The 52,066-nt window shown below is 36.3% G+C and overlaps 4 protein-coding genes across 12 annotated transcripts; 1 reads left to right on the forward strand and 3 right to left on the reverse strand.

The window, feature by feature from the left end:
- The first annotated feature begins 635 nt into the window (after positions 1–635).
- Positions 636–16,484, forward strand: LOC135646200 (uncharacterized). Of its 6 annotated transcripts, XR_010499000.1 has the most exons (14): positions 636–1,301; positions 2,610–2,726; positions 2,837–3,026; positions 3,184–3,350; positions 3,448–3,622; positions 7,289–7,374; positions 14,374–14,455; positions 15,064–15,121; positions 15,217–15,341; positions 15,433–15,525; positions 15,630–15,700; positions 15,936–16,077; positions 16,156–16,257; positions 16,340–16,484. XR_010499000.1 is itself a non-coding variant. In XM_065165488.1 (13 exons), exons 1-12 carry the CDS (start codon positions 790–792, stop codon positions 16,060–16,062), a joined length of 1,803 nt encoding a protein of 600 aa, XP_065021560.1. In that variant the 5' UTR covers positions 636–789; the 3' UTR covers positions 16,063–16,077; positions 16,156–16,484. The 6 variants fall into 6 exon arrangements, 4 of the variants coding, with proteins under 4 accessions (XP_065021560.1, XP_065021555.1, XP_065021579.1 ...); XM_065165488.1 differs by having other exon boundaries at positions 16,156–16,484; XR_010498999.1 differs by having other exon boundaries at positions 637–1,301; positions 15,936–16,257.
- A 3,194-nt stretch (positions 16,485–19,678) lies between these two features.
- LOC135646210 (glutathione S-transferase F12-like) lies at positions 19,679–20,810 on the reverse strand. Its single transcript, XM_065165518.1, has 3 exons — positions 20,497–20,810; positions 20,377–20,425; positions 19,679–20,282 (listed from the first exon to the last, which is right to left on the reverse strand). Exons 1-3 carry the CDS (start codon positions 20,794–20,796, stop codon positions 19,813–19,815), a joined length of 819 nt encoding a protein of 272 aa, XP_065021590.1. The 5' UTR covers positions 20,797–20,810; the 3' UTR covers positions 19,679–19,812.
- Positions 20,811–23,213: 2,403 nt separating this feature from the next.
- On the reverse strand, positions 23,214–31,343 carry LOC135646214 (nicotinate-nucleotide pyrophosphorylase [carboxylating], chloroplastic-like). 4 transcript variants are annotated; one of them, XR_010499003.1, is made up of 11 exons: positions 30,969–31,342; positions 29,550–29,683; positions 29,402–29,465; positions 29,208–29,290; positions 27,735–27,818; positions 27,489–27,641; positions 26,678–26,854; positions 25,806–25,873; positions 24,599–24,714; positions 24,384–24,473; positions 23,214–23,557 (listed from the first exon to the last, which is right to left on the reverse strand). XR_010499003.1 is itself a non-coding variant. In XM_065165541.1 (10 exons), the coding sequence occupies exons 1-9, from the start codon at positions 31,258–31,260 to the stop codon at positions 24,618–24,620; spliced, it is 1,152 nt and encodes a 383-aa protein (XP_065021613.1). In that variant the 5' UTR covers positions 31,261–31,343; the 3' UTR covers positions 23,214–23,565; positions 24,599–24,617. The 4 variants fall into 4 exon arrangements, 2 of the variants coding, with proteins under 2 accessions (XP_065021613.1, XP_065021603.1); XR_010499002.1 differs by having other exon boundaries at positions 23,214–23,565; XM_065165541.1 differs by lacking the exon at positions 24,384–24,473 and having other exon boundaries at positions 23,214–23,565; positions 30,969–31,343.
- Positions 31,344–32,188: 845 nt separating this feature from the next.
- On the reverse strand, positions 32,189–49,866 carry LOC135646224 (actin cytoskeleton-regulatory complex protein PAN1-like). The gene is made up of 13 exons (XM_065165548.1): positions 49,451–49,866; positions 44,980–46,228; positions 44,377–44,595; positions 44,022–44,236; positions 43,423–43,497; positions 41,032–41,103; positions 39,980–40,078; positions 39,790–39,861; positions 39,607–39,721; positions 37,185–37,253; positions 34,304–34,715; positions 33,159–33,276; positions 32,189–33,049 (listed from the first exon to the last, which is right to left on the reverse strand). Exons 1-13 carry the CDS (start codon positions 49,598–49,600, stop codon positions 32,453–32,455), a joined length of 3,462 nt encoding a protein of 1,153 aa, XP_065021620.1. The 5' UTR covers positions 49,601–49,866; the 3' UTR covers positions 32,189–32,452.
- Positions 49,867–52,066: the final 2,200 nt, after the last annotated feature.

Here is a 52,066-nt window from a genome sequence, read left to right on the forward strand (position 1 = left end):
TAAATCCTTCTACCTCTTGATCATGATGTAAACATGAAACTTTTTATTTGATACATACAATACTAAATTATTGATTTATAATTATAGCAAAAAACTTATTTTAATTTTTTAAATATAATAATAATAAAACAGTAAGTAAAAAAGATTTTTATTATTTTTTCGTTCTAATCCGTAAGAATAATAGAATATGCAAAGAAAAGGTCAATTTTCTCCGCTTGTATTTGCTCAGTACTTGTCACGTGTAATTGTCGTGTGCCGTATGGTCAAGGCCTGTGTTTAAGAAGTCGGCCAACACAAACAGGCAAATCATCCAATCACAAATAAACAGTCCAGAAGATTTAACACGTGGAATCTTTTTTGTTGGTTGGTATTTACTGTGTGTCTACGACGCTGACACCAGAGAACCGCTCCCTCCCGAAAGGTCCCCCATATAATAAAAGTTGCATCATTCATGCACCCAATACATCCGCACACATTCCTACCGGCCGATGGCAGTGGCGGATGCGTGGCGAAAGCGCTCCGCGTGCTACAATCGCGTGGGAAATCGGCGTTCACGAAAGTATTGACGGAGAAATAGCAAACATCCTCCGCCTCTTCTTCTTCTTCTGTGCTCGCAGTAAAGCACGAACAAAACGAAATTAAATATAAAGGAAGGAGGACAATAGCATAAAAGAGAGAGAGAGAGCGCGCTCCGTTTCGATCGAGGAGGAGAAACCCTAATGGTGATGCCCGACGCCTGTAATGGATCGAGGCCCCCCAAACCCTGCGTCTGAGCCCGAGAGATGATCGATGAGCGGCGGCCGGGTGGTGCAGATGTCCGCCTCCTCCATGGCCCCCGCCGCGCCGCCGCAGCAGCCCCCGCCCACACTCCCCTCCACTGTTTCCCGATCGCCGCCGGCGCACCCCCAGTCCCATCCCCCCTCTGCCCTCTCCCTCGGCCTCCTCCCCCTCCCCCTGCCCCTCCCCCTCCTCCCCGCCCCCGTCACCCGCCACCCGGCGGGGTCCGATTCCGTCGAACACGTGGCCCCGCCGGTCGCCAAGGTGAAGCTGGCTGACATTGTGCCGTATGAGGGGGCTCCCGGCGGGGTGTATTCCAAGGCGGTGGAGGAGCTGTCGGGGTCGCTGATGAGGCACAACGCCGTGGTGATCGAGCTCGGGAGCGAGGAGGCGGTGGTTGTAAAATGTGCGCTGGAGTCGGCGAGGATGTGCTTTAAGGCGAGGGCGCAGTGCAATGGTGCCGGTAGTGGTGTCTCGGGTTGGGGGAAGTTGGGCCGCGGTGTTTATACCTATCGTGCTGGAAGGTGAGAAAATTATGCAAAATTACGAGCTTAATACTTTTTTTGCTATGCTTTCTGTTGCATAATTATAAAATTATACGCTTCATACCCTTTTTGCTTTGCTTTTTGTGCCATAATTGTTGAAAATAATGATATAATGATCGGACCAAGATTACTGAACTGAGTGGTAAATTTTATATAAAAAGATGGTGTGTTTGGTGCATCCCATTTGAGCGGACAGTAACCATAGGAAATCCCAGCTTCTTAGGTTAGAAGAGATGGTGGCTATTTATTACTTGCAAGTAATTAAATAAAATGCTGATCTCCTCACAAAATTTTATGAACTCCAGTCAGATCTAGTTCATTCTAGGTAAGCTATGAATCACAATTTGTAACTACTAGTCAATGGTTTAGCCAGTTGGAGTTCTCCATCATCATTTACAGTTCTCAAATCCTCAATGTATGAAATATTTCCTGCCTGATTTATGACAACACTTCTGCTCTTAGGTGAGATCTTTACAATATCTCATCGACCAATTTAATTGAAGAGTAATCTGAACAAACTATTTGCTTTAATTCTAAAGGAGCAAGAGATCCTGGTCATCATGTTGACAATGATGGAAGCTGTTGCAGTAGTTCATTGATTGAACTGTTGTGTACCCATTATGTTAATGTGTCAAGTGTACCACCATTAAGTTGCAAATTACATTTCTAAGATATATAAGTTGGACTACGCATGTTGCATGGTAAAGGCAAATGATGAATGAATTGCCTAGAAGGAGCTTACTAAAGGTGATAGTATTTTCTCGAGGCTCTGGATTGCTGGACTTGGTATATTCCTTCACTTTTGCTCTCATCGTCATCTTTTTTGTTGTGGTCTTTCATTGATTCTTCTGCAAATGGCCTTTCCAATTGTACTCCTTTGTTTTGCTGGTGTTGGGCAATGTGTTTGTTCTATATCTGTTGAGATCTAAACGCAGGGACATTAGAGCTTGCCCTTTCATAATTCAATGATGTTGTTAGGTTCTTCTGAGGGCATTTTGATTGCTATTGTAATAATAGAAAATATGACAATCAAAATTTTCAAGAAATGCTAGCAAGTACTAATCGACATTAAACATAGGGCTAGACTAAGAGGAAAGGGGGATCAGTAACAGTGCTTCTTGGGTCATAAAAGGATCTATTGCTTCCCAGTATCAACCACCAAAATGTCTTATACTGCGTATTCTTAAACTATAACATGGTTCTAGCTCCAGAGTGATTGGCAACTTGTAGTTTTGTTCCAACACCTGGTTGTTTTATTAAGTCATAGTTTACTGTGAATCCTATTAGGGCTTTGGAAGATGGAGATCTGTCTCCTGCATGCATGGGAGATGCCTTCAGATGTATGGGAAAGGCAGCTCGTGCTTCACTTTGTGCAATAGCAAGGCATCTTCGGCTTCGAAGCGAGTAAAAATAGTTTTTGTTGGTATTGCATTTAGTTAACTCCAAAGTGGCTCCAGGGCACTGTATCTGTTTCTATGTTGTTTTCTGGTAACAAGTGCTACAACTTCTGGCAGTGTTTTCAACCATTTGCTGGATGATACCCCATTGCCTGCTAACGAGGTCTCATCATCAGTTCTGATTGCTGCCTGTTCTCATGCCTCACATACTAATAATAGCAAGGGCCAAATTGGAGGAAAATCTTCCATTACTGAAGTTGAAAAGGGACTATTGACATTAATTGCCTCTGACAGTCCTGGGATTCAGGTATTTAATTGTTTCATTTCAACGAATAGCAGCTATTTACATTGGTTCTGGAGGTTTTGGATTAAGCTTTATTTTGTAGTTGGCTATTCAAAGTTTCCTCTCTAGAAAATGATTAATATTCACATTTATATGATGTCATGTATTGCATCTTTTATAGGTGTGCGATCCAAATGGTCATTGGTTCCTAGTGGATGGGGGTTCAGGTCCTGGAGATCTATTGCTACTAACAGGCAGGGCTCTAAGTCATGCCACTGCTGGTCTCCGTCCAGCTGCCTCATATAGAATGATCGTTGAGTGTTTTCCTGGTACAGTGACTAGAGGAAGGTCTGAGATACCTTTATGTCTCTGCCTCTGTCTTATTCTAATTATTATTATTTAATTAAGGCCCCTATTTATCTTAATGGCATCACTCTGGTTGTAGGGTATCACTGACATTTAAGCTCATGCCTCAAAGTAATGCTATATTGGATTGCTCACCAATTGCAGTGGCTGGGCATGTTGCACCCCAGAGTTACCAACCAATTTCGGTAAGCCAGTTTATGGATGACTTGTCTGCTGAAGAAGATGCCATGTGCAATCATCCTGACAATAATTATGTGAGTTAACAATTTTTGTATCACTTGCATGTGCTTATCACCCTTTTCAGTTGTTTCACTTTATCTATGATTGATGTGAGTAGTAATGTCTACCTCTAGAAATGAAATGTCACTTTATTCTTCATATTCTAATGGGACTTTGGAAGTCTGATATTTGAACACACTTTCCAAGGTTAAACCAACCCAGTAAAATCAATTCAGATAATTTTGCCATCTGATAGATCTTAACTGTTAATCTAACAGATAGCACCCCAACTCCACCCTTTATAAAATTTTTATCTGAAAGTATAGTAGTATACATAGAATAAAGGGAACAAAAACAGAGAAAAAAGAAGATATAAAAAGAAAAAAAAGGGATTATTTGCAATAAAGAGTTAAACAACCAAAAGTAAGCTTTATTTCACTCAATAATCAGATGCAACTCAGTGTTGGTTCCCCTTGCATTTGATATCCTTTCCTTTTAAAGGGACTTAATTTTCTAATTGGGAACTCAGAGTAAAGGGAAGTAACAGCGGAAGACTTTCCTATTTGAAAACCATAGTCCTAGAAATTCCAAGATATTATGAAGAGACATTTTACTTTCTTTAAATAAAAAATGCAGTGGACAATAAAACAAGGATTTTCTGTTCCATTTTTATTTCTCCGTGTTGGATCTTATGATACCTGGATTGGGCTTATCTCAATTGACATCATTGTTTCATTATTTTTTTTCATTTTCCTTTGTTTTTTAAGCATGGGATGGATTCATTTCTCAAACCGTATTACTAATGCTCCATTTCTAATAAATTTGATCTACAAATCATTGTTCACAATGGCAATTACTGGAGCACTGAATAGCATTGAAAGTGTAAGCTTTCTCAACAAATCTTGACCCAAATAGACAGTTTGGGATTCAACCTATTGAAAACCCCATGATTCTTGCCCCTTGATAGTTGGGCTTCTTATTGCTAGTCTTGCAATGCTGGATCATCATTTCCTTGCAATGCTGGATTGTCATTTCCTCCCATTCAGTTGTCTATTCCTCCTCAATCCCAGTTTTGCTTACCCAAGTGGGTAATTGATCCTGTTCCTCAACTCTTTTCTTCTCTTAGTGTTTTTCCTCCATTCTTATTTGTGGCATGTCTGCATTGGCATGTGACATTATATGCTCTTCCAAGACTAAATCCTTGGTTAAGTTATTTATCAAACAAAAGGAAATCTATTTGAACCAAATTATTTGATGTCTAAAGAAGGGCTGATCTAAAACTTGAACTTTCATAATTGATTTTTTATTTAGTTATGGAATTTGCAAATTCAATTGATAAGACCATTTAATCCCATTGGTTGAGGAGTATGGGAATCAAGGGCTTATAAGTTCGTCGGGTCTCCCTTACCTTCAAAGGCATCTTTTGGAACTCACATGCTCCGAAAGGACAAAACCGTGCGGGTACGCCCATCGTCCAAAGCGGATAATTCCTCGTGAGCCTACGGGCCGCACAGCCGGCTGACCAAATGATCCCTTATCAGATTGGCGCTAGAAGAAGGGTCTGAAGCTTGCATCTCGGTCGAGCAAACCCACTCTTAAGCCGTGGGTAAGAATTAATTTAATATAAACACAAAAATGGAAAAAAAGGATTAAAGGAATATAACGAACATACTTTAAAGCATTGACTATCGTATTGCTTGAAATAGTATGAAATGGGTGATACCTATCGGTCTGGACATGGACTGGTGCATAAACCAAAACTAGCGGTCTAGTTCAATCGAGGGAAAAGAACGAAAAAAACCTAAATCAATGTTAGGCTTATAAAAAAACTAAAATAGCAATTAGGGCTTGCGAATGCGAGCCCTCTTCTCATGACGCCATTGTCGTCGTTGTTCGATGTCGTCATCGTTGCTGACATTCACTAGCGTGTATCTGCTTGATACACTCTCACTTCTTCTCCCTTCTTCCTTCTCCTCCTCCACCGCTTCCTCTTCTTCCTTCTTTTTCTTCATTGCCTCCCCTTCTTCCTTCCTATTCCTTCTTCTTCCTCCTCTTCCTTCACCACCCCTTCCTCCTCTTCCGCCACCACTGCTACCGTTTTATGTTATCACCGTTGACATTCACCAACATGTATCTCCCCAGTACACTCTCTCGGCTTCCATCTCCTCCATTGCTTCATCTTCTTTCTTCTTCTTCCTCCTTCTCCATACCTTTCTCTTCTTCTTACTCTTCCTCCATCGCCTCCCCTTTTTTCCTCTTCCTCCACTACCCCTTCCTCTTCTTCTTTTTCTTCCTCTCCGAAACACCGATACGTACCGATGTACCAACACATGGTACATCAGTACGGATAGTATGTTCTAGTCCGACTAAATCGCTGAAATGGATCACGTACCCTAAATGATGATCCTTGCTATAAAGACAATAGAACATGTGCTTATGTGATTATATCCCACAAATGGTCACATAAACAATAGACATATATGTTTCAACATATACCAAAATCAAAGCATTAAAATTCCATATGGAGTTGTTGAAATGTGATGTGAGGCTACCACCTAAACCTACACTATGGTATAGTCATGATCTTGCGAATTGTGACACCTTGATTGGATCCACTTTGGAAGTTCTTGGTTAATTATGGGGTAGACGAGCGTTGGATTATATTACAGTGGGAAGCCACCAATGGATTAAGCATCATATGGCCTTGTCAAGAAATGATTCAAAGTTTTGTATTGTTCTTTAGGCTTTGACAAGGGCTTCAAGCCATGACGATGATCATTCCTGCATAAGAAGTGGGATGATGATGATGATGATGATGATGATGATGATATAGAGAGCTATATAGGCCTACCACCATTGGATGAGCTCAAACATTTTGGATTATATGGTTCTAAACTTATTAAATTGCTGTGTCAATTTTCTTGTTGGACTGAGTTGTGGCAGATTACTTTTGCCTACAATTATATATTATATAAACATTAACATAGGGATATTACTGGTTTTGTACTTGACAAATAGGCCAATAAATAGATTCTAGGTAAAAGGTATCTTAGCTTTTTAATTATCAGTGCTTCATCTAATCATAGCACATCATACAATGTTATGTTGACAAAAAGGATTAATAAAATTTAAAGAAAATTTGGTAATTTTAAGAAAGGATGTGAAAGGAAAAGTAAATGATATGATTATCTGTAAGGTAAAAGGTGAGGAAGAGTCAAAGTGGTACATGAAGAAATAAATTGAGACATTTTAGAGAGAGATCCTAGAGAACAGCCTTGTTACTAATTTTTCATAACAACATATAGGATTTTATTTTTTTAATCTATAGCTCTTCAGCTACTATTGACATGATTGCGTCAGATCTTTTTCTGGACTTCTATTCTTATTTCTTAATTTTTTCACCTTTTAATCTCTTAATAACTATTATTAAAGACTGTCATACTTATGATCTTGTCTTTTGTTTCTCGGGGACATATTTACATTATTTGAAATGCATTTACATAATCAACAAAGTTAACTTACATGTATGCCGTATTGATGTCGAAACTTATCTTTTTTCCCTTTTTATAGTAACTTGATTTTTTTTTCTTCCAATTTGCTGTGTTAGAATGTCGCATACTGATTCTTAGATTGTATTAGTTTGCTACATTTCATGTGGTGCTGTGCAGTAATTACTTTTGTATTTTAAGCTGCATTTGTAGATGCCAATGACCATGATATTGCAGGAAACTCAGAATGATCCTATGAAGGAACCATCACTGAGAAGCATACTTTCGGACCCTTTGTCGTAAGTCTTCAGTCTCCATGTGTACTTTTATATACTAGTAGTGCTTTTAGATGTTTGAGCTTAATTTGTTTTTTAACTGGTTTTATTTGATAATAATTGTTGACACATTATACTCTTCTTTGTTTGGTGATGGGTCTAATATTGTTAACTTGACATCTTAGTATGTTGGTTTAGATCTCATGTAAGTTAGTTTGTCATTTTGACTTTGAGCATGTTCTGTTCAGTAGTATTTTTTCTTCAATAAGGAAACAATCTAATAACCATTGGGCAGGTATTAGTGAAATACAAATTTTCTTTTATTGATGCTCTTAATAAAGTTGTTATAAGCATTAACTTCAATATTATACTGGTCTTGATAAATATGATATCATGATCAGCTCATAGTTATTGGTTATTACAAGTACCCTATATAGCATCTAACATAAGTCATCTTCTTCGAGAACTATCGTTATCCAATATACATAACTGTGCATCATGATCTACTAGGCACTAGGGTGTTCAAATCGAACCAAAACATCGAATTGAACCGGATGCAAACCTAAATCAAACCGGTCCAAAACTGGTTCAGTCTAAACCAGTTCACCAATAGTTCATGATTCTATTTTGGGATACTTTTCTTTTGTTCGGTTAATCGGTTCGAACCGAATTGAATTGATTTTAATTTAAAAGTTATCATTCTAGTTGAGTTTACTGTCTTAAGCCCTTAACTAGTTTAAACTAATTAATTAAATCAGTCTAAAGGTCCAATTTTATAAATGATATGAGCTCAATTTCATAAATCTTGTCATGTTAGTCTAACTGGACCAAGATTTTGGTTTGGTTTAATTGAACTAAGTTGGTTCATTTGAAAAATATATATTATAAATTATTTAAAATTACAAACCAGTTAATCGGTTAACCGAACCGGATTAACCAAATTTGAATCAGTTTAGTTAGGTAGTCCAAATCGGTTCCAGTTCAGACTACCTTATATTAATCAAACTGAACCCAAAAATTGTTTTGGTCTAGTTCGACCCATAACTGTTCAGTTTGGACTGGTTTGAACACCCCCACTAGGCACTTAGTGAGGAAATTCCAGGGCACCTTGAGGTGCTCTGAACAAGATGCCTTCATTGGGGTGCCTCATTGTGAGCACCTTAGTTGAGGCACTGGGCATTCCACGTGCCCACCTGAGCTGGCTTGAGTGACCCAAAACCCGCATGCCAGTCCAAACTCAATCCTCCCTTCCCTTGATCCATTCTAAAACCAATTCCCACTGGGACCCATTCCAAGCTCAATTTCCATCCCCCTCCCCCAAATTCTTATCTGTTCCAACCTAATCCAAACCAAACACTATCCCACTTGGCCCTCAATCCAAATATAATGCCTCAACCCATCCCTCATATGATGTAATTATCTCCTTTTACACCTACGGTCTACATAGCATTTTGCCATTGACTTTTCAGCAATGCTATATTTTTGCCATCATCTATGCCTTCAACTCCAACCAGTACATCTCCTTTCCTCTTCTCTTCCCTCTTTCCTCACTCTAGGTCATCAATTTCTAGATAATATTGGGCTTTTTATACTTCTTTGAGCACCCACCAAAAGTTCATAAACAATGTTTTAAATTTTAAAATCACTGAATTCAATGTTATGATTGGAACTATGTTTTGTACTCATGAGTAAACTAGATTTTCCTCTCTTAAGGTGCTCTGTTGCTGCATCCTCTTTTCTCCATCTTTGCTCCTTTTAGATCCTTTCATGGCTAGAAAAAAGAAGGTTGAGGTTATGGTTTGAACTTTGAAGAACTTTTAACAACTCACCGTGGTCGCTTGGGCTCGAGCTGTTAGGAATTGTGAGGAAACTTTAAATTTCTCTCTCCATATATATTTAGTTTTTTAGTTTCATCTTTAGCTCAATTAAATGACATGGTTTATATGATAATATATACTCATTAATGGTCTATATCAATCATATACGTATTATATATCACTAATATAAGTGTAACTACTTATTTATATCATCTTTTGTTTTAATTTTCATCTTGTTTGTAATAATATTTTATTTATAGTTATTACACATAGTTTGAAAAAAATACTAATTTTGTCATGGTACATGCTAAAGTCTAAAGGTTTTAATTTCATCCTGTCGACATCTTTGGTGGAATCAAATGATATCTCATGTGTTGTGTTATGGGTTTATCACTTAGGGCATATTTCTTAAAGAATAATAACATAACCTTTGCACCCATTGTGTAGATAAAAATCATTTAATTTAGAGAGCAAAATAATATTTTTTATAGGGTTTAAGTAAAATGATTGCATGATGAATTCTTAAAGAATAAGCCATAATTTCTTTTGTTTTCTCTAATGGGTCTTGTTTATTAATGTAAAATTATCAATTCAGAGGGACAAATAAATTCGACTTAGATTAAATTTTATGATAATTTAAAATAATAATGAAGTATCATTATAAAAAATACCATAGTTGGACAAATATTGGACAAAATATCAGTGGTTTAAATAGGTGCTCGGGCGCATGCCTAGGCACTTAGCTAAGGCGAGGCAAGACCTGAGTGCCTCAAAGATTAACCAGGCGACGCGCTTTAGTGAAGCGTCGCCGACCGCTCACCTGAACCAAGGCACTAAGCTCCTCGGGTGAGCGCCCGGTTGAAACACATCAATCAAACTACTTCGGTTGAATAATAGCTAGTTAGTTCGATTGAACCAAGTTATATAATGTTACTATATTTGCACAAAACCCATCCCTTTGCCCCTTGCATAACCCCGAGCCATAAACCCTAGTGCAGCTGTTGCTTCCACCACAAACACTTCCTCTACCGCTGCCTCCTCTGTCGACATATAGGACCGACGCTTCCTCTATTGTCGATGGATTGGTTAGAAGGCCTCGCTTTCGTACGTAGTTCCCTCCGTTGTCGTTGCTTCCATATGTAGCTCCTTTTGTTATCGAGGGAGAGGACCGCAACTTCCTCCACCATCGATGGACACATCCGAAGCTTCCATCGTCATCGTTGTTGCTATTGTCGTACGAAGCTTTCTCTGTTGCTGCTATCATTGTCCATATCTTCCTCTACCATTGCTGCTGTCGTCCGAAGCTTCCTCCATCGCTGCTGTCGTACGAAGCTTCCTTTGTTGCTGCTATTGTTGTCCGCAGCTTCTTTCGCTGTCGCCGTCATTGTCGCCATTATCCATAAGTTGCTGCTATTATTGTCCGCAACTTCCTCTCCTTCCCCACTTTCCATCGTCGATGATTCTTTTCTCCCCTCTAACTACTATTAATAATAGATTGTTAACTACTATTATTATATAATAGTCCCTATTTTGATTTTAGCACTACTAATCTCTATTTATTTAGAACTATTATTAGGGTTTCTGGATTAATGGCAAGTGTATAAAGCAATTTATAAGATTCATCCAAAAAATTCAAGAAAGGATCTTGCTTGGAAATATAATTATCTAAAGGATCTTAAAGATCCTAATACAGTTACTTGTATCTTTTGTGATAAGATCACTAGAGGTGGTATTTTTTGTACAAAGCAACATCAAGTAGGGAACTTTAAGAATGCATCAGCATACAAGAAGTGTCTGCTTGGTGTAAAAGAAGAGTTGCTGGCTTATATGATTGAAAAAAAAAGTTGCAAAGGAATGAATCTTATGGGATTTTACTTGGGGATAATATTGAACATATTAGAGGTGATAAAGAAGAAGATTATTCAAAAAGTGAAATGCAAGTGGAAAAAGAGTATATGACAAAAAAAAAAAAACTATGATTGTTAAGAAGAATAAAAAGGGATCGATGGACTTATATATGTATTAAGGATCACAGAAGGAACAAAGTTAAGCAAGAGTAAAATTAAGACAAATAAATATAAGTGATATTTATGATAAAGAAATAAGGGGAAGGATGATTCAACATATTGCTCTCTTCTTTTATCAGGTTGGACTTCCCCATAGTGCTTGTTGTTTGGATAGTTTTAAAGAGATGATTGAAGTTATTAGAAGATATGGTGGGAGATTAAAACTTTCAAGTTATTATAAATTGCGAGTTCTATTACTGAAAAAAGAGTTAGATCATATAAATGACTTATTAAAGGGTCACAAAGAATCATGGGTAAAGCATGGTTCTTCCATTATGTCATATGCTTGGACCAATAAAAAACATAGGAGTATAATTAATTTTATGATTAATTATTTTTTAGGAATCATGTTTGTGAAGTAAATAGATGTATCATCTTTTATAAAATCTAGAGAAAAGATATACGAGTAATTTGACAAGTTTGTGGAAGAAATTGGTAAATAAAATATCGTTCAAGTTATAACCGACAATGGAAGCAACTATGTGTTAGCTGGTAAGATTTGTCTTTTAAATTTTTAAAATTTTTAGTTACTTTATGTCTCAAAATTGAATGAAATAACTCTCAAGTCTTATGAATTTTGTTTTCCTTTGTCTTAGGTAAATTACGTGAAGCAAAAAGACAATATCTATATTGGACTCTATGTGTGGCAAATTGCATTGAGTTAATGTAGAAGGATATTGGAACGATCCATGACATCAAGAAGATTTTAGAAAGGACAATTTTTGTCATTAGATTTCTCTATAATCATACTGGGGCTTTGAATATAATGAGAGAATTCACAGACAATAAGGAATTTGTGAGATATAGTGTCACCCGATTACTACTTCCTTCTTGACATTGTAGGGCGTGCATCGTCAAAAATATAACCTGAGAGACATGTTTATCTCGAGGTAATGAGTGACAAGCAAATGGGCAAAAGGAGTGAAAGGCAAGAGGGTCGATGATATCATCTTAATGTCGTCATTTTGAAATCTTATAGTTTATACATTAAAGATAATGATCCCTTTTGTTTAAGTCCTTCGGTTGGTAAATAATGAAAAGAAGCCTACAATGAGATATATTTATGAGGCTATGGATAGAGCAAAAGAGATGTTTCAAAAGTCGTTTGATGGAAATGAAGAAATGTATAAGAAAATATTTATAATCATTGACGAAAGATAGAATTGTCAACTTCATTGTCCATTACATGCAATAGGACATTATTTGAACTTAGAATTTTTTTATAAGAACACCTCCATTGAGTTTTATACAGAAGTTGTAAATGGATTATATAAGTACATTGCATGATTGGTTCTAAACCTTGAGGTGCAAGACAAGATCATACGTGAATTATTTTTATATAAAAATGTCGATGGTCTTTTTGAAATTCCTTAGCAGTTTGATCAAGGACAATTATATCCATAGGTATTTATAAATTTATATAATTATTTTTATATATAGTAAATTATTGTTAGTAATAAAGTAAATTTTGCAGTTGAATGGTGGAGTCTATTTGGAAATTCCACCCCGAACTTGTAGCAATTGATTATCAAAATTCCTACTTTGACTTATAGTGCTACAAGTTGTGAGCGAAACTAGAGTATCTTTGAGCATGCATGGGTCACAGAATATTTTTGTTTCAGTTAATCTATTCTTTTTTAGATAGATGTATTAATATATTTTTAAATGATATGATATGATAGATTCAGACAAAGAGAAGAAATCGATTAAAGCATCAACGATTACATGATTAGGTTTATATAAAGTATAATCAAGCATTGAAGGTTTATCATAATTTGCGAAATAATATTGATCCAATCTCATTATAAGACAGTGATGATTCAAATGAGTAATTGGTGAGGGAAATGGGTGCGAACTTGTAAAATGCGCGAAGATGAGCTTATATTCGAAGATGACAACTTGACTTGGGGAGATATGATAAAAGCCTTAGGTGTTGGAGAATTACAACATATACAAGACAGATGACGAACGCAAAAATAAGTGCAAAAGCCTCAAGTTCATCTCTTACCATTGATGAAGAGAAGGAAACTTATTTTGATGAAGATGGATAAAAGGAAGAGAAAGATGATGATATATTTGAGAATGACGATGTTGATTATGATGATGATTGAATTTGATATAAAGTTTTATCGCTTTAAGTCTTTTTACATTCTTGTTATTAGAAAATGGATAATGTGACTTAGTACCTTATATATTTTCAATTTAATATCATATTTTTATTTATATAATTATATTTATCAATTGTGTTATATATATATTTTTAATATTTTAATATTTCAGAGTGTCTCGCTTCGCTCGAGCAAGTGCCTCGAGCATTTTGGACCTTGGCCCATGATGCTTTTTAAATCACTGTAAAATAGTCTTAATTAAGTGCTAGGCATTCATGTTGAAGAGTGCCAATTTCTCATTATAAGTATCCTTTGTGGAATTAGACCGGACCCCACGTATTGGATCACAAATTTACTATCCAAGTTACATCTCTTATAGGGTGATAGTTCGTAATGTTTGCAAAGATAATGTTGGTGAAAATCATTCATTTAGAAAAATAATTTTATTTTTAACTCTCTTAATTATATACCATTGATTTGTGCAACTTTCTAGTGCCAATGTGTATATATTTCTTTACCTTTAAGAGTGTTTATAATGAGCAGAAGCAGCCCATCATTTATGTTCTTCAGCAATTCAAGGTTAAATCTCATGTATTATTGCTAAAGAATATACATGATAAGCTGCTATATATCTTAAAAGGGAGCAACATGTTATTGATTGGGCGAACCAAATGTTGTGCTTGAGTGGTACACATCTATATCTAGAGATATTACTTTGATTTAAACTTTCTTAACATACCAGCTATACATGAATGCTTTTAATTCTTGATGTAGCCCACATTTACCCTTTTGTGGGAAAACTAGGTAAAGTTAACTTTCTTGCTCAATTATCATGAACATTAGGCAATGGATTACTACGAAATATACTCTATTTTCTTCATATATTTACCAAAGTTAGTTATAGCATGGATACTAAAGATGAAACTTTTGTCTTGCTGGATTTTTAAGTGGAAATTGTTATCTTTATTTAATTTTACGTTGTGTAATTCCAGTAAGCTCTCAAACTCATGTTTTACATGTTTGCTGTTTCAGTGGGGCATTCCTTGAGGATGCTATGGTTGTCTCTTGTGGGCATTCTTTTGGTGGCCATATGCTGAAGAAAGTTATAGAAACGGTATATGTAAATTCTCATCCACTCTATTCTTTAAGAGCTGTTATACTGTATCCAAGATCAAATAAAGTCACTGGTTTTTGTTTTTGTTGTGCATATAATGTAGGAAGGATTAATTAGAAAAAGCTTGTAGGAGCAATAATATATAGTGTTGAACTTGACCTTTTAGATTATAAAACAGTTTAAAAAATTGAAGTTCAAAATAGAATGGAGCTTGTATTGCCTTAGCCAAATGCTAGTAATATCATTAATTCAGATAAAAGTTCAAAATGACTTTAAATTAGCAGTTGATCTTGACTTCATTGTGAGTAATGCATTTGTTTGAAGTATGTTCTTTGGGATCTGGAAATGAATGTTGAAGTCTTATAGAAGGGCATTGGTTCTGGAGTCTAAAGCATACTCTTTCTAAATGCATTGTCACAATAAGGATCTAGTGAACTTGGTCAATCTGACCTAAATTTATACTGTTTAACTGTGGGTACTTTTAAAATTGAGGGAAATACAGGTCTTCTTTGTTTGTTGGTTCTTTCAGTTATTGTTCATATTTTCTGGACTAACGATGATTATGACCGATATCTGTTTTTGTTTGTTCATTTTGGTTATAAAACCAGGCCAGATGTAATGTATGTAATGAAGAGATAGAGACAGGGATGTTGATCCCAAACTATGGTAAATAGAAATCATAAATAAATTTTGAGTAAGTTATATCTGTATTATGATTGTGGTCCAAGGAAAAGTTCTGTAGTGATCTTCTTTCCTTTCAGCTGTGCGAGCTGCAGCTACCACAGTGAAGATGGAGGATGATAAGCGACTCTTTCATAATGCTGCTCTACGCAAACGTAGGAAAGAAGTTGGTGAACAAATGGAGGCACTGAAGAGATTGGCCAAAGTGTGTGGTCTTACAGATACTGCATTTTCTTTTCTGGTTTAGAAAGTGTTTAAAAATCTTTCCTGTTTTATTTGTATTGTCTTATATACAGGTAAATGGGGAGATAGCAGCTGAGAGTGACAGCCCTAGACAACTAAAGGGAGTTCAATATCCATTTGTAGTAAATGAGAAAGTTTTGATCAAAGTATGATCTCGAGCACAAACTTAACTGTAGGCCTTTCCTTTTTTAAGAAATAATAAGTTGGTAAGAATACAAAGGAAAGAAAATTGACAATAGAAAACATGCAGGGAAACAAGCGGACTGCTGATAAATTGGTTGGAAAGGAAGCAATAATAACATCCCAATGCTTGAACGGCTGGTATGTTCATAAGAGTAATGGCTTTTGATCTTTTCAAATACGTCAATAGATATACATGGTTGATTGTCGTAACATAATGTAATTAAAAACTGACATTTTGCTTTTGGAGAACCTAAGCAGAAGCTTTGTTTGCCCACTATAGTGGGTAGATTATCTCATTGTTGCAGTTTGGATGTGTGAATTAGGTCTGAAAAAATCTTTTAATTCAATAATGTGACTAATATCTCATTCCCAGGTACTTACTCAAGATTCTGGATAGTGGTGAAAGTGTTCGTCTGCAATACCGCTCTCTTCAGAAACTCCCAAGCTCACAAGCAGATGACAGGATACAACCACAACCCTTGCTTATAAGTAGCAATTGAGTAGATGGTGCTATGGTTGCTACTTGGCTACAAGAGTCTTTTGTGATACAAATTCTGCTTGTTTTGTAATTTTTGGACAGTATTTTTTGCCAGGTTTTTAATGGACATTAACTTATGAAGAAGTTTTACGATAGGAAATGAGAATGCCAAGACACAGAGCAGTGCCTCAACATATAGAAAGAGAACAAACAAAAGGTGCTCATGAAACAGTGGACTTTGTATCTTGAGCGAATGATGTTCAATTTTACCATCTTGGTTTTGTCTCCTGCTACTGCAGGTTATAGATGTCACACAAAAAATGAGCCTTAGCATTCTCCACTTGTACAGCATCCAACTAGTTGAGCAATGACGATAATAGGGATGAGAAAGTTTGACTTGTGAAATTATCCTACTAAGTTATTCAACCCACCTTTTTTTGGACATTTTGGTTTGTTGTCATTGTTTGTTATCTTTTGACCCAAGGATAGTGTGGCATATTCTGTGGATCTGGATCTTCTCATGCTGTAAGTCATCTTTGTGCGTCAGTGTAGAAGTTATCATTACTGTATGATTGTGTCATTCCTTAGTCCGATGCATTGGTTTGATCATATAATCCATTAGTTAGGGATTTCAAAAATCCAACTTGGATTTATTTTCGCAGATTGAATAGCTTTATCTTCGTGTACTTGTTGATGATGTTAATGGATTTACAAGATACAGTAGCAGATTCAACTATGCAACGTCGATTCCTTTTTCGGTTTCTAGCGAATGTTTCGGGTCATAATGATGTATACGTTGTTGGCTTATGTAATATTGAAATTCACAGGTAGATTTCCGCTCAATATTTTCACTGTTTCTCTGTCATTTTTTACCTTTATCTTCTTATTTAGAGAAAAGAACATTGCTGTTTTCATATTTTTTTGCCGAGAGTTTTACTCTTTCTTGAATGTTGTAGTAGATCATCGAGTTTATGCTACCTCCTAAATAGTGATTCAAGTTTTGATATACCAAAATAGATCTTCTTTTCCATACTTTTCCAGTTCCTTTCAGTTTCTCCCTTTCTTTTACTGAGTATTTATTTTATCTTGTTTTGTTCTGCACATGGACTTATAGTTGTGCCAAATTTTCTTTTTAAGTTCCTTCACACAAAGGAATCTAACCTTTTTTCTCTGTAAAGCAACCAAACTATTGGTTGTGCCAACATCTGGTAAAATAGTTTAGATTCTTGAGTAGATTGAATCCAATTGAATTTGGACTAAGATTTTATATTTTCTATGTTAACATTTGATAAATTAGTTTGGATGAAGATATCCAGATCAATATTTGGGGTTACTACGAAAAAGATAGAATAATAAGCAATAAAGAGTTTCAACAAGCTCAGAATAATGGGTGGAAGCATGCGTTGTCCCATACTTGAGTGGTAATCCAGTTCAACAACCTCAGAATAATTGAGTGAGCTGGTATAGTCATCAATGGCTGCTTCGGCTTCCCATTGGATTAAGGCCAACGAGAAGGGAATGGGTGAGAAGCATTGCAGGAACAAAGGATACGTGCTGGTGAATAGTCGACTGTATGCAGACACTGATGGTATCCTAATCTCAAAGGAGAGCAACTCACTCCAACAGATTGTTCTTAACATCCTGCATTTCTGAACCGTATGGTGCATTTGTGTATGACTTTTTTTTGCTTTTTAATGTGTATTCGATGTGTATTCCTCATTAGGTAGCAACAATTCAAGATCTCGTACGAGATACATATACCATGATAAACAATAAACTGCTGTTTGGCTGTGTATTTACTATGTTCATGATATTTGTAGAAATATGAAATGGAAATGTTGTTTCCTTTTGAGTGTGATTTGATGTCTCTGAAAACAAGATTTGCTGTTGCAACTGCGGTTTTTGATGTCAAAATCTTGTCGACAGAGAGACGGTTATGCTTGGTGTAGTCAAAAGAAAAATGCAGGAACGGACATTGGTCATGAAAATATAAGATCATAATATTTATCATGATAAATTTAGTGTTCTTATGGAAGCATTACTGGTTTTAGTTAGTGTCATATGAATCCTCTTCATGACTATCCAACAAAAGACCATCCAGAAGTCAATGAGTTGAAGTGCATGAGTTGAAGTAGAAAAGGCAGCAACAATGTTTGCTGATGGATGAATCTGAAAGGAGAATGAGCAATGAAATCCATGGAGACAACCATGAGAGCATCCTCGGTCGGGGGATTTAGTGAGGTGACAGTGCTCTCAGAGTTAGGTGGAAAGGTGCCGCGATATCTGAACTCGACCAACTCAACTTTTAGCAGAAGGAACACATTCCTGTCTCACTCGCTACAGTATCAAGAATGTATCCGTGTTGTGCTTGTAAGTAGTGGAAATCCCAATCTCATCTTCTTGTTGATTTAAGGGGACTTTCTTCGACAAAAATGTTGGGGCTTAATTCTTTGTTAATTTCTCTTATTAGGAAAGTCATCATTGTTTCTATGAAAAGGATCACAAACTTAGTTCTTGTGTTGACATGGTTTGATCATTTGAGGATTTCTTTCTCCCTAAAATGTCACCTCACTCGAGCGTCTGACAGATTGGCCAGCAGGACACAGACGAATCGTAGGAAATCTGAATCATACAGTCGATCTTTAGGTGGTGGAGCGCTATGCAATAGAGTGGCAGTGAAGACACAGGAGTACGTGCGTGAGTCAACTTGTGGCCAAACTGGGAGAGGAAGCTGTTGTCGTCACTCTCCCTTCCGTGGCTGTCGAATTAGTCAGTCCTCTCCTGTTGTCCTCCACGTTGAATTGAAAAAATAATAATAATAAATTGATTTTATTCCTGAGGAAGGAGATGAATATTTATACAAATTTTGAATTTTTTTTTCAAGGATCGTAATCAAATTAATTTTTTAAATAAATGATTGATATTCAAATATTGAGGATATAAGAAAATAGAGACGTTATTTCATACGCATGAGTCTTTATTATGATCTTCTATCGTGTCTTCGTAAATTTCTGTCAAAGAATGTCAAGTTTGATGTAATTGAAATGTTTTACGGGCAAGAGATTTTTTGAAAGAATCTATTAGTTGATCAGAAGTATGTATATAAGAAATACATAGTTGATATCTGACAACTTAATATCTGTCGAAGTGAAAGTCGATGATAATATATTTCTTATGTGAGTGGAATACTAGATTGACACATAGATATGTATCACCAATATTATCATAGTATATTATAAAAGTAGAATTAAAAGTAATATTCTATTAGTAGATTGATGACCCAATTGAGTTTTGTAACGACGGTGATAATGACTTAATATTCAACTGATTCAATTTGCTTCGAAGAAAATAATACAAATTAATGATTAGACCAATCTAGCTGTAGTAACGAGCTTAATTTCTCATGGCTTGATATGCTTTTGGGATTCAAAAGAACTTGACACGACTTCTGAATGCAAATTCCATGTGGGGTATCTCTTCTTTTGAAGATAGGGTTGAGGAGTGTTGGGAACACCTTTTTGTTGTGTAGCGTACCATCCCCACCTCAAGGCGCATATCGTCGAACACCTCTGAGGTGGGACAAGGACAAGCTCGTGGCCACTTAGCAACATCCAACACTGAAATGGTGGTACTTCAGATCCGGAGACACCCATTGACTTTATTTACGATCTCACAGCGTAGCCGAGAGAGTACTGCTGAAGCTTAAAAGGACGACAACACCTACATGCGTGCTTTAACCTTATTCGTGAGACACACGGGCGACACAAGGTTTCTATGGGGAGTAGTTCGACCCCCCGGTCTCCACGAAACTCATCACCTTTTTCCAGGCGGGCCGGCCGGTGATGTCCTCCCACCACGTCTTGACGTGCTTCTTGTCGTCCAAGAGGTGCGACAGGCCGCAGTTCTCCACGATGTAGCGGGTGGCGGGGATGTGGGTCAGGTCGGCCAGCGTGAACTCGTCGCCCGCCAAGTACTTGGTCTTCGACAGCTGCTTCTCGTACACCTCCAGGACCTTGTTGAGCTTGTCCACGGCGGCGCCGGCGTCCGCCTTGTTCGCGGGGAGGCCACGGATGGGGAGCACGAACAGGTTGAAGACGATGGGGAACGCCCAGGGGTTGTAGTTGATGGCCTCCACGTCCAGCCACTGGTCCACCTTCGCTCGCTCCTCCAGCGTCCGGCCGAGCAGGTTAGGCCCGCGGTCCTCGTACTTCGCCGCCAGATACCGCACGATGGCCCGCGACTCTGTGGAGCACAACAATGACGTTGACTAAGCTCCCATCGAAGCTAAACCACACAGCAGAAATCAACCACAAGAAGTCAAGCTAAAGGTGTTCACCGAAGAGCTCCAAGTCTCCGTCAACGATGTAGGGGACCTGCCCGAATGGCTGAGAAAGGAAACAGGATCAAAGAAGTCAAGCACAACACATAGCGGGAAGAAAGGAAGTGGAAGAGCTACTTGTTTCTGGAGGAACTCAGGACGCTTGTGTTCCATGGTGTCGATGTCGACATGGACGAGCTCGAACGGGACGCCCTTCTCCACCAGGCAGTGCATTACTCGCTGGGGGCACACCGCCTGAGCTTTGCCATACACCTTCACCACCATTTTCTCGTTCCGCAGGGATCGCTCGAGATATCCGAGTCTTCGTCTGGTCGCCTCGAAGCATGTAGTACCGTTGTCAGAGGGGGATATATATGGGGGATGAAACCTTGTCACCATCTGCAGGGAGGAGGTGGTGCCGGTGGTTAGCATGCGCATGGCGACCACCTAACTCAGCACGCGAATGAGCGAGTCCAGCAGTAGTGGGACTCGTTCGACTCCGCCGCGTGCCTTTAGACTCGGGAGTTGAACGGTTGCTGGTGTGGGACACACCCAACGGTCAAAGACAGTCGTTGAGATTATTAGGTGCCTCACTACCACATCAAAAGGTGGCTAATGATGTTGTTGGGAGTCACAACATTTTATATATACATATACATATACATATACATATATACATACACACATACATACATACATACATATATATATATATATATATATATATATATATATATATATATATATATTCATCTATTTGTAAATATTTCTTCAATAAATATAAGGAAATATATGGAAATACATTCGTATTTCATGATTAAGAAAATATTACAACAATATTATCAGTTCATCTAAGCATTTACAAGTAATAATTTCTCCATCTCCAAATATGCAATCAAATTAGGAAGACTAAAACGTAGGAGCAAGTGAAGGGTTTTTGACGTGTCCTTTGACTTCCATTGCAATGTGGCCAAGAATTAGATTGTTGGTAACTAACAATTAGATTGGATTTGATTGATTTGTGATGGTAATAGTAATGTTTCCAATCAAATTAGTCACGAGAATCTCAACAACCTCTTCTATTTGTTACCACAAACATTAAATTTTGAGACGAACTATAGTGGATAGTAGGAAGGATTCATTATAATATTCAATTCGATGGGATGATTGACTCGTTCACCTGATGAGTCTGAACTAAGACCCAAATCAATAGGATCACTCATGTAGCTATGTCTATCTCACTTTGGACGCCAGAGAGCAAAGGACATACGCTAGTAGTACTTGTCCTTATAGGCTGATTAGGATCAATTCAGCCGCTCCAATAGCTGTAGTAATTGAGCCGAGTACGTATTAGCTTATAGGATTCTTACTATAGTTCGATTTGGGATGAATTCAACTACAAAGTCGATTAGTGTCGGAGCTTTAATCGTAGTTTAGAATCGATTGTTATGCCCAATGCAACCGATTTAATGGATCATCTCGATCGTCATTGTTGTAATGAAATGTGTTTAGAAATACTTATGAGACATGGCTAACCTAATAAATAGACTCCATCATCATTTCTTCCTCCCAACTGTTCTGTCCTTGTCCCTATACTTTTAATGCTGGACATCATCTGATCACTTGGCAAAGCTGCAGGAGCCTAAAGACTATCATTCCCTCGAAAGTAGAACTTCTGTCCCACCATCTGATGCATTTCTTCTTTCATCATCTCACATGCAAACAGTATAGCTAACATGATCTTCCCCTATTTTTCTTCTTGAAAGGCCCACCATTTCCATGTTTTGTCTTCACAAAAGCTGGCCTCTTGTTGTTGACACATCAACCTGTATGCTTTCTTTGTGGAAGGAGATCTTTTGAGGGCATCCTTGGCAATTGGTTCCCAAGGGCTGGTCTCATCTGAAAAGAGTAGAACTTGGCATATCAAGATGGTGGCTTGTGGGTTTTCTTGGTCATGTGGTGAATGCCATGCCTCCTTGCTTTTGAGTATAGCTTCTTCCTCTTCCATGTGAACCTGACTGTTGATGTTACGGTCACAGCAGACGGCAGATGTTTCTATTTTTTTTTATTTAGACTCATGTGCATAGGATTATCCGAAGTATCTTCGAGATAGATCCGAGGTGAAAATATTATTCTCCTGAGGTAAAAGAATGGTGCTCTCGAGGTGACACCTGCATGAAGATAAGGATAAAAGAGGTTTTTCGACTTAGATCCTTCGATTCTTAAGTTAGTAATATGAAGTTTCTAAATATAAAATGAATAATTTAAGAAAGGAAAGAGTCATTCTCGTTTCCCGTTTAGGATAAGATTTTAATACTTTAATGGAGGAGAGTTTAGAATTATTGACACTAAAAAGAATTTGTGATTCTAATAAATTCCTATTTCTATTTAGTAATGAGGTTTGGAGAATAATAGTCCTCATAAATCCTGCAAAGAAGAACGAAATGGGACAAACCAATCGTTTCTTACATGTAGGCATAGTTCGCAATTAATGATTGGGATAATGGTTTGTTGTTCTTTATGCTATTACTCTATCCGTAATCCATCTGTTTCGTACTACCAAAATAATTTTCACTTTTGATCTGATGTTCTCTACGATCCTTTTGCTCTCCGTTAATATGATTTTGATTACCTTACGACGCATGTTCTTTTATTTTCTTATTCCAGCATGCCTGATAAGTTATGTCCTAGTAATAATCATTTTTTTCCGTTACTAATTTCCTGGCCTATATGAAAATGAGCAACGAATTAAATTATTTTTTTTATAATTAATAAATATATTACTATTAATTTGAACATAGATATTTTGGGTTAGTGATCTAAATCAATCGACTTGTATAATCGACTCGTGATGATTATTAGACAGACTCAAGCAAGAAAATTATCCTTCCACGAACCAAAAGAGTACATTGGTATCATATGATATTAGACATGACGAAAGACTTAGAGAAGAAAAGACTATCATTTGACGAACAAAAGAAAACACATTACGACATAAAATCATCACTAGATTAGACCCTCTTAAGTGAAGGCATTATAACACAGATTTAATCCTATTCCATAAGTAGATAAAGTCATAAAACAACTTGTAAGAATGATATACTATTTTATCATGGACTTAGCTAGTTTACCTAAGTCATGCGGCATCTTTATGTATCTGTCCACAAAGGATCAACCTCCCCGACATCTCTTATGGTCTCTTTAGAACTTACAAAAGAGAAAATGAGTTAGAAAAAATGTTTAACTCAGAATCCACAACTAGCCATTTCAATAAACACTGATAGACAATATAAATTACAACTTCACAAGCTTTGAACGATTATGCGACAAAAGGTCTAAGGTGATTTGCTGTAGTCAAAAATACCCACAAGTGCCCACATGACATTGTTGTGAAACAAGATAGTGAACTAACCTAGACTATTCAGAGCTTATGAAGTCTATGTTTATAATTTACATTATTTATCAAGTGTTTACTGAAATGATTACTTGTGGATATCCAATTAAACATTTTTTCTATTCTTTTTTATAGATTCTTAAGGGACCATAAAAGATTTCAGAAAGACATAAGCCAAAATTAGCTATATCCACGTAAGGATGTCTCACGACATAGGCCAAAATTAGCTATATCCATAAATTTGAACTCAATAATATTTCAAACTTAACAAAGTTAATTGATAAATTATCTCTCGTCGAACCCTACTGTGTGTTGAATACTATTGATGGATGACGACTCCACCTTGAAGACAATGGACACGACGACCACTTCCTATCGATAGAGGAACATGAAAAGTTCCATGAAGTACAACTACTCCTATGAATACAAACTATGACTTGTCAAACAATTTTGGTGGTATTTTACATTATTACTGCTGAATTGGGAACAAGTATTCAATTAGCAACCCCAGAAAGACATATCATTTTTTGATCTGTGATGTTCCTTGAGCATTTTTATCTGCCCACATTAGTGGTATCTGCTAGCAAAACTACTTATTTTGTTAGAAGATGAAAGGTGCAATCTTTCGAACCTTTAGTTGTCGAAGTACATAGAGACTTTGTTAAAGCCACAATCTATGTCCGGAACTTGCTTTTTGAAATGTAAATTTGAACAAAGGTACCTGAAAATAAAAACGTATAAAGATATATATAGTTAGCAATCATAGTTGACATGGAACAGAATCATAAAAAATCAGAAACAATATGCAGGATCATCGAACTTGATGGCAAACAGTAACAATAATACCTGATGCAATGTGCCCGGATCATGCCCGATTTGTTCGCCGTCCGACTTGAAGGGCTAACTCTGTGTCTATCTTGAGTGAGATATCAAGTGCTTTCACAGAATGTGTCAAAGCTCCACTGCCACAAAATGAACATAACTTGGTCACTATTGTTATTATGAGGATGCTAATTCTTCAAACATGTATCTTGTTTTCCTGTCAGGTCATGTAATAACTGAGTGAATAACAAAACCATGGAACTAGGCATCAATGGAGAAGGGATAGTTGTCAAAGGCTGAAAGCCCTCATAAATCAACATGAATTGTTGGTGATATGCATCAGGCTCAACAACAGCAGAATCATAGCAGAGTGGTGTAAAACAGCTGTCGAGAATCTCAATATCAGGGAGTGTCTTCAATCGTAGGATATCTAACCCGTAAACACAAGTTATATATCTAATTTCTGAAACAATGATCCAAATCTAACTGTTCAGGTAACAAAAAATGCTTCATACCATTAGATTAAATATTATGTTAACAGCCATGCCATCTTTATTAGTCATCTTGGATGTATGATAATAAAATGCCTTAAAAATGCAAAGCTACTGCTCGAACCTGAATCAGCTAGAGAATATACCTGAGTTGTTTACCTGAAAGAGTGCCAACTTGATTTGATTGGTTTCTTTAATAGTTAATTATATGTTAATTAATCATGATTTCAAACTGAGCTTGTGTTTTTTATTTCTAGATCATGTGCCTATTTAGTAGGCATGCCGTACAAGTCCTTGGAGCCATCAAAAGAGCAATAGTATAGTAAAATCAATATACTGGCTTTCATGAAATTGACATATGCAATGCATAAAGAAATGACATCTCACTAATTAATAACATGAAGTATGATATAAAATCGCATCCAAGTGTACATTGTTATATCAACAAGAACCACAGTATCAACTATTAGTTGCTTAATGAAACCAGAAACACCACGTAGTTGAAGACTCTTAAAGATTGACAGCTAGTGTTGAAAATCGAGATGAACAAGAGTTATATGTTATAATGTCAACTAAGGAAGTTGCTTGTCATTAACCAATCTTGATCCAAGACTAACAAATCGATCTCACTACGGGCAGTCACAAAAGTATTTGACCAAGTCAAGTTTGGATCTCAAAGAGCAATTCTAGAAGATATAAATCCAACATCTACTCTATATATTAACAGACTTTTTTTTTACCTGGAAATATAGGTTACTCCAGTTTCTCCAATTTTCTTCACTGTATCAATGGTGACATTTCCAGATGCCTGCCATCATTAAATGTCCAAGCAACATACTTCAAGTGAATTAGGTACACGTCCAATTTATAAAGAAAATATAAACAAACAGGAAGTTGCTCAAGAGCCACCTCAAATAGATTAGATTGCATGATTAGCAGTTTAAAAAAAGATTCCTGTGATAAATAGTCACCTTAGCAAGTTAGTGTCAATAGGTGTCCTTATATATGACAAAGTAAAAGATGGTTTCCAAGGAAGAACATACATTATAGCATCAGTTAAGCATCATTATCTTTTCAGGAAACAAGAGGAGTAACTAAGGGAAGTATATGATTAATATGATTTGAAATTTGCTCACTTTTCATCCATGTAAAATGGATTTTATCAGCTAGCAAAAGCAAGAACAAAACACAGACAAAGGACTAAGAAACAAGTTATGTCACGAAAGAACTTTGAGATAACATGAAATTGCCACCATCTTATTAAATATACCGAAATCCCACAATTCTTGGAAGTAGTTTCTTAGTTCTGCATTCCAATTTCCACATAAAAGGCACAAAGCATGTCTGGCCCCTCAAAGAAATGAAGATTCGGATCAAGAAATTTAAGCACAAGTAGCAAAACAATCAAGGAAAGCAAATCACACTCCTTCCCCTTCTTACTTTCCTGAGAGATCTTTAAATAAGTTGTCAGTGCATAATGACATGCAATCAGTGTTGATGTAGGAAGTTGTCACTTACATCATGATTAAAAATATTTATACATGATCAGAGAATAATATATTGCTAGTCATATGAGCACACATCACTTGTAATCGAAAAAGTAGACAGTTACCTCGGTCTCAAATTTACCATTTATCAGCTGAACTGCATCCTTCAGCATTGAGACATCCACCTCTCCATTTGGAAGAGGAACAATCATATTGTCCAGCATAATCCGAGTCAATGAAGTTTTATTTTTAGTGGCATATTGCAATAATTCTTCCAACTCTTCCAAGGTCCTTGTCTCTACCTGATTCATATTTTTATATTAGCTTCAAAGAAAAAGCAGCATTTAGCATGGATTGGGTGGTGCAGTGAAGCATCCTATGTTACATGCCATGACAGGCTGAAAGTATGAAATGTTGGTGTCATTCACTTCCCAAGATATAATCACAATTATAAAACAAACACATGCACAGCATGCAATTGCGTGTGCTGTAACAACAAATGCAGCATATGAACTGTGAGCATTTACAAGGCATATCAATCTTTGAAAATACAGAATTTTAGGAAGAAAATACTCTGTTTATGTTATAGTCAATATCCTATAAAAAAATTTCATGTTGCAAAAAGAAAATGATTTTCACTTTCACATCCAACTGTACAGAGTTAAACTCACTATCACTAACTAGAAAATGCACATTGTAGAATCATACTTGTTAATGATCAGAATCAAGGTGAGGATTTAGGAAAATATAGGATTGATTTGACATGTTAAAGTAGAAAACTAGTGGCTAAAATATAATATATGTGGAAGTAAGAAAATTTTAAAAATATTCTGCCAAAATCAAAGGAAACTATACAATGGCACCATGATCGCTTCAAACACTTCAATAAGGCTTTAAATGTCAATATCATCTGATAGGGGTTTGTGTGCACTCTACCTCAACAGGCATTTCAAGATTCTTTTGTTGCAAGTACTGATCCACTGATTTCAAAGCATTCATGACACCGCCAGCTATTGATATATGATTATCTTTTATCATTACCATATCAAACAAACCCAACCTGTGGTTTTTGCCACCACCAATTAGTACCTGATTTTAGGAAGTGAATTGTCAGCAAAACTAAGCACAATAACTAACTAACTATTAAAACAGGACTGCACAAAAAGGTGAAATGATAAGTACCGCCCATTTATCTACCAAACGTAACCCTGGAGCAGTTTTCCTAGTCTCTAAAATGCAAGCAGGGTGAGCAGCATCTGCCATTGCCTGAAGAGAGCAGCAACATCTTATGTTAGTGATACATAAACATGTCTAAATCATCTCAGAATATATTACAAAACTATTTCAGAAAAGTCATGCTCATTTATACAAAAAGAAAAAGATCAATCAGGATTTATATTATGGAAGAAAATATCAGCATATGACAATGACCAAAGTATCAGTGTAAAAATGCAAATCCAGCTGAGAAAGACGAATTTAGTGCAAGACTTAAATATTTAAATTAAATGAGTCCAGGGTGGCCCAAATAAGCATGTATACATTAGCCCTCTCCAATCTTTGTGTTGGCGGAAGCCTCATGCATTGGTCCATGTTTCTATAATTTTGCTTCAAAATGTTGATGGTTATTTGATCAAATAAACAAACAGAGAGAACAGAGTGGACGTTAAGAATGTCAAGCAGCTTCAAAAGCAAAATAAATCAACCAAAAATCAACAGGAACTAATGCCTTTCAACATATGGAAATGGGATCGTAGTCAATTTGGTGGTGCCATGTCATGGAACAATCATATGGATCACCAAAACCCAACCATTTAATTTAGTTGCACTGATGAAGATGGGGATGGACATCTCATAAGTGTTGAAACTAATGTATGACAATGTGTAAGGTTCAATATCGCATTTTGGTCCAGGCATCAATCATGAGGTGCAAAGAAAAAGAAAGACGAAGGGGAATAGGATTCTCAGTACAAACAAAAGTGCTAAGATATGCTGTTAATATGCATAAGTATATTGTTCCCCCTTTTTCCCTCCCTATCATCTTTACTTTTGTTTTTTGTTTCTAATCCCAGTAGCATTCAATGTTGCCATGCTGAAATCTAGGTCCATACTGATATACCACACAGTTCCAATAGCTGAACAACCTTGTAAAGATTGAAATTGCAATCTGTGTTTAGATTCTTAATAAATCACTCACTAGCAAATTGTTTTATTTAAACAAAATCAAGAAAGTTTACAGAAAAATAGTAAAGGTGTTAAAATAACAGAAAATATGCAACTTGCAAACAACAACTTAAAGTTTCTTCTAAAGGAATTATACTGCCCATCAGATGAAAGACAAGAATTTACAGTTGACCAAATAAACATTACCTTAAAAGCACTTGTTCAATTGAATGGGGTTAACTAATATTTGTCATGCGAGGTGATTTCTAGAATAGCCTAAACATCAGTAACAAAGATATGATTGATCTGAATACAGTTGGTATATGCACAATAACTTGAAGGTCTTTAAACCTAAGCAACCACTACCTCCGCTCCATACTATAGACCTTATTATATCCATTACATCAGAACTACATATGACAAACAAAAATACATGATGTCACTAATCAGACAACACACAAATCAAGTATTAATTGATACAGGGGGATGATGCACCTTGGTTAGTGTTGCTATTCCACTCATTCTTTGCATGAAATTAAGGACAACCCTCTCCGCCACAATGATACTATGTGCACATCCTGAAATTGAACAATAGAAGAAAAGAAAAGAAAAAGAATCAGTAAGCACTGACTAGTATATAGAGTACATATGGAGTATAATGATCAAGCTAAATATAACTCTAGTCGTACCATATACTTTGCCGAACTGCATGCCCTTGCAAACATGATCTCCATCTTTTGCAAACCATTGAACCTATCAAAACATGTTGGAAAGTCTCCAATTGAAAATGAAAGTCATTTATGGAATCTAGAAAAAAAATAAAGCCACAAGTTATACCTTCAATGAGGGGTCAACCTCATTAAATATCATTTCTGCCAGAGAGATTCCAGCAACAATCCCATCGTCCTTCGCGATGAAGTGAGCTTCTACTTTCATATCCTTTGGAACAGTGGCCAAGCAAGTCACATCTCCTGTCTCAACAAAGAGAAGTATCAGTCAGATTATAATCATATGTTCATTTGAATTCTAAAGGGTTGCCATTATTACGTTGTCAAAAGATCACAGCACTGCAGAATCAAAACATTCAAACACAAGTTAGACATTCCTAAACATGATGGTATAAGCTTCAAATTATCTATAAGTTCAAAAAATAAATATCAATAAACAAGCATGGACAATCTGTGCTTAAAAAGAATTCTTTCTTGCCAAAACTATGACTACAGAAACTATTGAGTGCCTGCACCTTATTTTTCCTCTACTCTTTTGGCCATTACTGGTCCAAATTTAAATTTATTTCATTATTTATTACTTATCAAATTTCTAGGATATGATTCTTTGAATAATACTCATTATTTCAATGGAGATCTGATGTAACACATCATTTTCTTGGAGCTCTAGTCTCTCAAGGACTATAATCCCTGATTCAAGGTAGTGCATAATTCCTTTTCATGTTCATAGAATTACATTTATAAGAAGTTCAGTAGAATTTCCTTTAAAGTAAAAAGAGCTCTATGCATCACATTAAGGATTCATGTTACACTGGATGAACAGAGCAACATTCTGGTTATTGAACATAACAGTTATGCATCCCGTGATAGTCATAAAGATGAAAATCTGTTAGGGTAGCTGAGAAACATTATGCCATACCAAACATAAAGTCACAAGTTTTTATGGCAGTTAAGAATCATATTATAATTAAATATTTCATGAAAAATTTCAGAACCATTCAGCTTATAGTTCCAAGTTCATACAAGCACAACTTCTCTTGCAGCTAATATGCTAATAAATTTACGAAAGTCAGTGCTAGTATCAATCTCAATCGTTGAGATTGTACATTCAAAAAATTCATGGACGTGGACAAACATAAGCATTCAAGACTACAGCTAACTTTATTGCAGACGGATGTACATACTATCATCACCTATTAATTAGATAGGAAAAATTAGATCTTTTCAATTAAGTGCAATGCATAATACAACTTGAATCTTTAGAGAAAAGTAAACTGAACATAAAGCCACAAGATGAGGAAGTGAAAAAAAAAGAATTAAAAAATCGACTTGGCAGTATTATAGAAACAAATGGGCAAATTCTAGAGTATCCAGTGCATCAAAATGCAAACTTGAAAAAACAAAGTCATATTAAAAGGATGCTAAGACCCAAAAATTAAGAATTAAGCCAGCATAAAACTAATTCTGCCAAAGTAAGAAGAAAAATAAGAAACTATGCGTATCGGGAGAGGAGAAGGAGATAATAGACCTCGATCGCCAGCATCTTCGGAGAGAGCGAGGGCGATCACGGCCTTTAGATCGTAGGTAGGGTGGGAAGGCGGCTTCACAGCCATCGAATCGGCCAGGACGTCGGCGACTGGGATCCTTTCGGCGTCCCAAGCAGATACCGCCATGATCTGGCTCGAAGACCGAAGGGAAGCGTGGACGGAGCTGGGCAACAGTCGAAGGGGCAAGAGGAACGAGGAGGATCGGAAAGAAGCTGCAAGGGGACGACGAAAAGAACAAGAAGAGGCGGCGGTGGGTAAAGTGATCGCAGGCATCGCCGCCTCGACGGCGTCTATAAGCTTTCAGTCGGCGGGAGACGGTTAGGAAGAAGGGCGAGAATTGGACACGAGAATCGGGCGGGGGCGATATCTCGGAGGTAGTAGTACTGGTAGCGGATCTTCTCCAATGGTGCCTTAAGATGGTACCACGCAATCCCATATCACAGCCGTCCACGTCTGTGAACCGAACCACCAATCGAGACGTGAATTCTTCCATCGTAAATGATCCGTACCGTTAATTGGATAGGAACAAAAGTGATGGATGATCCAAACCCTCCAGACGTCTATGATGGGACCCTTAACTTGCCCGTTCACCTTCCACTGTAACGGATATGTCTTGTTGCTTTGGAGGGGGTGATGAAGGAGAAAGATGACTCGAGGAATATTAGTGCCCACCTCAATGCATCACATTGTGAGCCCTACGTGTCTAAATTATCTAGCACGTAAACTAGCTAACTTAGGGAGCCAGTATAGTCTGTAATATTTGGAAGGTTGAGGTTTAAGGGTGCCACTGGATGTCGCTCTTGTAACCTTTTTGCAATGATTCATTGAAACTATAAAAGGATAAAGCATCAACTATTGTAAACTGTTGCTTCAAAGTACTCCAAGCTGAACGGGAAAAATAAACCATCTGATAACATTACAAGGATTCATTCAAACACAAGAATCAGCAATATTGTGAAAAGACCATAGTAGCAAGAATGCTTTACCACCCGAATCTCTGGTTATATATGCTATCATAAAATAAGCAATGCTGTGACACTGCTGATGCGAATCGTCCCCGACAACGTTGCTCCTGCATACTTCAAGATTGCTGCAACTACATTTCAGCTGGCAGATACAACTAATCTTTTCACGAAAAGCCATACACATCATATTTGAGCTCCAATTATATGTGATCATAAGAGCAGGTTGATGTTCCATGTCAGCAGAGATCCAGAAACAATGCATTATGGTCTGATTGAAGTTTTAGGTCCCTGTAGTATACAAGCCACCATGCACATCAAGGGCACCAAGAGCACAAGATTTGGATCCATAGTCTCTCAAGTAACCAAACAACAAATAATAAGGAATACACGACACAGCAAAAAAAAGACATGTTCATATCTTACAGGGAGAAGGAAATCATGCTCTCATGCTTGAAAACAGAAAGACTGCAGAAATCTGTCATGATAGTGAAGAACTCTCACTAAAATGCATCCCAATTAGTTGTTCCCTTCTTAGGACTGTGACTTTCTGAGGACTTGAATGGTTCGGACCCAAACAAGTCACCACCATCAAAGGATGAATAGCCCCTACTGTGGTCTGTGGTGCTGCGCATAGAATCAAACCTTGCAAAGCTTTCACCCCTGCTGCTGTTGTAGTCAGTGGTGCTGCGCATAGAATCAAACCTTGCAAAGCTTTCACCCCTGCTGCTGTTGTAGTCTGCGGTGCTGCGGATGGAGTCAAACCTCACAAGGCTTTCACCCCTGCTGTAGTCAGTGGTACTACGAAATGAGTCAAACCTTGAAAGGCCCTCACGCTGAGCAAAAGCACCAGTGTCATTCGTGCCAAAGAAATCATGTTGGGAAAAGCTATCAAAAGAGTGGTCATCTGGCCCATCGGTAAACCTCGGAGAAAATCCAGAGTTGAATAAAGGTGTACTAGGAACAGAATCAAAGAATGGGCCCTTCTCCTTTCCAGCTACACTAGCTGCACTGGGAGAATCCGTCTTGATTGGAGGAAATAAACCAAAGTCATCAGACCCAAAGGAGAAGTTTTGTCTTCGCTTCTGATGATCACTCTCCTGGGGTAGGAGACACGTCATCACATCATGATAAAAATATGAACATAGCATCCATAAAATTCATTAATAAGAAAATATAAAAATCAGGAAGATTTTTGAAATGTTTAACCTTTGGATTAAAGCTCCAAACAGAATCAGTATCATCAGTGCGATCAAAAGTTGGACCCCATGAAGGCTCACCAGCATGCTTGTCTTCCAAAATAAAGGATTCAGCAGCATCATGATCACTGAAGTACAAAGACGGAAGTTCAGCAGAAACTATAATAACTGCAGGTTGTGATACATAAATGACAAAGCATTTAATTATTTATAGTCATTAGTTTAAAAATGTAACTATAGCAGTCTTTAATTGACAACCCAATGACACTACAAATCAACGCGAAGGTGAATTTACATCAGAATTAAATCATAATGCACTTTTCATTAAGCATCAACTCAGGGTAGACCATTCAGAGAATACTCACATGGTGAGACACTTAACTGTGACTCGCAATTATCCCCCTGAAGATGCGCTAAATCCAATGGTCTCAAAAATTATAAAAACCCAGAAAGGGTAGTGGATCATGCACAAGATCAAAACTAACAATAAGCAAATCAGTCACCAGCATCTGTTTGTGGTAGAGAAGAAAGCAAACTATTCCAACTGTCCGCATTGTTAATTATTAAAGACACAGGCATTGAAGCGCAGTTCAACAACAAATCTCACTTTTTTTTTAATGATAAGATGCCAATTAGCAAATTAGCAAGCAAAGAAAAAACTTTCACATAAGTTACATACTTTGGCCTCAGCAGAAAAAAAAGATGGATGATCTTATGAAGAAAATATATATTAAACTGTATATATTGGATATGCGCGTGCAGACGTATACACCAGATTCCATATGGACATGTAAAATAAATTATTCTAAGCAACTGCTTTAAGAAACAGCAAAGAAGAAACACTCAGTACATCAATCAGTTGCCACACAATAAATTTCCTTCAAAAATGCCTGACAAATGTGCTTTGACCATTCAAACACACATTCCAGGAGACCATTGCCTAAATGGTCTTCCTCAAATTCCCAAGTGTCTGAATTCTGATGTCACTTTTTACGTATGCTCAAGCATTCTAATGAAGATAGCAACATAAAATTAACTAGAGTTTAGCATGGAAGATTCTTTATATTCAAGGTGATAAACAATTCAACTTTTTCTTTTTGCAATGCTTGCCTATGTTATAAAACTTGCCAAGTGTCTAAGAAGATTCATTCATACCTGCTGTTTTCATTTGCATGGGGTGAGCCATCATGTCTAACAGACACATGGTGAATGTCTTTAGGACTTTCCAAAGCACTTGTTCCAGGACTGCTGGGACTTTTAGCTAAGCTATCATCACCGTCAAGATTGGTAGATCCATTTTCAGTCAAAGGCACTGTGGTTGTAGAAGGCTTCTCAGTCTTGTTCTCATCATTTAAGCGTTTGTCAGTCTCATCCTCATCACTGGAACGTTTCTCGGTCTCATTCTCACCATTGGAATGCTTCTCAGTCTTGTTCTCACCATTAGAAGATGATGCCCGCGACACTTCCTCTGTAGAAAGTTTTTCTTTTCTAACTTCTTCAGGCTTGGACTTTTCAGTAGGCACAACCTTCTCCACTTCAATTGTGAGCTCCTTTACAGCTACAAAACCTAAAAATGAAAAATATAGCCAATTAGTGAATTTACCTACAGTTCATGCCTTGGTACAGCTTAGTCATATTGTCTTATTACCTTGAATTGAACTAAAACAGAAGTGTTAATTGATACATGACACTAGGCACCATCGAAGATAATAGGATAAAATGGAGTTTGGATATATGCTAGAGCACATTGGACCATACCAGAGAAAACATGATCATGGTTTAGAAACTAGTCAGACCAGTTTGCACCACCTGGTATATACCAGTCCGACTAGGGATTGGCACCCAGACGAGGCAATTTTCTGCCAGTGCAGTTTGAAACTAGCTTTAGGGAATCTTTTTGACTTGACAGCAACAGCTGTCTTTTTATTTATTACCCCTCTCCCAGTACTGCCTATTGCCTCACCACACTCCTTTGCCCCCTCCTCCGCTTCTCCGCATTTTCCTCCATCTTTGTCTCCTCTCCTCCCCTCATCTCTCCCTCTCTTTGGTCTATGTCAGCTGGTACACCGATAATACCATGTATTGGTGTAGATTGGTACTTGCAAGACCTATACCAATCTGACTATGGGGCTTGGATTGAAACTTAAATCCCTGAACATAATTATATTGAAATTTAGCTATGAAGAACAAATAGGATATTACACTATATAATGATAAGATCTACAAACTGCAAGCAATCATACAAAAAACAGAAAAAAAAAAAAAAAAAAAAAGAAGAGACCCACTGCCAAAAGAGTTCAAAATCTAATTTAGACATATATATTTATTTACAGGTAATCAGAAGGAAGGTTTAAACCTTCAAATCAAACTGAAACATGTAACCAAACCAAAAATTGGTTACCAAACCCATCGATTCAGTTTTGGTTTGAATTTCGTGCTGTATGCTTTAATATGTTGGAATCAGTTACACTTCGGACCCTACAGAAATAAGACAACTGATATAATACACTATATAGATATGTCAAACCTTTGAATAGTCCAAGCCAAACACAAACCGGGCTTGAGTGATGAGTCAACTCAAGTTGGGCTTGAACCTTAATGATGGCCGAGCCTTTGACTAGTCCAGGCCGAACACAAACAAGCAACTTGTTTAATCAAACCAAATACAAGCAAGCCCTTGTTCCTTTGAGCTTGGCTCGTCTATACTCCTATGACTAATGATGAAAGAATCCAAAAAATGTATTCAAGCAATGTTATGGTTGGATTAATTCCCTAGGTGTCAGCATTGCATAGTATGGAAAATATGTTGTGCCGTGCTATGAAGAAATGGTGCTCTTGTGCCATGACGTGACAAATATTACTCTAAATGCATATACAAAATATTAAGGAAATTATGGTTCTAAATATCTGTCAGACAGGTACATACCAACCAAAATATAAATTATAATGATCCAACTAAGCACTGATTCTGGACTATACAACTTGGTAACACTTAGAATATAATTCATTTTTTTTCCTAGGTATTGAGCAGTACAAGACAGTATACCACCCTGTAACTTGGTACCATATTAGTCGTTAAAATTATCAAAACTGATGGACAAGCATTTAAACCCACATAGTGTAGAAGATGCTATAAAAGCCCTGATATATTCAACATGTGTCAGAAGTATTTATCAAATGTAGGTCTCATTGATAACTAGCGGCCATAACAAGCATGTCAAAATGTCCACGCTCCATAAGATCAACGATTATCAGTATCAATAGCATCCTCGACTTCCATCTCCATTGTCAATCATCTATCATCTAACTCATATGGTCTTAACTACTGCCTCTAAAGATCACACCACTTGTATTGCTTTATAAAGGATTTTCCCAACATTGTCCCCACCTATCTCTAAGCCAGTGGGCACCACCTCCCTAAGGCCATTGATGGGGATGAGAGGCAGCACTTCTTTGCTGCTGAGTTCTGCTTTAGGGAGGCCATAGTATTACTTCATCAGTAGGAAATATTTGAACAAAGAAATTACAGTGACACAATCAAGGGAATCGAATTGAGATTGAATCTCTCGCCTCACAAACAGGAATTGAATATCTCTCTACCCTTATTACCTTTATCTATAACCAAACCCCCAACACACACCTTCATCGGTCGACTTTCCAATCAAGGGAATCCCAAAAAAGACTAAATTCTGAAACTAGTTAGTTTCTGCAAATAACAGAGCATTTTTGCACATGCCAAGAGTGCTAAAGCTTTATTGTCATCTAGGAATCAGATTGGTGAGTACAATATAACCGACATATGAAGTTGTGAACATCGACTTTCAAAATGCTACAACCAGCATCCCGACATCTTAAAACAGGGATAAAAGATTTAAGGCAGGTATACAATGTCAAAACTGGATGAGCCTCTTTTAGTAGAAATTATAGACATAAGTCTCAGTTGTTTACAACTTTTTAAGGTCCACACGAAGCAAACAAAAGGAAAACCACATAAGTTAACAGTTACCATTCTAAAATAAAATTTTAGCAGGCATACCATCCTCATCAAATTTGTCCCAGTCTTCATCCCAGTCAGCTGCCCCTTCTTGTATGCCAGGTTGCCAACCTTGATAAAATGATAAAACAAGATATTAAACCATGAATACACCTGATTGGATATTATTAACAGTAGATGAATGAATATACATAAATGAGGCAAAAATTCCAAACATGTTATATTTATGATTTAATGAATTAATAGAGAACAAAGCATAATGTATAGTCAACAAACTAGCTATGCAGAAATAGATTCTCAAAAAAAGATGATAACAGAAATGCAAGTTTCTTCTTAACTGAAATATACCATCAATTCTCTCTCCATTTACATAGATGTGAGTGTTCATGTGTAACAAAATGGAATCAATTGACCAAAATGCTGCAACTCTAGGCATCAGCATAAAAAGAACTTTCAACTGAAATTACTTCCTCCTAAGGTATATTCTAGAATTCTGACTAAGTATTGAGTATTTCTGCTATCTATTTTTTCGGTCCTTGTTGAATCTTCAACCATTGGCCATAAGTAGTCAAACTACAAACAGCACCTGAAAACAACTGAATGACTATCACCAAACAAGTGAAGTTGCCCTAAATCCTATGTTCTATGCAAAATCAGCAAAAGGAGGGAAACCTGTTTAATAGAAACATTTTGAAAAATAAATTGTTGAGGTGGCAGTATGAACTTATCCTCGAAACAGAAACATTTGTTTCCCAAAGTAATTAATTTCTTGACACCACAATATGTAAACTAACAATTAGTTTTTCATGATCCAAAAATTTAGTGCACCCATTTCATGTCATGATTATGTCCTATGTCCATGTGCATGCTTCAGAATTTGCAAGAGAATATATATGAAATTTAAAGGGATATATATACAAGTACAATATATTTGTGTGTTTGCATCTGTGCGAATTGTGAAAGCATGCATGTACCACTTCTGATTTCTATCTGCTTCCAGTATCTTATGCTCATGCTCATAAACTTCAACAGCACACCCATTTCTCTGCTTAACCCATAAGCAAATTAAGTGATGTGCCTCATTTTAATGCAAAACTATAATCACTATCAGTGTATATTGAAATGTTCCTCATCACAAAACTAAGTCCATGTGATCTCAATTCAAATTGAATCATCACACTTTCGTACTTGGATCACATTCATCTCAATTCCAAGACCAACTCATCCAACCAATCTAAACTTAAGACAAGAAGGATTCATTTTGGCCTTTGAACTTTTTTATCTTCATCATGACATGTTGAACCCAACAAACAAAGCTATAGTCCCACAATGTTGTAGCTGGCACCAAAGATGTTGATATAGTGGACTACAGCATGCACATATGGACCATATGATTATGAGTTACTGATGTGACACGACATGGATATGCCAGCACATTAAAACTTGAAAAAACAGAATATGAAATGACATGGACACAACCAAAAAAAATATTACAAATATAATAATTATTATGAATACTTATGGTGTTAGAATAGATAGTAAAGTATCATACAAAGTAATGATCAATCATCCATTAATCTATTAATCATGAAAATATTATTTTTAATAACATAGTATGTCAATAATAATTTAAGATAGAAAATCTTTATGAATTTATGAAGATAATTCTATCAATTCCATTGACCAAAGATTCTTACTAACAAAAGAACATACAAATGAAAGATCTAATCATCCACATCCATCTCTATCACTAACAAACAAATAGTCAAGCAACATATTTTTACAAGAAAAGTTATACTCTTGGAAGAAAGATGATATAAATCTCAGAAGTATTTTAAAAGTACCATATTCTGACAATTATATGATACAGATATAACAAGCAATTTGAAGAATTAGTGTGCCGCAGGAGTGGATCTTCAACAGTTTAGCACATTTGTAGTTTGGACTTCAACAACCACAGTGAACTCTGGTGGAAAAGATCAATACTAATAAGTTCATACATCAGCAAACTCTCAAATTTACCCCACATTTCTGAAGAAAGAAAACTTTAAAAGTGAACTTCTGCAGGGGGTACAACTTCTAATCCTGACTTTGCAATTTAGCAAAAGAACATGATAGTCCAGTATGTTATCTAGCACAAGGTAAATAAATGAGTGTAGCTGGCCCTAGAAAAACAAAAACAAACTTGAATGTTTTGCCTACAACATATACAAAAGGGCAGCCCGGTGCACTAGGCTCTAGCCTACAACAGACAACAATTCTCAGCATAATAATTTTAAAATTGAAATCACATGAAGCCAAGCTTAGGGAAAGAAACTATATAGTTCAACCTATTAATTAACAAACAGTGGAGCTTTAGTTAAATCCCAGTGGACCAAATTCTTTTACATTCACAATGAACCAACATTTTGATCCGCACCAACAAGATAAAACATGAGCAAAAAATAAGTAGACATCAAAGTACCAAAAGGAAGCTCAATCAGTGAAGTTGGCTTAGAACGCAATCCATATTGTTTGCATCGTTCGTTTAGAACTTTTACAAGCTCTTCGAGATCCTTTTGTATATGAGCAGCTCGTGCCTAAAGAGCCAGCATAGAGTTAGACTAGATTTATTAATCATGAATAGTACAATGCATATCAAATTTACCTGAAGCAAACCATCAGCAGTTCCACCTTGTTCTATTTTCAGTATAGAATCATATATTTCCAGTTTTTTCTCCTGAAAATATATCAAGTGAAGCTCAAAACAAAGAAAAGGTAGCATAAAACACTGCCACAACACTTGAGAATTAAATCAGCATCATTAAATTTCTATTTTCTAAACATGAAGTTTATACCTGAATATCACGAAAAGTTGCCTCTTCAATTGTAAGTTTTGAAGCCACATCTCCAGCTTGCTTGTATTTTTCTTCATATTTTTTCATCAAAGATTCAACCTACAAGACCAATATGTGTTTGTAGGACAAGATTAGAAATAAGTACTTTCAGAAGGCAATTTTGATAAAGAAACAAGGATTTACAGTTTACACTTGATGTCAATCATGCAAATAAAGGTCTTACATCAAATGTATGATCTCTGTGATTTGGCATCAAAGGCTTTGTGGCTGTTAGACCAGAGTGGTGCTTGGATTTCCTATGGCTGTCATGTCCTTAAGTTTTTACTACATATCACAGGCTTCTGTTATACCAACAAGCCCAACGACATCATTATATCAAGCAAATAAGATCATAATTGATCAAGTTTTATGGTATTAGTACTGGTAAGTATCTTGGAATCTTTATCAGATTGGTAAGGATTGATTGGTATAATATAGTATACCTGGGAAATCAACATAAAATATGTTGTTCAATATGTTGGTACAGTTGATATAGCAATATATAGGTATAATCAATATGGGTGGCATACCAATGTATTTCAAAACCATGTAACTCAAGAAACTGAAAGCACTCACCACAGATCTGCAAATTTTGAATTTACAACACCATCTAACTTTCAACAAAAATAAAAAATAAAAAGAAAAACCAAAAAAATTTATAAGTTGTGTTTCATATTCACCGCAATATTATAAGTTAGCATGAGGAGAGACTGACGGAGATCTACACAGAATGCTTGCTAACACAAACCAAAATTCTTCAGTGTGGCTGGAACTTAAAACTAATGGAATGATGATAGATTCCCAAAGATCCATAACAATCAATGAACATGCAAAATATCTGTTGGAGGTTTTTTTTCTGTATTATTATTAGCTTTCTACAAGACAACTTCAGAATACAGATGAAAAACTAGAAAGCAAGACAACAGAATAAAAGCAAGAGAACACATGTTGACGTAATTCAAAGATATCGCTTAAGCAGCAGTAGTTCATGGAAAACATTGAAAGAATAGTACCTCCCGTTTATCGGCAGATGCCCTTTCAGTTATCTCATTGAATCTATTGTCGCATCTACTTTTGTAAAGAACCTAAAAGAAGAATATATATCATAAGGATGATGTAATACGATATGGCTACATTACGTAACTAATACAAAATGACATACAAGACACTTCTTGATATTCAAAATAGTAAGCTTCTTTTTGACATAAATTTACAGAATTTCAAGTAATTCTATTTAGCCCAGTGATCAAAACACTCAGCTAACTACTAATTTCCAAACCATTCGAACATTATGGTTTCACTTGTTTAGCTCCCCTAACAAACTAAATTAAAAATTTTCAACTTTAGAGATGAGAATGAATGCCAAGGAACATTCCTTCCAGTAATCCATGTGTAGACATTTACAACACAAATGAATTCCCTGGTCTACACACCTTCATCATAGATAAACTGAAAAGGCATCCAACATGAGCAAGATAAATGCTTTCAAAGTAATAAAAGCCTAGACAGCATACCACCAACAAAGGCAAAAAGGTAAAAGAGATTGTTTTACCATCCATCACCTCAAAAAGCCAAAGCTGAAAATAACCAATAGAGATCCAACCAGAGATAGTAGAGAAATTCTGAGTGCATATATCGAACTTTCTGATTGACATAGTGTTTTTAAGTCTAAACATGTGTGTCATAGGGAAAAAGTCCCATAATTAGGCACCCAACAATTAATGATACAACAGAAAGAACAATGTAATAAATATTCAAACAAAATTGTCAACTATCTTGTGATCAAAGATTTTTTGCTTCATTATATGAAACCATGCCAATCACTAGCCGGTGCACTAATATGGCACACCATCATTTTAAATTTCGCTTTTAGTGCCATAGCTCAAGGTATTATTCTAAGAAGAAATGGAAATCCAACTATTGATTGTTGAAAAGAGGTCCTCACAGCACTACCATCACTACTATTCATTTGAGTTATTTTTATTTATCAGTATGGATTTCCATTATGATCCATTCTGAAGCCCTAGGCCAACAACCATTTCACAGAGAGGTGAGAAGGAATTAGACAGATCACCAGCCACTTTTCCTTGAAAAAACTTGATAAATTTAGTAAATCCTTCTTGGAGAAGAGGAACAAGCCACCAGCAAATTCATAAGACATCTTTCACCTTTTGTTCTAAGCACCACCAATGTCATGTCAGCGGCCAAATTAGCAAGATACTATGATTCCAAATCTCAATCATACTGTTTGGTACAAACAAATATTTATTGGTGATGAAGTACTGATATTGGAACCCAGCTCAAAATCAATACAATATGATTCATTATTTTTTTTTACATGATATTGGACAATACGTGTCGATAAACTTCGCAGCATACTGGAACCATAGCAGTCCAGTAGATTAACCAAAACCACAGTAGAACTGAGATTATAAATCTTTGCAAAAGACCACTTCATCTATCTGTAGACTGAAACAATTGTGGTTTGACTGGCCAAAGTAGGCCTATTCTTGTCACGACCCAGCCTGATGGGATAACCGACTTATCAACTTCGTTTGGCCTAAACCACTGGCCAAGATGCCTAGGCTGAAGTTGATAGTAGTACACCCATCAGACCTTTATAAGTCTATCTTACTCTAACCCACTTTCGATGTGAGATTAATCGAAGTGTCACAATTCCATTTAAAATTAGACCAAAATCTAAGGTGTACAAATTCCAGCATAATTCCTAGAAGGAACCAAATCTGGTGCAACTTGGATCTCGTCAATTGCAGCAACCTAAGTTCACTTAGAAAGACTCCCTTGGAAGTCCAGAAGACCCAAAAGAAAGGCCAAAGATAAACTTCAATCACGGAAGGACTAATATAAACTTAACTAAGCTAGAGGTTGTCCAGACCCTGACTAGGGGAAGGTCGGATCCAACTTTTATTTGGCCAATTCTTCCCCAGCATCAAAACTTACCAAATTTTATTTGGCCAATTCTTCCCCAGCATCAAAACTTACGGGGTACCCACATTAGGTGTCTAGCCAAATCAAAAAGGAGACAAACAGCAGTGATGAGTGCTTATGGGCAATTTATTTAATTATTTGATGTCATACCTAGACTAGTTGGGATAATACATAATAGCCGATAAATAAATGATATATATATACGCCACACCACTAGAGTGTGATTCTACAGGATCAATTACCCTCAATTAAGAAAAAAAAAAAAGTTTTCTCTATCTCTCTTGCCACTTGTAACCACCATCAACACTTCAACACAGGTCAATCATGTTGCATACTTCCATAATTCAATCTTAGTACTAAAATCATGTTGTTTCAAACTTTTAGCATATAAAGAACTTCGAGATGGTAATAAATTAGAAATGTTTGTTTCCAAATAACAATGAAAAGAAACTTACTAGTTCTTGCATCTTGGAGCGGTAAAATTCAGTTTTTTCTTTGGAATCTAATATCTCCTTCTCCAGTTCTTGGACCTTTGTGCAAAAAAAGCAAGGGTATATCAAATTCGAAAGGGAAGCATTAATATAATAATCATAGAACTAGATAATCATCAGCTAGATATTGCAAATTATCCTATGCAACTTGAAAGGAATATTACGAGATCTAACTTGTTATCGATTAATAAACATAATGGCATGTATGAATAGAAGTGTATTCATCACCAATCCAGCTTTAGATCTAAATAATGTTATACATAAAGTTTGTTGAATTCCAGATTGATCTGAAGGAGAAATAACTTCCGTACATACATTGTGCTCTCTTTGTCATCTTTCACTTTAATTTTGATCATATTCCAAGCCAACTAAAATACGATTAGAAATTTGATGCTCTTAAGCCAGTATCTTGGTTGTGGTTTTATTCACATTGTCATTTGTGGATGATACCTTAAAACGGAAGTTGGTTTATGGTGTAAAATAAATAAAAAATATACATTTAAATAATAACAGAAGTAGAAATTATTAGTATCTCACTTGCATCCAATATTCAGTCAAAATACCTTTTTGTCTGCATCTGATGCCTCCTGGAACTTGGAGTGCAGTGTACTCTGTTCATCCTTGCTGAGTTGGTCAACCAAATGTTTTTCCAACACAGGCACTTTCGATTTCTTTACTGATTGAATAGTATCATCAGTCTGAGAAGGTATTGGTTTTGGTATTTGTGGCTTCACTGAGACAGCAGGCACTGCTGGCCGTGATAGAGCTGTCCCTTGTACTGACAAGTGATGATCACAAGCATTCATGTTCAAAGTCAACACAGATTAACAAGTATATGAACCAAGAGAAAAGAATAGCTACAACTACCAAGGTAAAAGAACACAAAGTACATCTGACATGATTTTACTCGAGAAGTACCAGGAGTTGATTGGCTAACTGGACCACCATATCCAGTTAAGGGTTGGTTTGTAGCTAGTAGCAAAGTTTGATCAGACCTGACACTCTCAGGAAGAACAGCTGGAAGAGGACATTTTTCTCGATGCCTCTCCATTAAATACAGAGCAATACAAAACTCCCTAAGAGAAAGCATGCCATCATTATCCTGATCAGATAAGTCCCACACCTGCTTTAAGACCTCTGAAAATGCAGGAAATAAATAGCATTACTGAAAGCTAGAAACACATAAATACAAGAAAACAAAGCAAAATGTTTGTCCATGATGACACTGCACCTCAGAAACAGACAAACATAACATAAATTAAGCAAACCCATGGTGGAAACTTAAATGAACATGTTTTATTAATCATACATAAATAAGATAAAATCAAGAAACACAAAGATGCAGATAACAGAACTTGCAATTAAAATAGTATGCTAAATCCTAATGCCATGGCAGACCATGATGATTAAACAGCTAGCCAAATATCTTTTTGTAAAATTGGCAAATTATGAAACACATCAATCAGTGAATATACTGACTTTGCAAGCAAAGGTTCAGACAGATATATTCAGGTTATATACCTCTAGGTAGTCTCCAACTGAGAAATAGGTTACGTGCCTCTTCACCTGTGATTTTGCCATCTCTATCAGTGTCTACTTTGATAAATATTACAAGATACCTCTGGATATCAGATTGAGTAAATTTTGGCCATGAAAGCTGGGGCTGAGAGGAAGTAGAGCCAACGCTTCCAACTGGACCACTTAAACCAGTCATTGCTGGAGTACTCTGTTTCATGCCTGATTGACTTTGTTTGACTGGAGATTGAGTTTGTTGCAACTGGTTGTCACTGGAAGGAACCAAAGCCATACTTTGCCAAGTATCAACATTCTGTGGTTTGCTGGAGTTCTGAGACCCAGATATAGATGGGACAATACTAGAAGATTTAGGTGTAGTAATTGAAGAGAAACTAGAAACATTTTTTTCTTGTTTTGCCTGAGTTGCAGAAAAAGCATCGCCACCAAAAGTCGAGTCAGAAGAAAAGCCATTGCCAGCTAAAACCAAAGCTCTTGAATCTGATTGCAAAGATGGCAATATAGCATCTCCAGGTTTTGATGGAACTGAAGTCGCAGTTGAAGCAAGTATTTGAGGTTTAGACCCTGTTCCAGGAGCTGATCCAGAGTTGGATACCCCAAAGCCATCTTGGTTGACTGAGGAAACCCCAGGAAAAGAAGTTTGTGGAGTTCCCTGTCCTAATGCTCCACTATTCCTACCACTGAACCAATCAGTTGAAACATTTGATGAACTTGAACCTGGAGGATACGGACTTGCTGTGCTACTACCACCAGGTAGAACTTGGCCAACTTCCTTGTGAAAAGGTCTGACAGCAACAGGTGTGGCTTGAGGTGGCCTCATCAAATTGTTTCCAGTGGGAAAAGCATGCTGATTCATACCAGTGTTTTGATGTGGTGGTTGCCCTATAAAGCCAGGATTTTGATTAGTTGGCCCAAAGCCAGGATTTTGAATATTTGGCCCAAAGCCAGGATTTTGATTAGTTGGTCTAAAGCCAGGATTTTGATTAGTTGGTCCCATAGGACTCATCTGAGAGGAATGGGTATTGGGGGCTCCAAACTTCATCTGAGATGCAGGATCAGGCACCGCATTTATCTTTGGTGCAGGAATTTTAGCTGCATCAGGAGATTTTAAGGCTGCCTGTACGATTTCAGGTGTAAGTTCTATACCCCTCTGTGCAACTGTTATAAGTCTCAGTGCATTGTAGAACTCCTCACGTCCAAGGAAACCAGCTCGCTTCTGATCAGCATACATCCATACCTACGTATAACCAGAATATTACAGATGTAAATATCAAGACATAGTAACTTTTACATCTCTAATGGAACTCTCCAGACATAGGGTCACTTAGATTCGTTGTGTGACATCAAGAATCCATGTATTTATAAAAACATAAGATTGAAATGTATCCATCTAATAGTTAAAACCAGAAAAAAATTAAAATTTAAAAGTTCAGAAAAAGAATTACAGATATCACTGAATGCACATCAATAACTCAAGTTAAATTATTTTATATCAAGACTTAAGATGTCAGACTCATGTAACAAATCCAGAACAACCAGAATTGAACACAAGATGCACATTTCATGACAAATAAGTCAGGGACTTTGATTATGTGGCAGCATTAAGCACATGCCAACTAGCCATTTCACATGATCAATCTCAGATACTATAATTACATAAATAATTAAGCAAACAATATATCAGCCATCAAGGGCAATGCAATCCTACCAAACTGATAAATCATACATAATTAACAGCATCCAGGGCTAACTATTGTATGTACCATCATTGTTTAAAATCTCACCCGAACCAAAATGTGCCAGGCAGAATTTACCAATCTGAGGTTAAATTGGCATGCGGACCAAGGCATTTCACCTGGTCAGTGCCGGTATCCAAGTTACCATCCAGTAACCTGTAGAAACCAGGCTTACACCAGTTTTGACCCCTGATCAGGCTTCAACCAGGCAATAAGCCCAAGCGCAATCCCGAAATAGAAAAAGACCCACTGGGATCGCTTTTAGTAGAATAAAGATTAAAGGGCGATTTTTAGCTCTTTTTCCCTTCTCTCACATCCTCTCATTCCTTCTCTTAATCTTTCTCAATTCTCACCAGGTCTCTCACAAATCTCGCACAATTTACCGCCCAAACTCGCTTAAATCTTATAAAAGGGGGCTTAATTTCTCGATCAATTTCAACAAAAAGAATCAATTTCGAAATCCAAACCAGATTTTCCCCCAGATTAAGTAAACTCAAACCTAATTTATCAATATAATCACTCTCCATTTCAATCAGTTATTTCATGATAAAATATTCAAATTCAGGCCCTTCCCCCTACTAGGTTTGGGGGTTGATCGACAAAGATCAAGCATTGAATCTCACATATCTAGTCCACAAGGATCAACACTAGATAGTTGCAGATCTAGGCTTCATCTGCAAAAATCAAGGCTAAATCCATGCAGATCTAGACTAGGCTTGATCCTCACGATCTAGCCTTGCTCCTTGTGATCTAGCCAAGATCTCAATGGATCTAGGTCAGATCCATGAGGATGTATCCCAGATCCACAAGGTTCAAGGTTTATCAATGCTGATCTTACCAAGATCCACATGGTTTGGGGCTTGATCTATGGAACTAACCCAGATCCGCATGGATCATGTTTTGATTCGCAGGTATCTGACTTTAGTTTTGATTACTACACGAATTATAGATTTGGCTACAATTGACAACCTTTTGTATGAAAATGATTCCATAGCAACAAAGCATCGATCTGGTATGACATTGTGCTCATCACTTCGAAGCACTGTCATCAATGGCAGTGCATCCGTTGTAACTACATTGACCATGTAGAAATAACCCATTTGAAGCGGCATTTGATCAGTGAACCCCCCAACATAGCCCAAGGTATCATAGGAGATCAGATGGATAGAACAAAATTAGACATCTGAAAAGCACTAAGGCTCCAAGAAAAATAATAGAATTTTATAGATGTGCACCTAAGCCTGTGCATCCAATCAATGTGAGAGTCAAGGAGATGATGTGGACATTGAGCCGACCAATTATTACACAAAGCAAGCATAATAACCCAACATCAAATCTAATTCAATTGAGAGTATATACGGAATTTAATCTAATACAGCAAAACAAGAAAATATAGCAAAAGATAACCAAAGATGATATGTCAGATGAAAAGACAAGGAGATCAAAAACAATGTATTGGCGTGTAGGGTAGAAAATTTAGCACTCGTAAAAAATTCCACTAAGGATAACCGAGGTCATTAAACCTAAAAACAATGTTTCTTTCGTCAAAAATCAAGCACATGTAACTCGTAAACTTCAGTAAAACTGTATCTAGATAAAAGGCTGGCATTAGTATAGTAAAAGATAATCATCAAAGCAAATATAGTATAAATTCAATGGAATGCTTCATTAAAAACAAAGAGAACATGGAGGAAGAAAATCACGGCTTGGAAAGATTAAGTTAGAAGACAGATGCACTCATTAGAGTGATCGAAAACAACCAAGGGCACAAGCCCATAAAAACATTATTTCTTTTCATAAAACATGAAGCATGTCTTATCCATAAACTTCAAGACTGTATCTAAATTTAAGACAAACAACAGCCAACTCATACAAACCAATGATGAAAGAAAAATTATACAAATATAGTCAATTAAATCTCATCTACATTGATTTCCTTTTTTTTTGTATCATTGAAGTCCTAGTTTGGTTTGCCTACACCCTAAGACAACATATAACAAACCTAGATGCATCCTAATAGTCCTAATAGTTCCTTGCAGAACCAAAAATAATAATAATAAACATAACTTCCAACTAAAATACACTAATCTAATCAGATCACTGTGTCTAACATGTATAACTAAAGATCTATATGGAAATCCAAATAAATAAGATAGAAAAAAGACACTTCCAGCCAACTAATTTAATACAACACAAAACACAAGCTGGTAGAGATTTTAGTCGGCCCGAGCAAGCCATTTAATTTAGAGTGCTGAAGATATAATATGTCCGGTACCTAATACGACCCTCCTATGGCTGCGAAACTCATCCAGGGTCAAAAGATGGGAAATATTGCACAAAGGCTACTTATGATAAACAAACTGAAGCAATAAAATCACCAGTCCCCAGGCAAAGCCGATGTGTTGCAAGAGTGCATTTTCACTTCACTGTCGTGTACCTCATGAAATGTAAAAAAAAACCTCATATCTTTGGCCCAAGTTGATTCAATCAACGATCTATATGAATGAGACAGATCTCAGATCAAATGTTGCAAAACTAAAACAACAATAACAAACAGATCTAACCTTACCAAAACAATTTCTTGTTACATATCAGCAGACTAATTTAATCAATGACAACTTCCGACCGCTACCAGCTCTACCAGTAGGGCTCGGCAAAGAAAACTACAAAGAAAACACACGAAGCAGAGATCGATCCGATTCATAGACAATACACGCCGGTACCTGAGCCAGAACCTGTCTCGGCAAATTGGCTCCCTGAAAGAAAGCCACCGCCTCGTGGCCACTGATCCGCCCATCCCGATCCAAATCCGCTCTCATGAAGTACGCATCGAACACCCGCATGTCCGCCACTTGATTCGGCCGCGCCGCCATCTCCCAGTCCAAGAGAATGGGAATTTTTCTCTCAGATCGAACCACCAGATCAAGCCCCAACCGACGCCACGGCTCCCTATCCGCGGAGCCAACGATGAGACGAGAGGGGGAGGAGCGTCCGCAAGATCGAAGCGGAGCGATTCGAAGGAAAGATCTATGTTCCGGGTGTTCTAAGATCGAGGCGAACGAAATGATAAAGCATCGAGGCGTTGGTTGAAACCTTTCACCCCACCGAGAGAAAGAGAGAGAGAGAGAGAGAGAGAGAGAGAGAAAGAGAAAGCGAAGGGGAGAAAACAAGATGGGGGGGATCAACTTCATTTGTGGTGGTGATCAAGATGATGGACGGTTGGATGATCGATTCGTGCGCGGAACAATCTGGAAGATGAGACCACGGGTTGGACGGTGGATGATGGAGTTGGTGCAACATCACGTCAGCGCCAGAGTGGCACCCAATCAACCAAGCCAAATCGACCCAAATAGCACCCTCATCGTCTCAAGTGGCGACGAGCGTTGACGGTTACATGAAATATGTCCTTCGAAGACTACTTAAAAGAAAAGCCTATTAAGGATGATTAACCAAAGACGAGCAATGTGACCTCCGTTAAATTATATCTTCTTTGACTATTTAAAGATGTAATCGTAATTTGATACACAACTATAGCTAATCAAAAACCTTTTTTTTTAGGCTTTCTATTTTTATTTGAGATTTTTATTTTTGCTAATGTTCGAAATAATCCTCGTGAGGTATTGTCTCATTATCTTCGTCTTTTTTTTTAGTTATAATTTTTTTTTTAATTTCACACTCAGTTTAAGAGTTGAATCGATTGATAACAAGGAGCATTTAGGATATTTGATGAAAATAAGATACAAAATAAAAATAAAAAAATAAAAACTAGGGGCATTAAAAAAAAAAAAAATTATGTTTAATAAATAGATAAAACAATGTAAATTATTATAAGAGTAATTACAATTCAGAAAATCAACAACAATTTGGTTCTAATGTTTCTTGAATGATTCGATGATAATTTTAATAACAGTGAAACACGAACATCAGAAGAATTTGTGTTCAAACAAATAGATACAGCGAACAGTCAATTATTAATTTTATTCGTCATCAACAACAAAATTAGAGTCTTATCTGATATTACTTTCTTTTGTTCGGACAGGTGAAAGTTTGAAAAGCTACACAAAAGTTCATATTTGGCAATCTGATTTCTATTTGATTTTAGAAAGAAAATATTTTTTATATGTCATAGCTTAATTCGATTTTAACTTATTTACATTAATATTATTTGCATTTATTTACATCATGCTAAAAAAAATTATGCTCTAATAAGCCATTAATGTAGCGACGATATCACGTTGATGGTAGTAATATGCAAGATAACATGATGCCAATATGATGTTAAAATCATGCTATAAATAGGTTATATGCGACAAAAATGGTATATAATAAAACATATTTATGTATTTCTAAATTATAGAACATAGACTATGTTTAGAATTATGTTTATATTTTTAACGTGTAATTGGAAAAAAGAGTTTAAGTGAATATATAGTCGTGGAATGCTTTGAATATTTAAGTAAGTGATAGATAAAAATTATATTTCAAAAATTCATTAAATATTTTATGATAATTTTACCCTTCTCATATTGTTAATATTTATTCAAAAATAAATATTTTTAAAATTAATAAGTAAACAATTAAAATAAATAAATAAATGTATGTAATCTTATAAAACACTTTGTATAACCAAGACATACAACAAATAATAAATATAATCATATAAATATATAATAATAATAATTAAAAAAAATAAAAATAAATAAAATTTTATTTTATTATTAATATAAATCATGTTGGTTTCTCACTAAATCATTTTGACAGTATTATAATTTTATATAATGTCACATGATACTTTAATTTTTTTTAAAATTATATTAATATCTCATAAATATTAAAATACTAATATTACCTTGGCATTTCTAGTATAACGTATAAGTCATATATGATTTAAAAAAAATATTTATCAAATATTAATTCATATTTGACATGTTCTTTAGACACTCTTAAATAAGTTTCAAATATATTCTCAAAGGGATACTTTGATTGTGATATCCCAAATATAATACCAACATCACAAAAGTATATATATTGATGTCATAGTTCTCAATACGTAACTAATATAACAAATTACTTCTTTAGATAACTCTTAAAAACCATCATTAAATCATATAAATGGAGAGTATATATATATATATATATATATATATATATATATATATATATATATATATATATATATATATATATATATATATATATATATATATATATATTGAACATGATATATTTTTTTAAAGGTTTATTTTAGTTCTTATGATTTTGATCATGAACCACTAAAGTTCTTATAATATACTCAAGTCTAAAATAATATTTATATTTTAAAAAATATAACATATAAG

This window comes from Musa acuminata, chromosome BXJ1-4 (genome assembly GCF_036884655.1).
Source record: "Musa acuminata AAA Group cultivar baxijiao chromosome BXJ1-4, Cavendish_Baxijiao_AAA, whole genome shotgun sequence".
NCBI lineage: Eukaryota > Viridiplantae > Streptophyta > Magnoliopsida > Zingiberales > Musaceae > Musa > Musa acuminata.

Excerpts from the sequence above, each read along its gene's own strand:
- LOC135646200 (XM_065165488.1), top strand. The coding sequence starts at position 790 with ATGAGCGGCGGCCGGGTGGTGCAGATGTCCGCCTCCTCCATGGCCCCC. Across the intron at positions 15,122-15,216 it reads GATGTTGATCCCAAACTATG|CTGTGCGAGCTGCAGCTACC; the intron begins GTAAATAGAAAT and ends CTTTCCTTTCAG. Across the intron at positions 15,526-15,629 it reads ATGAGAAAGTTTTGATCAAA|GGAAACAAGCGGACTGCTGA; the intron begins GTATGATCTCGA and ends GAAAACATGCAG.
- LOC135646210 (XM_065165518.1), bottom strand. The coding sequence starts at position 20,796 with ATGCGCATGCTAACCACCGGCACCACCTCCTCCCTGCAGATGGTGACA. Across the intron at positions 20,426-20,496 it reads CTGAGTTCCTCCAGAAACAA|CCATTCGGGCAGGTCCCCTA; the intron begins GTAGCTCTTCCA and ends TTCCTTTCTCAG. Across the intron at positions 20,283-20,376 it reads CGGAGACTTGGAGCTCTTCG|AGTCGCGGGCCATCGTGCGG; the intron begins GTGAACACCTTT and ends TGTGCTCCACAG.
- LOC135646214 (XM_065165541.1), bottom strand. The coding sequence starts at position 31,260 with ATGCCTGCGATCACTTTACCCACCGCCGCCTCTTCTTGTTCTTTTCGT. Across the intron at positions 25,874-26,677 it reads ATGGTAAATTTGAGACCGAG|GCATCTGGAAATGTCACCAT; the intron begins GTAACTGTCTAC and ends TAATGATGGCAG. Across the intron at positions 24,715-25,805 it reads GGAGTAACCTATATTTCCAG|TGGAGCTTTGACACATTCTG; the intron begins GTAAAAAAAAAG and ends ATTTTGTGGCAG.
- LOC135646224 (XM_065165548.1), bottom strand. The coding sequence starts at position 49,600 with ATGGCGGCGCGGCCGAATCAAGTGGCGGACATGCGGGTGTTCGATGCG. Across the intron at positions 43,498-44,021 it reads CATCAGATGCAGACAAAAAG|GTCCAAGAACTGGAGAAGGA; the intron begins GTATTTTGACTG and ends TTTTGCACAAAG. Across the intron at positions 40,079-41,031 it reads CATCTGCCGATAAACGGGAG|GTTGAATCTTTGATGAAAAA; the intron begins GTACTATTCTTT and ends TTGGTCTTGTAG.